General features: G+C 51.6%; 3 protein-coding genes and 4 pseudogenes across 5 annotated transcripts; 5 read left to right on the top strand and 2 right to left on the bottom strand.

Moving 5' to 3' along the window:
- The window catches only part of LOC129357026 (synaptonemal complex protein 2-like), a 13,166-nt pseudogene extending 12,304 nt beyond the window's left edge, over positions 1-862 (top strand).
- Positions 863-3,090: 2,228 nt separating this feature from the next.
- Positions 3,091-7,521, top strand: LOC129357024 (guanine nucleotide-binding protein G(olf) subunit alpha-like; annotated as a pseudogene).
- A 1,948-nt stretch (positions 7,522-9,469) lies between these two features.
- On the top strand, positions 9,470-15,661 carry LOC129357023 (zinc finger and BTB domain-containing protein 14-like). The gene is given in 11 exon segments (XM_055026549.1): positions 9,470-9,635; positions 11,061-11,249; positions 11,320-11,490; positions 11,562-11,657; positions 11,727-11,870; positions 11,947-12,191; positions 12,280-12,365; positions 12,442-12,522; positions 12,525-12,580; positions 13,575-13,670; positions 15,315-15,661. Coding segments are annotated over 10 exon segments (1,305 nt in total). The 5' UTR covers positions 9,470-9,635; the 3' UTR covers positions 15,456-15,661.
- Positions 15,662-15,817: 156 nt separating this feature from the next.
- LOC129357025 (rho GTPase-activating protein 18-like) lies at positions 15,818-23,919 on the bottom strand (annotated as a pseudogene).
- A 6,031-nt stretch (positions 23,920-29,950) lies between these two features.
- Positions 29,951-32,727, top strand: LOC129357022 (transmembrane protein 200C-like). Its single transcript, XM_055026548.1, has 5 exons — positions 29,951-30,370; positions 30,825-30,988; positions 31,061-31,283; positions 31,358-31,488; positions 31,633-32,727. Exons 3-5 carry the CDS (start codon positions 31,164-31,166, stop codon positions 31,937-31,939), a joined length of 558 nt encoding a protein of 185 aa, XP_054882523.1. The 5' UTR covers positions 29,951-30,370; positions 30,825-30,988; positions 31,061-31,163; the 3' UTR covers positions 31,940-32,727.
- Positions 32,728-37,927: 5,200 nt separating this feature from the next.
- LOC129357021 (band 4.1-like protein 3) lies at positions 37,928-53,438 on the top strand (annotated as a pseudogene).
- Positions 53,439-53,444: 6 nt separating this feature from the next.
- On the bottom strand, positions 53,445-60,915 carry LOC129357020 (laminin subunit alpha-1-like). Of its 3 annotated transcripts, none has more exons than XM_055026544.1 (19): positions 60,698-60,915; positions 60,296-60,429; positions 60,043-60,196; positions 59,848-59,972; positions 59,617-59,767; positions 59,377-59,521; positions 59,158-59,299; positions 58,973-59,087; positions 58,717-58,890; positions 58,479-58,630; positions 58,209-58,403; positions 57,979-58,141; positions 57,789-57,895; positions 57,510-57,696; positions 57,284-57,433; positions 57,007-57,160; positions 56,746-56,879; positions 56,457-56,670; positions 53,445-53,688 (listed from the first exon to the last, which is right to left on the bottom strand). In XM_055026544.1, exons 2-19 carry the CDS (start codon positions 60,406-60,408, stop codon positions 53,534-53,536), a joined length of 2,730 nt encoding a protein of 909 aa, XP_054882519.1. In that variant the 5' UTR covers positions 60,409-60,429; positions 60,698-60,915; the 3' UTR covers positions 53,445-53,533. The 3 variants fall into 3 exon arrangements, with proteins under 3 accessions (XP_054882519.1, XP_054882520.1, XP_054882522.1); XM_055026545.1 differs by having other exon boundaries at positions 58,732-58,890; XM_055026547.1 differs by having other exon boundaries at positions 58,747-58,890.
- Between the last annotated feature and the right edge of the window lie 8,607 nt (positions 60,916-69,522).

Here is a 69,522-nt window from a genome sequence, read left to right as displayed (position 1 = left end):
GCCCGTCATCACGGACGAGTTGTTTGTTCTGTGTGTGGTGTGTGTGTGTGTGTGTGTTCAGGTTGTCGTTGCTGCGGCTTTGAAAACAGTGTAACGGATCATCTGAAGCAACTGGAGCAGAACTCCATCAGTCTGAACTCCATGGATTCTGAGATTCTGGTATGTGGCAGGTTGCTGGTTCTGAACTGGTGTGACTGGTTCCATCCCACTGATGACCACTTCCTGTTTGTCCTGCAGACGTTCTTCCACATGAGATGGAGCAGCTCAGTTCGTTCTGTCAGGAACATCTGAAGAAGTGAGTCTGATGGGTCCTGGTCCGGTTCTCCCTGCTGCAACTGGAGTAGAACCCGGTCCAGAAACCCGGTCCAGATGATCGGCTGGGCCGGAGTAGAAACCCGGTCCAGTTGAACTATAAAGGACGGTTCAGTTGTGATGTTTGGAGCGGACTCCATATAGGGTCCTACGGTGGAGACCAACGAAATGAACGGGTTCTAGACACAAACTGGTTCTGACTAAATTCTGTTGGACGGAGAGGTTCCACAGCGGGTCCTGGAGGACCGGCATCCTGCATGTGTCACTTCCTCCCTGCTGGAGGCAACTTCCTCCTCAGCAGGTCCATGTTCTTCTACTGAGCCGTCATGGATCAGGTGAGTCAAAGCGTGCGGGATGCCGGGCCTCCAGGACCCGCTTTGGGCCCCACTGGGTTCGAGGTTCTCCCAGTGGTCCAGAAAACACTGGGTTGATATGAGCTGTGGGTTCTGGTTCTGCTGGGTCAGAGTTAAGGTTACCTGTGTCCAGATCTTCAGTCTGTTTTCTCCTCAGGTTGAAGATTCTGTACTCCGACCAGCTGAGGACACATTGATCCAAAACCGCTGAAGACTCCGCCATCGACCAGAGAGAAGCAGACATTTTGGATCTGAGTGAGGAAGAGGAGGAGGAGGAGGAGGAGGAGGAAGAGAGGAGGAGGAGGAGAGGAGGAGGAGGAGGAGGAGGAAGAGGAGGAGGAAGAGGAGGAGAAGACCTCCAGCATCTTTTAGTTTCTCATCATTTTCTCTTCTAATCAAACTATTAAAGGCTGAATCTAAACTCTGTGTGATGTTGATGCTGTGCCGGTTTCCATGTGATGTAGGTTGTCGTGGTGCTGATGCTGGTTGCTATGGTGATGCGTGGCGCAGTGGCGACAGCCGGCCACCAGGGGGGAACCTCCATCAAGCCGTATTAACAACCTGACAGCAGGGGGCAGCAGCTGCACCGCAGGGCTGACCCTCCAGAACCAAACCAAACCTGCAGGACACCTGCCGCACAGCGGGGACATCCAGCTGCTGTCCTGCATGTCCCCGTGCTCAGGAACCTGCTGGAGACATGTGCTGGACATGGGGACAGAGCGGGACACCGGTCCCCTACAGCGTCCCCTGCAGCAGGACGCCCCGTCCCCTGCAGCAGGACGCCCCGTCCCTCGCAACAGGACGCCCCGTCCCCCACCCCGTCCCCTGCAGCAGGACGCCCCCGTCCCTCGCACAGGACCCGTCCCTCGCAGCAGCGTCCCGTCCCCACCCTGTCCCCTGCAACAAGACGCCCCCGTCCCTCGCAGCAGGACGCCCCGTCCCTCGCAGCAGGACGCCCCGTCCCTCGCAGCAGGACGCCCCGTCCCCCACCCCGTCCCTGCAGCAGGACGCCCCGTCCCTCGCAACAGGACGCCCCGTCCCTCGCAGCAGGACGCCCGTCCTCGCAACAGGACGCCCCGTCCCTCGCAGCAGGACGCCCGTCCCTCGCAACAGGACGCCCCGTCCCCTGCAGCAGGGACGCCCCGTCCCTCGCAAACAGGACGCCCCGTCCCCTGCAGCAGGAGGCCCCGTCCCTCGCAACAGGACGCCCCGTCCCCTGCAGCAAGGAGCCCCGTCCCTCGCAGCAGGACGCCCCGTCCCTCGCAACAGGACGCCCCGTCCCCTGCAGCAGGACGCCCGTCCCTCGCAGCAGGACGCCCCGTCCCTCGCAGCAGGACGCCCCGTCCCTCGCAGCAGGACGCCCCGTCCCTCGCAACAGGACGCCCCGCCTCACAACAGGACGCCCCGTCCCTCGCAGCAGGACGCCCCGTCCCTCACAACAGGACGCCCCGTCCCCCCTGCAGCAGGACGCCCCGTCCCTCGCAGCAGGACGCCCCGTCCCCCACCCCGTCCCCTGAGCAGGACGCCCCGTCCCTCGCCCAGACGCCCCGTCCCTCGCAACAGGACGCCCCGTCCCCTGCAGCAGGACGCCCGTCCCTCGCAACAGGACGCCCCGTCCCCTGCAGCAGGACGCCCCGTCCCTCGCAACAGGACGCCCCGTCCCCTGCAGCAGGACGCCCCGTCCCTCGCAGCAGGACGCCCCGTCCCTCGCAGCAGGACGCCCCGTCCCTCGCAGCAGGACGCCCCGTCCCTCGCAACAGGACGCCCCGTCCCTCGCAGCAGGACGCCCCGTCCCTCACAACAGGACGCCCCGTCCCCTGCAGCAGGACGCCCCGTCCCTCGCAAGCAGGACGCCCCGTCCCCCACCCCGTCCCTGCAGCAGGACGCCCCGTCCCTCGCAGCAGGACGCCCCGTCCCTCGCAGCAGCGTCCCGTCCCCCACCCTGTCCCTGCAGCAGGTCCAAAGCTGTTTGTGGTTCTGCTGCTGGTCGTCAAGCAGCTTGGAGCCAAACAGAAAATCCCCAAAGAGAAGAAGACGAAGACGAAGACGACTAATGAGGCGCCGTCAGGGGGAGGCGGAGCTGCTCAGGTGTTTCACTCGGCAAACATCACACAACCTGCAGCAGCTCCTCTCTGAACCGGACCGGACGCAGATTGGACCATGCCGTCACTGCTTCTTGTGACCCGTTTCTGTGGACTTGGATGGACGAGCGGAACCGGACTGAAGGCTAGACGGTCGCTGATTCCCAGCAGGTAAAGGTCAGTCCACTGGGACCGCAGCCGTACTGGGTCCACTTAGATTATGCAGTGACCCGTTTACAGCCGGAAGGTTCTGATGTCCCAGACGGGTCGGAACCAGAGCAGAGTCCAGATTGTCCTACTGGGTCTCTAACTGCTTAAATCTGCTGAACTGATATCTGGTTCTGGTCCTACTGGATTCCATCCTGACCGGTCTCATCTCTGACCGGTTCTGGTTCCAGTAGAGATGGGGTGTTTAGGTGGGAAGACGGACGAAGAGCGACTCGACGAAAAGGCCAAAAGAGAAGCAAACAAGAAGATCGAGAAGCAGCTGCAGAAGGAGAGACAAGCGTACAAAGCAACACACCGTCTGCTGCTGCTGGGTGACACACCTGTCTGTCCTCCTGTCTGTCCACCTGTCTGTCCTCCTGTCTGTCCACCTGTCTGTCTGTCTGTCCACCTGTCTGTCTGTCTGTCCACCTGTCTGTCTGTCTGTCCTCCTGTCCCTCTACCTGTCATCATCTCGACGGTCCAGGCTTCATTTGTTCTCCTCTCTACCCCCCATTGGTCTGTCCTCCTCTCTGTCCACCTGTCCTCTGTGTGGTTGTGCAGGTGCAGGAGAATCAGGTAAAAGCACCATTGTGAAGCAGATGAGGATTCTCCATGTGGACGGTTTCAACGCTGAGTGAGTCTGGGTTTGTGGGAACCGGGTCGACACCAACCGGTTTCATGAACTCTGGTTTGTTCCCAGAGAGAAGCAGCAGAAGGTCCAGGACATCAGGAAGAACGTGAAGGACGCCATCGTGGTGAGTCGGACCGGAGCACAGGGTCATGAGGGTCATCGGGGTCATGAAGGTCATCGGGGTCATGAAGGTCATCGGGGTCATGAAGGTCATCGGGGTCATGAGGGTCATCGGGGTCATGAGGGTCATCGGGGTCATGAAGGTCATCGGGGTCATGAAGGTCATCGGGGTCATGAGGGTCATCGGGGTCATGAGGGTCATCGGGGTCATGAGGGTCATCGGGGTCATGAAGGTCATCGGGGTCATGACGACGGTGTCCTGGCTCCAGCAGGACCTGGTCCTCCAGGTGGACACGTCTCCGCCCTCGTCCTGACCGTCGGCTCCATCGGCCAATCAGCTTCTGTCTTTGTTGCAGACCATCGTGGCGGCCATGACTACGCTGACTCCGCCCGTCCCTCTGGGAAACCCTGGCAACCAGTTCAGAGTGGACTACATGAAGAGCATCGCTCCGCTTTCAGACTTCGATTACACGGAGGTAAAACCACCTGCACAGCTCAGTCATGTCAGCTGTGATGTCACTCAGGTGTGTCTGCAGCAGAGGCAGCAGGTTGGAGGGTCTGCGCAGGTTATTGATCTCTGATCAGCAGAACCTCTACTTCCCCTCAGAACCAGGTCCAATCATTCTCCTCACTACTTGGTTTGGTTCTGATGGTTTGGTTCTGATGGTTTGGTTCTGACGGTTTGGTTCTGATGGTTTGGTTCTGATGGTTTGGTTCTGACGGTTTGTTCTGATGGTTTGGGTCTGATGGTTTGGTTCTGACGGTTTGGGTCTGATGGTTTGGTTCTGATGGTTTGGGTCTGATGGTTTGTTCTGATGGTTTGGTTCTGATGGTTTGTTCTGATGGTTTGGTTCTGACGGTTTGGTTCTGACGGTTTGGGTCTGATGGTTTGGTTCTGACGGTTTGGTTCTGATGGTTTGGTTCTGATGGTTTGGGTCTGATGGTTTGGGTCTGATGGTTTGGGTCTGATGGTTTGGTTCTGATGGTTTGGTTCTGACGGTTTGGTTCTGATGGTTTGGTTCTGATGGTTTGTTCTGATGGTTTGGTTCTGACGGTTTGGGTCTGATGGTTTGGTTCTGACGGTTTGGTTCTGACGGTTTGGTTCTGATGGTTTGGGTTCACAGTGTTTCTGGTAATATTCCCTGCAGCAGCAAAGGAGACCTCAGAGGAAAGACAGGTGACACCCGTCCTGAACAGGTAGACGGTTGAAGGGCTCCAGGCGGCACCAGGAGACCAGCTTGTTTGTTGTAATGACGGTAATGACATGATGTAACCAGTTCACCGGAGACGCACACAGCTGAGAGTCGCCTGAGGCCTCATTATCCAAACAGATCGTCTCCAAGGTCCTCACTCACCAAACAAGTGTTCACACTTCCTCTGTGCTCTGCTGATTGGTTCGTGAGACACTGGGATCCTCACTCTGTTGTTGCTGCCATCCAATCAGGAGCCTTCACACAGACCCATCCGTGATAGACATCCAGCTCTAGAACCTCTAGAACCTGTTTGTGTCTACGTACTCGCTGACCTGCCGTACTAACGGACCTGGTGCCACTTGTCATTTAGAGGCAGCCCAGACTGACAAAGCTGGTCTTCTGACCTTCATTCTCTGTTTGTTGTCTTTGTCCTCCATCAGTCTGAAGCAGGAACCAGTGTGCTGATGGACATGTGAGACAGAACAGACCAGGTTTAACTGGGATCTTTGGTACCAACAGGAGGTCATAAAGACATTCTGAGCCAGCAAGAAATAAGACCCTGGTAGAAAATGAGACTGAAAGGTCCAATAAGGAAGGAAGGCTGGTTTGGAACGGATGAATGGATCAGAGCAACAAGAAGTTTCTGGCATTCCCAGAACGGAGTAACCAGGAGACCAGGGTGGCTCATCAGGCCCACCTGTGATGTGGTGCCACCCCCCCTGAACCAGGTGCTGCTGTGTCCCTCTGCAGCATGCAGGGGGCGCTCACAGCTCTCTCTCCTGTTCTGCCAGGATTTCTTTGAGCACACCCAGAAACTGTGGGAGGACGACGGCATCAAGGTGTGCTATGAACGCTCCAATGAATACCAGCTGATCGACTGCGCCAAGTAGTAAGGACCCTGTGCATTAAGCCCCTCCCATCTGTACTGTGATGATCCAGGTGTAAAGCCTTTTACTGATCCTCGTGTGTTCTGGATTCCAGCTTCTTGGACCGATTGGACTCTGTCAGGAAGAGGACTACACACCTACCGACCAGGTGAGAGACCAACCAATCAGGCTGCAGCTTCCACCGTGGCTCCGCCTCTCTTCTTCTGCTGCAGGACTTGCTGCGCTGCAGGGTGCTGACATCTGGGATCTTTGAGACCAGGTTTCAGGTGGACAAAAGTCAACTTCCAGTAAGTTCTGGATCTGAGGTCAGAACCACCATGTTCTAAGCAGGAAATGAAAGGTGTGTGTGTGTGTGTGTGTGTGTGTGTGTGTGTGTGTGTGTGTGTGTGTGTGTGTGTGTGTGTGTGTGTGTGTGTGTGTGTGTGTCAGTATGTTTGATGTAGGAGGTCAGAGGGATGAGCGCAGGAAGTGGATCCAGTGCTTCAACGGTAAGAGCTGCAGCAGCAGCATTAATCAGCTGCAGCAGCAGCAGCATTAATCAGCTGCAGCAGCAGCATTAATCAGCTGCAGCAGCAGCAGCATTAATCAGCTGCAGCAGCAGCATTAATCAGCTGCAGCAGCAGCAGCATTAATCAGCTGCAGCAGCAGCAGCATTAATCAGCTGCTGGCTGAGTGTCAGCAGAACTCAGCCCGTTTGGTTCCCTCAGATGTGACGGCCATCATCTTCGTAGCGGCCAGCAGCAGCTACAACATGGTCATCAGGGAGGACAACTCCACCAACCGCCTCAGAGAGTCCCTAGATCTGTTCAGGTCCATCTGGACCAACAGGTGCTGGTGGTTCTGAACAGCTGTCTCAGCTATCTGACCTGTGATTGGCCGCGCTGACCTTCATGTGCTCTGTGATTGGCTGCAGGTTCCTGAAGACCATCTCTGTGATTCTGTTCCTCAACAAGCAGGACGTCCTGGCTGACAAGATCCTGGCCGGGAAGTCCAAGCTGGAGGATTATTTCCCAGAGTTCAGCAACTACCAGGCTCCTCCTGACTGTAAGAGCGAACACGCATGTGCTGATGGACATGTGAGGAACATGGAGCGCTTCTGACATCCATGTCTGTTTCCAGCTGTTCCAGATGTCGGCGAAGACCCCAAAGTGACCCGAGCAAAGTTCTTCATCAGAGACGAGTTCCTGGTAAAACCGATGGTGGTCAGGGAACTGACGAGTTCCCTCAAATGTGTTCCCTCCTATATCTTCCCTCTTACCGTGTTCCCACTAAAGCGTCCCCTCTAATGTGTTCCAGAGGATCAGCACGGCCAGCGCCGACGGGAAACATTACTGCTACCCTCACTTCACCTGCGCCGTGGACACGGAGAACATCCGCCGCGTCTTCAACGACTGTCGTGACATCATCCAGCGCATGCACCTGCGTCAGTACGAGCTGCTGTGATTGGCGGCTGGTCCCTGCTATGGCCCCGCCTTTTCCTGTTAGACCATCAATGCAGGCTTCTTCATGTTTAGAGTAGAAAAGAGAAATTCTGAGAATATGTAGTGTTTATGGTTCAAAAGGTCAGGGTTATTCAGAGCATTATGGGTAGTGTAGTGTACAGGCTGACAGAGTGCAAACATTTTTGTTAAAATATTTTTCCATGTTATGATGTTGAGTTCAGTTATAGCCTGTTGTTGATTGGCTGTTTTCAGATTTTTAACCAATCAGGACTTAGAGCTCATTTATCCAAACAGGAAGCTGATGTGAGTTCATTATTAGCATTAAAAAGGATTTATCAGCGCATTGGTGTCTGTTCTTCTTCAGCACCTGAGGTCCGAAAAGGCCCGGTTCTACTCAGTCAGTACAAGACCAGACAGAGTACACAAAGTTGAAGTGTGATGAAAAATATCATTTCTCTGCAGACAACAAGGGCCACCATTCAGAACCAAACTGGACCGTTCTCCAGGCTCAGCTTGAGAACCACAGCTGCAGAACTCAGAACCTCAGCTCAGCTTTGGACCTGAGGAAATCAGGCTGCAGTGAGAAAGTCTGCTTCCTTTGGAAGAACAGCACTCAGAACTAGGAGGTTCTTTCAAAATAAAAGCTCTTCTCTAAAATCAAAGCAGAGCATTATGACTGATGCAGAGGTTCTGGAGTCGATGTGAGCCACGGTTTCTCTGTGGTTCTGATGTAGAACCAAATGGAGTCAGAGGTTCGTCAGGTTCTGGTTCTGTCTGTGCGGGTCGGACCATCACTTGGACTCCCACTTTATATCAATGGATCAGTTCCAAAAATATCAAAGATGGAAGGAGAGGAATGCTGCTCAGTTCACACGGATCAAAACCAAAGGTCCTCAAAGATCTGGGTTCATCATTGGCTCCTCTAACCGATAAACGGCCTGAACTTACCCAGACACAAATAAAAGCTAACGAGTTACTCTGTCATAAGAGAAACTAGTCTGGGGCTTGATTCTTAAGTCATACTTTGAACATGTTGTCCTCTCACTTTCAACTATTTAGTTAGCAAGCTAAACGTTTAGCTCGCTAACATCATATTTAGGTAAAAAGATAAATCTTTAGCTTGAAGCTATATCTTAGTAACTAAACATTTTGCTGTCACTGCGTGGCCAAACATATGTGACGTCAGCGCCGCATTATTTGGTGCAGAATCACAAAAAATTTACTGAGTTTGCAAGATATGCGGCATCTGATTAAAAGGTTTTAATTCCTCACTGTTGCTATAGTTCCTTTGCTCATGGGAGCAAAATCATGTCAGAAGTGAAACGACTGGTGAGTTTATAACTAGATACCAGCAGGAGATACATCTACCTGGAAAATCCATCGCTATAGATCTAGAATCCTCAGAGCAAAACTAGTTAACTATAGGAGATGAATTCACTGATCATAAAGTGTTTCACGTTTTACTTCATTTTTGTATTCGTCTGAAATCAACCCTGAGAACTCCAACATGCTCTAGAAAACATAGATCTGACATGGAGGCTTGTAGGTTCACACAGATCAAATATATTAAAACAAAATGAAGACGAATATGCAGAGTAAAGACAAGACAACATTTAATATTGCACTTATCAAAATGCACACTGAGCAGGATCATTACAGAAATTTGAAAATATACATGTGTATTAATAGTGCATTAACAAACAGATACACATTTGTGTATTTTGTTTTTCTGGGAAGATCTGAAGCTGTTTTTATTTAAAATATATTTTATTAACCAGATGAAGAGCCAGCAGAGAGGAACAGAAAAAGCAAAGGAGGTGGATTAGCAGAGCTGCAGCAGCAGCTGATGGTTTCCATGTCTGTCTGGATCTCTACAGATGCAGCACGGACTGCTACTGGAGAGCCTTCACGTCCACTCCGCTCTGAGTTCAGACAACATTCTCGGGATAAATAAAGCATTTTAAAAAATCTGCCAAATTAAAAGTGATACAAAGTCTGGAGATTCATTCTGGTTCTGGTTCTGGTTCTGCTGGGGGATTGTTGTGGAGCGAGTTATGTTGGAATGACTCTTTTGGTTTATTGAAGTGATCAGTTCGGTTCTGAACCGGGTCAGAACCAGTTCACCCTCTGGTTCTGACCCGGTTCTGAGGGTCTTCCAGAGTCGACCGAGACCGTCCAGCTCGGACACGGAGCTGCAGCGTGGCGCATGCGCCGTGTGGGTCAGGCTGTGGGCAGTTTGGCGCGCTGCCTGCGTGCCTCCGCAGAGTGTGCGTGCTGGCGCAAAGCGCGGCCTCCTGCGCTCGTCCTCAGCCGCCGCAACACAAACAACAACAATAAACAACAACAGGCGTCCTGCTGACCGGACGGCCCGGCTCGCGGCCGCGGACACACCCACAGGACTCGGCCACGGTAAGAGCTCGCTCCGGCCGCCGTGCTCTCTCCCTTCGGGACCGGGCTGCCTGCGCGCTCTCTCGAGCCGCTGCCGGCCGCCGGAGCTCCGCTCCGAGGCCGCGGCCCCGCCGCTCGCGTGCCTGCGTGTCGGGCAGCCCGCGAGGCCCGGGCACCGGAGCGCGCGCCTCGGGCACGGAGCGGAGCGGAACGGAGCCGCCATCTTGTTTTAGCGGCCGAACCGAACCGAGCCGGAACCCGCGGCTCTGCCGGAGCCGGGCTTTAGGCCCGAACTCCACGCCTGTTTCCGGCCGGATCGGAGTGGTTAGCATGTTAGCTACATACAGCTAACCGGGTCGAGCTCCGAGCCCAGCTCTGGTTCCGAGACACAGTCCGAGCGTTCGGTTCCACCTCAGACCTGCACTCTGGTCCCCGTCGGGTCCGGTCCAGTTCTGACGGTCCCGAACCCTGCCTCATTTCTGGTACCGGAGTCGACCCGGTCTGGTTCGGTTAATGTAAACACAGAAGGCCTCGGTGCTGCTTGGCGGGTCCGGTCCACATCAGAACCCGGTTCCGAATGAGTCTGGGACTCAGCTGGTCCAATAAGTTCTGATGACCGTCTGCTGCCTCTGCAGGGGACGCGCACACGCTCCGAGCGCGTGCCCGTCTCATTAGTAGTGCGCGAGACTAGCAGGAAGCAGACAGCGCGCGCCAGCAGCAGCACAGGGCAGGATCCAGCAGGTTCTGGACGGTTCTGACCCGGTTCTAAGGAACTGACACTGTTTGGAGCAGTCAGAGATCCAACAGTCGGGTTGGGCCGTTCTGGTGGTTCTAAAGAACCGACTTGGCAAGTTCTGCTTCATCAGCAGAACCATCTTCGGTTCTACTGGACCTACTCAGATCAACCCTTCCTGTCTGCTTGCAGAAAGCTGGATCAGAACCGGAACATTCTTCTGGTTCTGATGTCGGAGCGAATAACTGGGTCGCTCCGCAGAGACGGTTCCATCAGAACCGATCAGCAGCAGAGAAGGACGATGCCTCCTCTTCCTCATCTTCAATGTCCGACAGAACCACATGTCTCTGTAGAACCCGGTTCTATTCCTGGTCCTGAAACACTGATGAAGAAGTTGCAACAAAGCTGAGTTCAGTCTGGACCTGGGAGATGTGGTTCTGGTCCAGGAAAAGAACCTGGTTCTCTTTGACTTTGGCAGAAACATGAGAGTTAATTAAAGTCCACCTCTAGTGTCCCTGGTTCCCAGAGGTTCTGGTTCCGGTACTGACCACCTCTAGTGTCCCTGGTTCCCAGAGGTTCTGGTTCCGGTACTGACCACCTCTAGTGTCCCTGGTTCCCAGAGGTTCTGGTTCCGGTACTGACCACTCTAGTGTCCCTGGTTCCCAGAGGTTCTGGTTCCGGTACTGACCACCTCTAGTGTCCCTGGTTGTCAGATGACGGAGACGGTGAAGTACGTGGACGATGAACACAAGAGCATCTTCCTGAAGCTGCTGAACGAGCAGCGGCTGGAGGGCGAGCACTGCGACATCGCCGTGGTGGTCGAAGACGTCAAGTTCCGCGCTCACCGCTGCGTCCTGGCCGCCTGCTCCAACTACTTCAAGAAGCTCTTCAAGAAGCACGAGGTACCGCACTCTGACTCCGCCCATCGGTGGGCCGCGATGCTCCGGTTCTCACCTGACCCCGTGTCCTCAGGTGGACAACTCGTCCGTCATCGAGATCGACTTCATCCGCTCCGATATCTTCGAGGAGGTCCTGAACTACATGTACACGGCCAAGATCTCCGTCAAGAAGAAGGACGTCAACCTGATGATGTCATCGGGACAGATCCTCGGTATCCGCTTCCTGGACAAGCTCTGCTCCCAGGTAACGCTCGACCCACCAGGTGGAGAACCTGCCAGACATCAAAGAATGATGATGATGATGTGCTTCATTAGAAGCGTGACGTGTCGTCAGACGACAAGGAGAAGTTTCCGTATGACATCGTAAAGATGGCGCTGCCCCCTGAAGCCCAGCTGGCCGCAGACTCTGAGGTAAGGCTGTCAGCAGCCAATCAGCAGCCGGAAGCTGCCGTCCTCCGATCTGATTGGTCGCTTCCGCAGGAGTTAGGCGAGCACGATGATGCGCCGGGTGCAGACGACCTGGTGGAGGCATCCACCAATCAGGAGCTGGACAAGTCTCCCAACGCTGCGCTGCATGTGCAGGAAGCCATCTTGAAGGAGCTGACCAATGAGGATGTTCACAAGGTGCTCCACCACACCTGTTGCTGTTTGAACCTTCCCTGTCAGAAGCCGTCCATATGAACCTGTCGTCTCCTTTCAGGTGTCCTGCTACGACCAAGACGTGGTGACGGAGATGGAGGCGGAGCCTAAGGAGCTCGGGGCGGAGCATCACGCCACCCAGACGCTGACCTTCACGGACAGCATCGGCGAGGTGAAGGACGAGGCGGCGCCCGGCTGGTCGGCCGCCGCTGCGGACATGAAGTTTGAGTACCTGCTGTACGGACACCGCGAGCAGCTGGCCTGCCAGGTGTGTGGGAAGACTTTCCTGGACGAGAGCAGACTCAGGTAAGGTGGCGCCTGGTCCACATGGCGCGGCCCGGCGAGCGCGCGCACGCGGCCCGGCCTCACCTGATCCCACCTGTTCTTTCCCCAGGAAACATGAGAAGTTGCACTCAGCAGAGCGGCCATTCGCCTGTGAGATCTGCTCCAAGGCCTTCACCACGCACGCTCACCTGAAAGGTAACACTGGCACACCTGCTTCCGCGCCGCCACCAACTGGCTGTCTGACTCTGCCCCCACCTGCTGTCTGCTCCAGAACACCTGAAGATCCACACGGGCTTCAAGCCCTACAGGTGTGATGTTTGTGGGAAGTCGTTCATTCGAGCTCCGGACCTGAAGAACATGAGCGAGTCCACAGCAACGAGAGACCCTTCGCCTGCCAGATGTGTGACAAGGTGAGCTCACCTGAGGTTGATGATGATGTCACCATCCTGAAGACTTGAATCATGGGAAAGCTCTGGTTTGGTTTTGACTTTTCTGAAGCATGAAGCTGAACCGTCTGCAGACAGAAGTAATAGATCCCAGATTGATTTATTTAAACAGCAGGGGGCCAAAACAGGCCCTGAGGGACCAGTGGAGGGCTGTAGGGACCAGTGGAGGGCTGTAGGGACCAGTGGAGGGCTGTAGGGACCAGTGGAGGGCAGTAGGGACCAGTGGAGGGCAGTATGGACCAGTGGAGGGCAGTAGGGACCAGTGGAGGGCAGTAGGGACCACTGGAGGGCAGTAGGGACCAGTGGAGGGCAGTAGGGACCAGTGGAGGGCAGTAGGGACCAGTGGGGGTAGGGACCAGTGGAGGGCTGTAGGGACCAGTGGAGGGCAGTAGGGACCAGTGGAGGGCAGTAGGGACCAGTGGAGGGCAGTAGGGACCAGTGGAGGGCAGTAGGGACCAGTGGAGGGCTGTAGGGACCACTGGAGGGCAGTAGGGACCAGTGGAGGGCAGTAGGGACCAGTGGAGGGCTGTAGGGACCAGTGGAGGGCAGTAGGGACCAGTGGAGGGCAGTAGGGACCAGTGGAGGGCAGTAGGGACCAGTGGAGGGCAGTAGGGACCAGTGGAGGGCAGTAGGGACCAGTGGAGGGCAGTAGGGACCAGTGGAGGGCAGTAGGGACCAGTGGAGGGCAGTAGGGACCAGTGGAGGGCAGTAGGGACCAGTGGAGGGCAGTAGGGACCAGTGGAGGGCAGTAGGGACCAGTGGAGGGCAGTAGGGACCAGTGGAGGGCAGTAGGGACCAGTGGAGGGCTGTAGGGACCAGTGGAGGGCAGTAGGGACCAGTGGAGGGCTGTATGGACCAGTGGAGGCTGTAGGGACCAGTGGAGGGCAGTAGGGACCAGTGGAGGGCATCAGATATTGAACCTCCAGGTCAGTCGTCTCTGACTTGTCTCTCTCTGCAGGCCTTTAAACACAAGTCTCACCTGAAGGACCACGAGAGGAGACACAGAGGAGAGAAACCTTTTGTCTGTCCGTCCTGCACCAAGGCCTTTGCCAAGGTACCAGACCCAGTAGAGCACAGTGAAGGTTCTGGTTCTGGAGGCTAAAGCAGGTTGACCTCCATCAGTATCTGAGTGATAGTTGGAGACAAGAATGAAGTTTTGATCTCATTTTGAGCAGAACCAGCAGGATTCATGTGTTCACATTAGAATTTGACCCGGCGCTGATGGTTCTGGTTCCCTTCAAAGAACCTAGGATTCATTGATCATCCTCAGCTGACAGATCCAGAAACAATCCGGGTTTCAGCTCTGTTGTGAGGCAACTGGACCTTCTGCCCCCCTCCAGAGCTCTCTGGACTTTGTACTAGAAGGTTCTGTTCTGGTCCTTCCGGACCTCCTCTGGGTCATCTAGGAGCGCGGCTCTTCAGACGGGCCTGGACCGGTACTGGCTGGCCCGGGAACCATGACGTGCTAACCATGAATGTTAGCTCTGCTAATTGTAAACAGTTCCATTACCCTAAGAGCTAACCTTAAATATCAAGTCTGCTAATGCTAAAGAGCGCTAACTTCTACTACGTTGATACCCACCGACGGTCAATAGCACATTAGCTACAACTTAGCATAGCGCTGTCTGTAGGCCACGCCTTCCTGTTCAGAAGGGAATTTGGATCAGACATTTCACTAGTTTCAGTTTTATAGTTGTCTTACATTGATTACATTAACTGTCGCTAATGTAATCAATCAATCAATCAAATGTTATTAGTATAGCACATTTCAGCAGCAAGGCATTTCAAAGTGCTTTACATCATAAACACTAAAACACATAGAATCAACAATACATTAAGTCAAGTTCCATCATTACATTTTTAATTGATTACATTTCAAATCAAACTCTAACCAGCTGGTTTTTAGTTGAGATTTAAAGGAAGTCAGGGTTTCTGCTGTTTTACAGTTTTCTGGAAGTTTGTTCCAGATGTTTGGTGCATAGATGCTGAAAGCTGCTTCTCCTCTCTTGGTTCTGGTTCTGGGGATGCAGATCAGAACCAGAACCAGAACCTGAGAGTCTGGAAGGTTGATACAACAACAGCAGATCTTTGATGTATTGTGGTGCTAAACCGTTCAGTGATTTATAAACTAACAACAGTATTTTAAAATCTATTCTTTGAGCTACAGGGAGCCAGTGGAGGGACTTTAAAACTGCTGTTATGTCTCTGTCTTCCTGGTTTTAGTGAGAACAGGAGCAGCAGCTTCTGGATCAGCTGCAGCTGGAGGATTGATTTGTTGGACAGGCCTGTGAAGATGCTGTTACAATAATCAATGTGACTAAAGATAAACACATGGATGAGTTTCTCTAGATCTGGCTGAGTCATTAGTCCTCTAATCCTGGAGATGTTCTTCAGTGATAGAAGGCCGACTGATTAACAGCAGCAGAGTCATTTGCTGTGATGCATTACAGGTGGAGATGGTGTTGAGAGGAAGTGGAAGTGCTGCGTAAATTTCAAAATAAGAGCATGAATAGAAACGTCTCAAAACCAGCTAATGATAAAAACTTCAACAATGTTGAACTTCAACTAACAAAACAGCCAAGTAAATTAGTTTATGTACAGGTGAGGCCAGAAGTATTCATATGCCTAGTAGGGTTTCTGCCATTCACACCAAGACCGCTGGACTGAGCGGTTCTGACCCACGTCTCTGCTGTTCCAGGCGTCGGACCTGAAGCGCCATGAGAACAACATGCACAGCGAGAGGAAGCAGCTGAACCCGCTGCAGAGCGACACGGAGACGCTGCAGGCCGCCGCCATGGCGGCAGAGGAGCAGCACCTGGAGAACATCAGCTGCTCCTAACACCTGGAGGACCGCTCTGACTCTGACCTCACCTCCCTGCCCTGAGGTGACCCCTGACCTCAGCCCACTAGAACTCTGACCCTGTGGATTTTATGAAGCAGTTCCGCTCAGTTTCATGAGCGGAGCCGCCATGTTGTGCAGAACTCGTGTGATGATGTCATCAGACAGATGATGGGATGAAATCATGAAATAAAATGTTTTTCTAACCCAGTGTGAACTTTTGCTGCCCTCGGCAGCGACTGGCAGGCGCTGCAGCCTGCAGTACCGGCAGCGACCAGCAGGAGGATGACAGCGCCAGGTTCAGGCTTTTATTACAACATGAGCAGGTAACAGACAGGTGAGCTCAGGGCTTGATCAGCCAGTCACAGCCAGGGTGACCCTGTAGACGTCCAGCAGGCAGCAGTCCGGCTGCAGGCGGCGTCATCTGACAGGGAGACGGGGACAGACAGGGAGACAGGTGTCCAGGTGTTCCTCAGACAGCTGGAGGTGATGATGTCATCAGGATACTTACAGATGTTTCCTCCGACCTCGTACAGGTGTTGGGTGGGCTGGGGGCAGACAGAGAGGCGGTCAGGTGACATGAGTGGGGGCGCTCACCTGGACGGACTTGTCCTCACCTGGACTCGGACTGGAAGCGGTCGTCACGTCTCCGGCGGTCGTCTGTTCGTCGAGCTGGATCGCCATGGAACTTAGTGTGCAGCGGAGCGTGAACCCGGATGACCCCTTCGGACAGCTCGCCGACCTGGAAGCAGAACCCGAGTCGATCGGTTCTGGTTCAGCTTCCTGTCAGGAAGGTTCTGACCCAAAAACCAACAAGCATGAAGTGGTTTTGGACCAGGTCATCATTGCTCCAGCCCAGAACACGGTTCTGCTGATGAATCGGGTTCTGCTGATGAATCGGGTTCTGCTGATGAATCGGTTCTGCTGATGAATCGGGTTCTGCTCCAGGACGAGGCCGACCTGATGGGGTGCAGTGCCTGCGGTGTCCCCCAGGGGTCAGTGTTGGGCCCTGAAGTGTTTCCTGTCGGGTTAATCTAATCCAGAATAAACCAGCAGAAGCAGTTTGTGTTTCCAGACTGCGTGTGTGTGTGTGTGCGTGTGTGTGTGTGTGAACAGGCTTATTGACGATGTTTTGATAGTTTATTTATAAATCTAATCAGTTCATGAAGAACATTTAAATAAAGAGGAGCTTTGCCCTGCACAGGTTTATCATGAGGCCTGAAAGCTCTGCTGTGTTCCAGATAATCCAAACCTCCATGTCTGCAAGATAAGCTGCAATGGTTGGATTCTGAGGGGTTAAAGGTCACCCAGCAGTGGAAGGAGATCCTATGTTGTCAAACATGGTTCTATTGGATCCAAACATCTGCTCCACCTCCAGCTGAGTCAAACCAACCTGTTCCCCTCCTGGCCTGTGGGGGCTGCACCAAGAACCACTGAAGGAAACGTCAAGGCGTCAGATTGGAGGATTTCTCTTTGGTTGTATTACCCAGAATGCCCTGCACTATAGTTCACTTCCTGCTTTTGAGGGGCGGTCCTTGGTCCACTTGGACTTCACATTCAAACCGAACCCAAACTGAGGTTTGCAGGACCAGAGGTCATAGGTCGATTAGAATTCACACCTAAGCAACTGAACTGGACTTCAGTTCAGTCCTAGGAGTTGGACTGAAGCGGCCTAAACTGGGCTGGTGGGAATTCAGCCCAAAGTAGACGCAGAACCTGAGCTGGTTCTGATTCTGGTCCTGGATCTGGATCTGGTTCTGGATCTGGTTCTGGTTCTGGTTCTGGATCTGGATCTGGATCTGGATCTGGTCCTGGTTCTGGATCTGAATCTGGTTCTGGATCTGGTTCTGGTTCTAGATCTGGTTCTGGGTCTGAACTCACCAGGTTCCTGTCGTTCTTGTCATTGTTCCTCCTGAGCAGTCGGGACGTCGTCCTGCTCAGGTTGAACTGTCTCTGATTGGACGCCTGGTTCATCTGTCTCACCTGGGTCAGGAGAAACTTCGGGAGCTGCGGGAGACGACAGGAAGTGATGTCAGAGCGGCTGGGACGCCGACGTCACGGAGGACACGGCGCAAGGCTCACGGTCCAAAGCAGGTCCTGGTGCCGGATCATGAGTCGGATCAGCCGGGCTCCGCCATCGCGTCCTCCATGTCCTCCTGTTGCTTGGCGATGGAGCGCTTGTTTCTATGGTTACGGCGGGCGAACAAGTTGGGGGCCATCACCATGGAGACGTTCACAGAGACATCCGGTTGTGGTCCTGATGAGAGACCACCTTCTGGAGGAAGAGCAGCAGGCCTGGAACCACGGGAACATCGTTCAGCGTGCGGAAATTTAAGGTGGACTGAAGAAGATGCAGGTTAAGGTGGAGTTTACCCTCAGCGTGTTTCTGTGAGCTTCAGGGAGGAGAAGGAGGAGGAGCTGCAGAGCCTGGACCTGGTGGACCTCAGAGGACACGCCTGCAGAGACACGTTAGCAGAGACACGTTAGCAGAGACACGTTAGCAGTGACACGTTAGCAGAGACACGTTAGCAGAGGACACGCCTGCAGAGACACGCCTGCAGAGACACGTTAGCAGAGACAGGTTAGCAGAGACACGCCTGCAGAGACACGTTAGCAGAGACAGGTTAGCAGAGACACGCCTGCAGAGACATGTTAGCAGAGACAGGTTAGCAGAGACACGTTAGCAGAGACACGCCTGCAGAGACATGTTAGCAGAGACACGCCTGCAGAGACACGTTAGCAGAGACAGGTTAGCAGAGACACGCCTGCAGAGACATGTTAGCAGAGACAGGTTAGCAGAGACACGCCTGCAGAGACATGTTAGCAGAGACAGGTTAGCAGAGACACGCCTGCAGAGACACGTTAGCAGAGACACGTTAGCAGAGACACGCCTGCAGAGACATGTTAGCAGAGACAGGTTAGCAGAGACACGCCTGCAGAGACACGTTAGCAGAGACACGTTAGCAGACACGCCTGCAGAGACACGTTAGCAGAGACACGTTAGCAGAGACACGCCTGCAGAGACATGTTAGCAGAGACACGCCTGCAGAGACACGTTAGCAGAGACACGTTAGCAGAGACAGGTTAGCAGAGACACGTTAGCAGAGACACGTTAGCAGAGACACGCCTGCAGAGAGGAGCTGTTTGTGTGTGTGTGTGTGTGTGTGTGTGTGTGTGTGTGTGTGTGTGTGTGTGTGTGTGTGTGTGTGTGTGGACGAACCCAGGACAGAGCAGAAGGTGGACAGGTGTGTGTGTGTCAGCAGCGGTGTGGGCAGCTCTCGGATGAAGAGCTTCAGCAGTCCACTGGCGTCCGCCGGCCGCACATCGGTCCAGTCAAAGGCAGTCCAGCAGCGGTCCAGCTCTCTCCTCAAGAACTGCAGAGGGACAGAGACAGACTGAAGTTGCAGTTTGAGACGAAGCCGGACCGGGTCGGGACGAAACCACGTGTCGCACCTTCAGTCTGGCAGCTGATCCTGGAACTCGAAGGATTCCTTCAGTCTGCAGACCACTCTGCTCCAAGACGCCCAACAGCTAGAGAGGCAGAGAGACGGACAGCTGCTCTGAGGACACACTGCAAACCAGCCTGTCACAATGCATGCTGGGAATGTTCAGCTGTTGTACTGCAGGATGTGACCCTGAAATAACGTTGGAGTGTAAAGCAGGCAGCGTTGGACTGTCGGTTCTTCACCTTCTGGAAGAAGACGGGCACTTTGACTCCAGGAAACCTCCTCCTGTCGTCGTCCAGCAGAGAGTTCAGCGAGACGCCGAACACGCCGCCGTCTGGTGGACAGAAGACCGAGTCACGTCTCCTGAAGACACACATTCCTCAAACCGTCAAACAGAAACACACCCCGAGTCCTGCGGCGCGGCGGCCGGCCGCGTTTGCTCTGGACTCCCAGAGCCAGCAGGAAGGTGGAGAGTTCGATGTGAGCGATGAAGCCCAGGCGCGTGAGGTCGCGTGACGACAGGTCGTCTGTACAGGTGAGACCGTGTGACGGGGAGGCGGGGCCAAACTGCACACACGTACCAAGAGAGACCGATCGGCAGCCTGCGGGTGAGCTGCTGACTGATGAGCGGTCGGTCCCGATGCCGGCCACACTCACCTGCAGCTCACTGCTCTCATCTCCCTGGAAACGGACGCAGTCCCTGCACGTCCCGCCCCGTTTGCTCCGCCACGCCCTCTGAGTACGGAGTGTCACGCAGCAGCCAATCGGCACATCTCAGCCGACTCGGCGCCGAGGAGGCAGGGGCAGGACGGGTCTTCAGGCAGCCGGTCCCCGAAAACAAAGACGGAAGAGCGGAGCGCCCTGGAGACAGCACAGCAACACCTGGATCAGCCCGGAACGGTCCAGAACCAGAACCGGCTCCGGTGAAGAGCCAACAGAGGAACCTGAAGGACACCGTCGGCTCGTCAGGCTCCAGAACAGCTTTAGGTCCACATAACCTACTCAGATAATGGGACCTACAGGTAGGACTTGACCTCATATATCCAGACAGAACCAGAACCAGCTGGGACCCTCATAGTCCTGGTTCAGACTTTCAGTTGGATGTCGCCAGATTGGACCGTCACCAACACGCCCGGTCCAAATTAAATGGCTGCACATCAGTTAGCTTAGCATCAGCTGCTGGCAGAATGGGTGCAGGACTGCATGCTGGACAGCAGGTGGCAGTAGATAAAGGGTGAGCAGATTGAAACCTCCACCCAGGAACTGAAACGTCTTTAGAACCTCAGCAGAACCACTGAGACGTTTTCAGTGTCTTCAGTCTGAGCAGAAGGAGCTTCAGGACCTGAAACGTCTCTGAGTCTGTCAACAATCAATATTCACATCAAAAAGAGCCGACGCAACCACTTCAGGAAACATCTGGAGGTCAAAGGTCAAAGCTGCAGAAACAACATAAAACTTAATGAGTCACCGCTTTCATTTGTTGGTTTGATAAAATGTTGGAGCTGACCACCATCTTTTTATTCTCCTGAATAGAGCAGGAGATCCGGGTCGGGTCGGGTCAGGTCACGTCGGGTCGGGTCAGGTCCGGGTCGGGTCGGGTCAGGTCGGGTCAGGTCCGGGTCGGGTCGGGTCAGGTCGGGTCAGGTCAGGTCGGGTCGGGTCAGGTCCGGTCGGGTTGGGTCGGGTCGGGTTGGGTCAGGTCGGGTCGGGTCGGGTCGGGTCGGGTCGGGTCGGGTCGGGTCGGGTCGGGTCAGGTCCGGGTCAGGTCCGGGTCGGGTCGGGTCAGGTCCGGGTCGGGTCCGGGTCGGGTCGGGTCGGGTCAGGTCAGGTCGGGTGGGTCGGGTCGGGTCGGGTCGGGTCGGGTCGGGTCAGGTCCGGGTCGGGTCAGGTCCGGGTCGGGTCGGGTCGGCTGGCAGTACCTCTGTTTGTGCTGCGGCGGATGGTCTTGGTGGTGGTGTGGTACCGCGGTGGAGGCGGTTCTGGATGCTGTCGGATCGGGTCTGCAGAGTCGGTCTCGGGCTGAAAGGAAAACTCATTCAGGTTGTCAGGCTGATTGAACATGTGACTGACGTCCTTCATGTCCCACCTCAGTGAAGACGTCACGCACGTCTCTGATTGGCTGCCGGTTCCTCTTCCTCAGCGTCTCGTTGTAGTTGTCCAGCCTCTTCCTCACCGTAGCGGCTTGTTGCCGTGTCAACGTGGACAGCACCGCCTCCACCTCAGGTGGTGCCTCTGATGACGAAGAGCCCAGGACCAGGGAGGAAAGCCCCGCCTCCGTCAGCCACGCCTCTTCCAGCTCCGCCTCTGCAGGAGGAAAAAAACATGGAGGACGCGCGCAGACAGCGTCTCACTGCGGGCGAATAGCACTCACCATCCATGCTCTTCCTCTCCTCTTCTACCTCTTCCTCCTCCTCTTCCTCCTCCTCCTCTTCCTCGATGCTCTGTACCTCTCGCCAGTAGGTCTCCATGGCGACATGTCTGGAGTCAGAGGTCACTGTGCGGGGGGAGCTTGAGGAGGGGGGGGGGAGGCAGCAGAATGAGGTGACAACATCCTGTGGAGGAGGAAGAGAGTCTCCTCAATGAATGTCTGAGGAAGAACGGTTCTCCCTCATCTTCAGCATGTGCCCCGCCCACTGAGGCAGGCTCCACTCTGATTGGCTGAAGGTGTGAAGTCTGGAGTCCAGAGCTCTGAACCTGGAAACTCTGAACCTGGAGCTCTGAACCTGGAGCCTTGAACCTGGAACTCTGAACCTGGAGCCTTGAACCTGGAACTCTGAACCTGGAACTCTGAACCTGGAGCCTTGAACCTGGAGCCTTGAACCTGGAACTCTGAACCTGGAGCCTTGAACCTGGAGCCTTGAACCTGGAACTCTGAACCTGGAGCCTTGAACCTGGAGCCTTGAACCTGGAACTCTGAACCTGTAGCCTTGAACCTGGAGCTGTGAACCTGGAACTCTGAACCTGGAGCCTTGAACCTGGAGCCTTGAACCTGGAACTCTGAACCTGGAGCCTTGAACCTGGAGCCTTGAACCTGGAACTCTGAACCTGTAGCCTTGAACCTGGAGCTGTGAACCTGGAACTCTGAACCTGGAGCCTTGAACCTGGAGCCTTGAACCTGGAACTCTGAACCTGGAGCTGTGACTTCTGGTTTCCAGGCTGTGGCTGCAGATCTGTGTTCAGAGTTTGTGGCTTTTGCAGTTAAACTGTCTTTAAATATTCATGAGGCTTTTGACAGGAAGTCAGTTTCTTCCAGCCATCGATGTGTGTGTGTTACTGTGTGTGTGTGTTACTGTGTGTGTGTGTGTGTGTGTGTTACTGTGTGTGTGTGTTACTGTGTGTGTTACTGTGTGTGTGTGTGTGTTACTGTGTGTGTGTGTGTTCCTGTGTGTGTGTGTGTGTGTGTGTTACTGTGTGTGTGTGTGTTCCTGTGTGTGTGTGTGTTCCTGTGTGTGTGTGTTACTGTGTGTTTACTGTGTGTGTGTGTGTTACTGTGTGTGTGTGTGTGTGTGGTGAGAACCCCAGCCTAATGGTTCTGGTTCTCTGGGGACGGGAGACGCTCCGTCTCAGCCTGTTGTGTCCATTAGCAGGAAATGGACGGAGGCTGTGGGTCAATCAGAGACGAGTGTTTTCACTCAGGTCCTCAGATAAAAGTGAACCTGGTTATGGATCAGCTGACGGCGTCTCCAGGACGAACGTCTTCGGCTCTGAACCGGTCCGGACCGGTGTGTGGGCCCGGTGCCGGGTTTCAGGACCCAAAGCCCGTCAGATTCTCTAGAACCACCTGAAAGCTGCCGGTACCAACACTAAGTGACGCCACACAGCTGGATCGGATCAGGAATGTCTCTGGAGAACCTCTAGAAAATGTCCAACATTTGGACTCTACAGCCATCTGAAGTTCTCATGGTACTTTGTCCAGAACCGCCCTAACGGATCATTTCTAGGATCACCACAAAAACTCTGCAGGAACTCAAAGTTTCAGCAGAACAACCGTCGAGTCGCCAGAACTTTTCTGGAACCACGGAGAAAACAGAACCAGCAGGTGTTGACCGGCCCACTCTGGACTTCCTGAGAGGTTCTGATAGCTCCAAACATTCGGAACCTGGCTGTTCTGCTGATCGGACCAGGTCGGAACAAAGAAGTCCAGAGACGTTCAGGAGGATCTCTGTTCCGTCTCTGACCAATCCAGAACCATGAGAATATGGACCGGACCAGTAGTGTTGGTCATATTTCTGCTGGGTCAAAGCTTAGGTCCAGTTTGAAGGATCGGAACCAGAACCAAAAACCACCAAGTCACGCCTGAACGCTGGCTGGTTCTGGTCCTGATTTAGGAGTCCGTCTTACTAAAACCAGAAGCAGGTCCAGTCCTTCAGCCCCATCAGAACCACAGAGAAACGACGCAGAGACAGAAACGGGACGGGCAGAACTCACCTCCGCTCGGTCCGGCTGCTCATCGGGTCTGAGGAAGACGAGGAGGAGGGAGAGGAAAGCAGGAGGAGCTCCAGCTCAGACGGGGCGGGTCCGACAGCTGGACCGGGCCGGACAGCTGGACCGGGCCGGACAGCTGGACCGGGCCGGACAGCTGGACCGGGCCAGACAGTTGGACAACTGGACCGGGCCGGACAGCTGGACCGGGCCGGACAGCTGGACAGCTGGACCGACTGAGCCCCGGCTCAGCGTGCATCAGAAATAGTTTGCTGATGAAGAACCTCAGAGGAACCGGACCGGGTCAAAATCCAGCTGCTGCAGCAGAACCATTCTGCTCTGCAGAACCAGTTTGGGTCAGAACAAAGTTCTAAAGCGTCAGTCCAAACAGAACCACCCAACAGGTTCTGCACTGGTTCTGCAGGGTTCCAGAGGGACTGGACCGGTTCCGGTTCTGGACAGCAAGACATCAGCAAAAAAATATTGCCAGTCCACAGGTCAGAGGTCAACCGTTCTGGACCGACCCTGGTAGAGTTCTCCCAGAACCAAGTCCATGATTCCTCGGACCAGAACCAAGAAGACCCGCTGCAGCAGAATTTGGACCAACACCAGGTACTGGGTCGGCGCCAGCAGAACAAAGTGCTGCCCTGGTTCCGGTCCATTAGGACCTGCAGGGTTCTGGTTCCTAACCCAGGGTCATCAGAGACCAGCATTCCTTGGCTCGGTTCTGGTACCAGTGAGATCCATCAGAACCACATGCGGTTATTGGACTGGGTCAGATGGATGTGAGGCTGAGACAGAACCGCCTCGGTTCTGGTTCTGCTCTCTCTCTCCCCTGTCTCTCTCTCCGCCCCCTCTCCTTTCTGCGCATGCGTGCTGCCCTCCCAGCCTCCAGTTTCCGTGTTGTTCTGTGTCAGCGCAGTGACGCGGATCATCACAATCGGTAAGTTTCGCTCCAGAACCCGGTTCCGGTACCGGCTCCTCTGCGCTGCGTGTGTCCGCCGCCGCGGCTCCTCGGGCCGGATCCAGCCGGCGGCCCGGTCCGGCCCCAGAGGCCCCACTGCCGGCCTCCGAGCCGCGGATCTCCACCTGATCCGTTTCCTCCGTCAAGGCGCCGCTCCGACCGACGCGTTGCGCTTCCGGTCTGCCTTCAGAATAAGCTGCTCGCGTCTGCGCTTTAACTCAGTCTGGTCTGGTTCTGACCAGATGTTTGGGCTGGTCTCGTTCTGTGGTGGTTCTGAAAGCTTTCTGGAGCGTCGGAACCGGACTGGGCCCGTTTAGGTCTCTGCTTTGGTTCTGGTGCATCAGACCTTTACTCTGAAGGTGTGTGCAGACTTCCGGTCTGACTGTTGTATTAAGTGACTTCCGGTTCAGGACAGACTGGAGCAGGTCGGATCAGTACTGGTTCGGTATTACCATGACAACAGGGACTGTCACACATACCTGTCAGGAGGAGATGTTTTTTGACCTTTGACCTGAAGCTGTGATGTCGTTCTGATGTCAGAGACAAAGAAGGGAGGGAACCACAGAGGAAGACGAGGAGGAGATGAAGAACAAAGTCAGCAGCACTCAAGGTAGCTGCTGAGGCAGCGTCTGGTGCTGCGCTGTGATTGGCTCAGGTGAGTCCAGGTGTGACTCTCCCTCTGCTCCACAGTCAGCGTGAAGCGGCGGTCCTGGTCCTGGCAGCAGTACCTGAACGAGCAGAAGGCCGAGGCAGCTCCGCCCTCTCTCTCACCCAGGTGAGCCCAGCTCCCCCCTGAGCCAGGTGAGCCTCACCTGTCCTGATGGACGCATGTCTGTCCCTCAGGACCAGTCCTGTCCCAGCAGGAGGACGGCCTTCAAGGTGGGCATGAACTGGAGGGCATCGACCCGTTGCATCCCTCCATGTTCTGTGTGCTGACCGTCGCCGAGGTAACCGCTCAGCCCCGCCCTCACCGCACCTAAGTGGGAGTGGCCACCTGAGCCTTGTGTCTCTCAGGTGATTGGCTGCCGGCTGCGTCTCCACATACGGATACTCCGAGTGCTATGACTTCTGGGTAAACGCCGACTCACCTGACATTAGACCTGCTGGATGGTGCAGAGAGCACCGCCACAAGCTCCACCCACCCAAAGGTGAGAAGAAGTCCACCCCCACCATGCAGCCAGACAGCTGAGGCCTCCTCCACCCGTCCACCTGTCCACCTGTCCCTCTGTCTGCAGGTCACAGTGAGACGGAGTTTCGATTGGCAGGACTACCTGCAGTCCTCAGGGTCCCTCGCAGCTCCGCCCACCCTGTTCACCTGTCGCTCCACCGTGAGTCCACACCTGTCTCTCTGTCTTCCTGTCTCTGCCATTCCCTAACCGTCTGTCCATCTGTCTGTCCCTCAGGTGTGTGAGTTCCAGGTGGGGATGAAGCTGGAGGCGGTGGACAAGAAGAACCCAGGACTGGTGTGCGTGGCGTCTGTTGCTGATGTCATCAACGACCGCTTCCTCGTTCACTTCGACAACTGGGACGACACCTACGACTACTGGTGAGACCGGGGACAGCATGGGGGGAGGGTGGGGGGAGGTGTCTCCTCAGGTGTCCAGGCTGTGGTAGTTCCAGTGCTGGCAGCAGGCGGCGCTGCTCACCTGTCCTCTGTGTCCTCCAGGTGACAGCAGCAGTCCCTACATCCATCCGGTGGGCTGGTGTGAGGTGCAGGGCCGACCGCTGACCGCGCCCCAGGGTATGTCCCAGAACCAGAACCAGAACCTGGATCTGGACCTGAACCAGCTACATGTAGAGAACAGCTTCCAGTGCTTCTGTGTGCTGGTTGTACTGGTAACTGTGGTGTTCTCCAGGTCATCCCAACCCAGAGGGCTTTGTGTGGGACGACTACCTGCAGGAAACTGGTTCCACTGCTGCTCCCAGTTCAGCGTTCACACTGGTGAGAGGGGGCGGGGCCAGGCAGACCAGAGACCAATCAGAGAGCGCTATATGCTCACTATGTGCTTTTGTCCAATCAGAGAGCTCCGCACGGTTTCCAGGTGAACCATAGGTTGGAGGCGGTGGACAGGAGGAACCCCATGCTGATCCGCGTCGCCACGGTGACGGACACCGAGGAATACCGGGTGAAGGTACGGCGCACTTCCTGTCACCTCTGTGACGTCATCAGAGGGGGACGATGACAGACGGCGTGTCCCCGTAGGTCCACTACGACGGCTGGTCCACCCAGCTGGACGTCTGGATGGACAGCGACCACACAGACCTCCACCCGGTGGGGTGGAGCCAGCGCACCGGGCACCCACTGGAGCCCCCCCCAGGTCAGGGGGCGACGGGACAGAGACAGGTGGGACAGGGACGACTGTAGCTATTGGGTCCTGAAACCTGTATGTCTCCTGTTGGACAGGGTCGTCCCCCCTGCCCTCTCCGTCTCAGGGAGTGTGTCCCACTGCTGGCTGCAGAGGCGTTGGACACATTAAAGGAGCCAAATATACGGGACACCACAGGTATCTGTCCCTGCACCTGTCCCTCCACCTGTCCACAGTGTCTCAGGGTGTCTCCATCTGTCCGTCCCCAGTGCCTTCGGCTGTCCGTACTCAGAAATCAACATGAAGAAGGAGGTGGTGCTGCCTGACCGGCTGAGCGGGGAGAGGTCCGTCACCTTGGTGCCTGTGTCCCTGTCTCACCTTCACAGGTAGTGTGGAGTGCAGGCTCTTATTCTGAAAGGACAACAGGATGATTCTTTGTGCTGACAGCAGGTGGAGCTCAGAAGTAGTTTGTTCTCATTGTCCACTTCCTGTCTGTCCTCCTGTCTGTCCAGCAGAGGCGTCCAGATGAAGCAGGAGTCCACTGATGTCCCTCTGCTGCCTCTGGGGAAGAGGAAAAGATTACCTGACAGGTGAGAGCAGCTGCTCTCTGATTGGCTCCAATCACAGTCTTCTGTCCAATCACAAGCAGAGAATTTAAGAACAAAAGTCAGGAAGTGGAGAGTGAAGCGATTGGTCTCTGAGGATCGTCTGGATGCTGCAGAACCTCAGTAGAACCCCAACAGAACCTCAGTAGAACCCCAACAGAACCTCAGTAGAAACCTCAGTAGAAACCCAACAGAACCTCAGTAGAAACCCAACAGAACCTCAGTAGAACCTCAGTAGAAACAAACAGAACCTCAGTAGAAACCCAACAGAACCTCAGTAGAAACCCAACAGAACCTCTGTATGAGCTCATTCCAGATCACCTTTTTGGTTCCCAGCAGCCATTTTTAATAAAACCACAGAAGAAGAATGTTTGATTTCACTGATGTCCTCTCTGGCTCCGCCCACAGACTGACCCAACCAACCAAATGCCTGCGTGTGAAACAGGAAGAGGAGGAGCTTCCCTCCGAACCATCAGTCCAGGTAAGGTTCCTCTGATTCCGGTTCTGCGTGGGTTCAGAACCGGGCCTGTGGTGTCATCCAGGCCCAGCAGGGGGAGCCGATCGCTCCGGAGAAAGAGTCTGTTTCCATGGAGACCAGGGTGTGATGTCAGAGCTTCCTCTCTGTTGTCATGGAGACAGTAAGATGGTTGGAAGAGAACTGTGCTGCGTTGTCAGGGAAACAGGTGGTTTCCATGGTTACAGCAGTGTTTGTACTGCTGAGTCCAATGAGACCCGGTTCTGGTTCTGACCCAGTTCTGGTCCTGACCCGGTTCTGGTCCTGACCCGGTTCTGGTTCTGACCCGGTTCTGGTCCTGACCCGGTTCTGGTTCTGACCCGGTTCTGGTTCTGACCCAGTTCTGGTCCTGACCCAGTTCTGGCGGTTCTGGTTCTTTCCCGTCAGAGTCCAGTCTGCAGGCCGTCCTCCATCAGTCCGTCTTCCTGTCGGCCATGTCGGCCCAACCGGGTCGCGACCTCTCTCTCTGCTGGGAGCAGCACAGGAAGCTGTTGCCGGGCGTGGCCCGTCTCCACGCCGACGCTGTCCGCCGCTGGACCGTGCAGCAGGTGAGCGCCGCCTCCCGGTCTCCATGGCGACCTGGCGACCCGCTGACCCGCGTTGTCTCTCAGGTGTCGGACTTCGTGGAATCTCTTCCTGGATGTGAGGATCAGGCCAGCAGTTCAGGGACGAGGTGAGACGGCCAATCGCAGGCCTCGGCTTTCATGACATCACAGATTAGGATGTCCCCTCATCAAGCACAGGGCCACCATGGAGAGGAAACCTCCATCAGAACCACTCTGCTGCCCCCTGCTGGACCCGATCAGGACATCAAAGTGTTACACAGAATCAAAACGTTGATTTATGTTCTGATTGGTTCTGATTGGTTCCTGTTTGTTTGTAGCAAATAGATGGGCGGGCCTTCCTCCTGCTCACCCAACGGGACATCGTCAGGATCATGTCCATCAAGCTCGGCCCCGCCCTCAAGATCTACAACTCCATCCTGATGTTCAAACACGCCGAGGACAAGAGCCAATCACAGGCCGAGGACAAGAGCCAATCACAGGCCGAGGACAAGAGCCAATCACAGGCCGAGGACAAGAGCAAATCACAGGCCGAGGACAAGAGCCAATCACAGGCCGAGGACAAGAGCCAATCACAGGCCGAGGACAAGAGCCAATCACAGGCTGAGGACCAGAGCCAATCACAGGCTGAGGACCAGAGCCAATCACAGGCTGAGGACCAGAGCCAATCACAGGCTGAGGACCAGAGCCAATCACAGGCTGAGGACCAGAGCCAATCACAGGCTGAGGACCAGAGCCAATCAGATATGAAAGATCCCAGCACTTGACCGCTGCATGCTATGACTGACCAGGTTCAGTCAGGTGATGGTGGCCCCGCCCCCTCAGCCAGGTATTAACCAGTCAGGCTACTGTCACTTCGTCCCCTTTAGGCTCCGCCTCTTCGGGATGGGTGGGGCTCCGCTGGATGAGTAAAGAAAGGGATTCTGGGATATGTTGTCTGTGACTGAGGTGCAGCTGGGAGGTGGAGCCAGAAGTGGCTTCGTTTCCATGATAACGCTGAGACAGATGATGAAGATGATGAAGATGAAGTCTCATCAGCATCCTGGTGTGATGTCATCACTTCCTGTCAGCAGGTCTCAAACAGGAAGCAAGTGATGATGTCACACTGAGGCCATACCTCATCTTCTGATGATGTCATCCCAGTGGCGGAGCTCCAGGTTTTCTACTCTTCCTCCACAGAGTTTTATTTTCAGGTTTCTATTCTCGATTTGTATTCTAAAGCTGACTCCGCCCCTCTCTGACGTCACGCTAGGGCGGGGCCAACAGCCAGCTTCTGCAGGGTTCCTCAGGTTTCCATGGCAACACGTCCTGCCTGCTGTCTGTCAGTGTTTGACTGATCAATAAAGTTTCTGACCTGAAGCGTGGTCATTGATTGGTTCCTCGGGGCGGCCGGGGGCGGGGCTTCAGCTGATCATGTGATCCATATGCTTCCCAAAGTGGGCGTATGAATATGAATAAAATACATTTGAAGTATTTTTTATCCAATAAATTCACTTAAAAATAAAACGTGTATAATTCTTTCTCTGTTTTATGAGTAGTTGCAGTTCAATATTCTTGTTTTAGCTCATTATTTAGGGAACATTAAATAGTTTTTCCTCCAATTGATGATTTTGTTTCTAACAAAAACAAAAAGCGGGAGGAGCTCCAGGTTGCCATGGAGACCCTGCTTCGTCCACTGAGCTGCTGGTGGTTAACTGGGAATACTGGGAGGCAGTTGAACAGAGACCGCCCCCTGCTGGTCACACCACATGCTGCAGCTCCGGTCGGTGAGGAGTTCACATGGAGACTCCGAGTATGAAAGATGATGCTGCAGCCATGAGAGCGGAGGGAGGAGGAGGAGGAGGAGGAAGAGGAGGAGCAGGAGGAAGAGGAAGAGCAGAGCTGAGGTTATTTTCACCGAGTGAGGAGAGCAGAGTGACATTTCACGGAGGATCAGTGGGAGGAACCAGCCTGTCCCTCTGGAGGAGCACAGCAGGAGGTGTGAGTCTCTGCAGCAGCAGGAGCAGAGGGAGGAGGTGGAGGCACTCCAGAGCCGCAGCAGCAGCAGAGCCATGCAGCAGCAGCAGCAGCAGCCGCAGCAGCAGCAGCTCCAGCAGTAGGAACCAACGCTCCATCTGTCTGCCATTGATCCGTATCGGCTCTGCAGCGATTGATTATCTGGGCTCACCAGAAACCAATCAGCTGGTTCCGATCCGTTCTTCGTGTGTGTGTGTGTGTGTGTGTGTGTGTGTGTGTGTGTGTGTGTGTGTGTGTGTGTGTCCTGATCAGTGGGAACTAGCTGGTTCCGATCATCACAGATGGAATGGATCAACTTGTGGTGGTTCTGATCCATCACGGATCTTCAGCAGTACCAGATAGTTCTGATGAGTTCTGATTGATTTGATGTCCTCACAGCTAATGAGCCTATTGATCCAATAAATGCATGCTGGGAGATGTAGTTCCCATCTATCAGAGTGGAAGGTCCAGGGTCCACCATTGGTTCCGGTCCTGGGTTCAGTGTAGGTTCTCTGGGTTCCTGCTACTGGCTCTCAGGTGTGTCTCTGTTCCAGGTGAGGTGGAAGTGGGCGGGGCCTGACCCGCTCAGCCACTGTCTGATTGGTGGCCTGTGATGATTGCGACAGGCGGTCTGCTGAGGATCAACGCGCGGCGACAGGACTCTGAGGTCCAAAGCACACAGATCCCACCCACACAAGAAGAAGAGCAAGAACAATAGGTAACACCCACCCACACGCACCGCCAGAGGGGCCGTTCCCCGCCTCATTAGATTATGTCACTTCCTGTCCAGACGCAGCGAGGTGGTGGTGGTCAAGGGGAAGCTGAAGCTGTGCTCCATCTCGGGTCTGGTGGCCGTTCTGGGGATCCTGGTTCTGGTGGTGGTTGGGGTTCTGATGGCGGCTCTGGGCTACTGGCCCCGGGATGGACTGTTCTTCAGCTCCCAGCCACAGGAGGGCGCCACTATGGCCTTGACTTCCTTCAGGAGTCCGGCACCAGCACTTGTTGAAGACCAGGTGAGAGTTTACCTGAGCAGGACCAGCAGAGTCCTTCATGTGTGCGTTCTGATGTGTCGCTGTGCCGCATGCAGGAACCCAAGTGGGCGGAGTCAGTCGGGGGAGACGGAACCAATGGCAGAGGAAATGACTTCAACCAATCAGAGACCGTCAACGGGACCTCTCGAGATGTTCCACAAGGATTTCTGGAAGAGTTCCTGGACAGGTGCGAACATGGATTACCTCAATGTGACGACCGACCAGCAGGTCAGCTACTGGATCTGTGGGCTGACCCTTGACCCGGGCTGGTAGTTTAGGGGGAACGGTCTTTGACCTGCTTCTGACGTGTCCTGATTGGCTGTCTCTGCAGGTATCTGTACTCTGATAGGCTGAAGGTCTTCGGCCCGCTCATCATGGGCATCGGCATCTTCCTCTTCATCTGTGCCAACGCCGTCCTGCATGAGAACCGGGACAAGAAGACGAAGGTCATCAACCTGCGGGACATCTACTCCACCGTCATCGACCTCCACAGCGTCCGGAAGCCCCGCCCTTCTTCCTCCGCCCACCAGCCGTTAGCCAATCCACTCAATGGACTCATCAACTACGTCCAGTCCAAGAGTCTGGACTCAAAGTCCCAGATGTCCCGCCGCCCTGTCGTCAAGGCAGCCAGCCAGTAGCAGGAGGTGCAGTGATGAAGGAGGAGGAGTCTTCAGTGTCTGCCAGGAGCATCCGCCTGCATCTCCTCCCTCCTCCTCTAACAGACACTCCCTGCCCCTGACCTCTGACCCCTGCTGGACCTCCCAACACAAAGATATGCTGAGCTCCTTCACGTTGCCCCGTCCCGCCAGCCGTCCCGCCAGCGGTCCCCCGGCCCCCGCAGGAGACACTCCTTCTGGGCCAGGAGCAGCGGCCAGGAGGAGGAGCAGAAGGAGGAGGAGATGCAGCCGCCGCCTCTGTGTGCCTCCACTCCTCCGCCTCACCGAGGCTCCGAGGCTCTGCTCCTCCTCTCCTCCTCCTCGCTCTCCTCCCTGTCCCATGTCCTCTCCTCCTCCTCCACTCCAGCCCTCCCCTGCAGGAGGCGGAGTCTTCCGACCGCCGCCTTTAACGCAGCCTACTGCAAGCTGACGCAAGGAGACGACGAGTCCTTCGGGTGGTCTTCTTCACCCAAGGTGACCCCGGAGGTGGAGGCTCGACCCTCACAACCAGAGACACCCTGAGGTCCCGCCGGCCCCCTGGGGGGGAGGAAGAGGAGGAGGATTGACTGACGAAGTCGATGATGACAGCAGCAGCAATAAAGAGTCTTCCACCGGGGAGATGAGCCAACTTCCTGTTCATCAGTGATGTGGTGGACCCAGTCTCACCAGAACTGGACCCACTTGACCCAAACGGATCCATTGAGGAGACCACAGATTGTCTTCATGTCCCTGTTTACACTAACTAACTAAACCAGATTAACCCAAACAGATCCAACTGATCCAAGATGACTCGATTTATTATCAGATTTATTCCAGAACTGCAGCTGGTTCTGGTCAGTCTAGATCAGGGGAGCTCAAACTTTTTGAGACCAAGATCTTTTTCTCTCACCAGCCGGCTGAGATCTACCTCATGACACAAAGACATAGAAATTATAAATGAAACCCTATTGACTCATTTTCATGCAAATATCCATCAGTTATATAAGAAATGATAAAGTGATAGAAAACCTGATGCAGTTTCTTCCTCAGTGAGATTCTGACACTGGGAGCAGGTTACTGGTTTCAGTAGATTACTGGTTTCAAACAGGTAACTGGTTTCAGCAGGTTACTGGTTTCAACAGGTTACTGGTTTCAGTAGGTTACTGGTTTCAGTAGGTTACTGGTTTCAACAGGTAACTGGTTTCAGTAGGTTACTGGTTTCAACAGGTAACTGGTTTCAGTAGGTTACTGGTTTCAACAGGTAACTGGTTTCAGTAGGTTACTGGTTTCAACAGGTTACTGGTTTCAACAGGTAACTGGTTTCAGTAGGTTACTGGTTTCAACAGGTAACTGGTTTCAGTAGGTTACTGGTTTCAGTAGGTTACTGGTTTCAGTAGGTTACTGGTTTCAACAGGTTACTGGTTTCAGCAGGTTACTGGTTTCAACAGGTTACTGGTTTCAGTAGGTTACTGGTTTCAACAGGTGACTGGTTTCAGTAGGTTACTGGTTTCAACAGGTAACTGGTTTCAGTAGGTTACTGGTTTCAACAGGTTACTGGTTTCAGTAGGTTACTGGTTTCAATAGGTTACTGGTTTCAACAGGTAACTGGTTTCAGTAGGTTACTGGTTTCAACAGGTAACTGGTTTCAGTAGGTTACTGGTTTCAGTAGGTTACTGGTTTCATTAGTTTACTGGTTTCAACAGGTTACTGGTTTCAGTAGGTTACTGGTTTCAGCAGGTTACTGGTTTCAGTAGGTTACTGGTTTCATTAGTTTACTGGTTTCAACAGGTTACTGGTTTCAGTAGGTTACTGGTTTCAGCAGGTTACTGGTTTCAGTAGGTTACTGGTTTCAGCAGGTTACTGGTTTCAGTAGGTTACTGGTTTCAGCAGGTTACTGGTTTCAACAGGTAACTGGTTTCAGCAGGTTACTGGTTTCAGTAGGTTACTGGTTTCAGCAGGTTACTGGTTTCAGTAGGTTACTGGTTTCAGCAGGTTACTGGTTTCAGCAGGTTACTGGTTTCAACAGGTTACTGGTTTCAGCAGGTTACTGGTTTCAACAGGTTACTGGTTCAGTAGGTTACTGGTTTCAACAGGTTACTGGTTTCAGCAGGTTACTGGTTTCAACAGGTTACTGGTTTCAGTAGGTTACTGGTTTCAGTAGGTTACTGGTTTCAACAGGTAACTGGTTTCAGTAGGTTACTGGTTTCAACAGGTAACTGGTTTCAGTAGGTTACTGGTTTCAGTAGGTTACTGGTTTCAGCAGGTTACTGGTTTCAGTAGGTTACTGGTTTCAGCAGGTTACTGGTTTCAGCAGGTTACTGGTTTCAGCAGGTTACTGGTTTCAGTAGGTTACTGGTTTCAGCAGGTTACTGGTTTCAACAGGTTACTGGTTTCAGTAGGTTACTGTTTCAGCAGGTTACTGGTTTCAGTAGGTTACTGGTTTCAGCAGGTTACTGGTTTTCTCAGTCAGAAGCTGGTTGTAAACCTGAGGCCAGCAGGTTCAGTCAGTTCTGGTGGATGAGAAATTTGGTTTGATGACGTCAATATGAGAAACTGCAGACTGATAGGAGGAAGCAAAGAGCTCTGCAGAGGGAAAGGCAAATCTTCTGAATTTGGGATAGCTATAATTAATGTAATTTGACACAATTATTGTGGTAGAAGCCATTTGTTTGTTAAAACTTAATCAAATATATTTGTCCTATTTGATGTTGGTTGTGACGTTTACTGCAAACGAACGAGGTCATCAGTCCAAGTCTGTCGTTTATTGAACATTCAGAAACTCCAGTGGCTGTGATGAACCACAGCGAAGGAAAACAAAGTAGAATAACCCGAACAGGTGATCAACTCAGAACCACTCGCACCTTTTTACTCTTTTTCTCTTTATCGTTAAGCACACCCGTTGCCGTGGCAACCGCCTGCGCCCCGCAAGCCGAGCAAAGATTACGTTAAAAACGTTCAGACCGTTACATATCAGGTATTTAATGAAGCTACAAACGTTTTGGATGTTAGTGAATATTTTGAAAAGTCTGTCAGAAGAGGAAGTGCTGCTCTCAGCGTCCTGAAGGCCTTCAGTTTGTCACCTGCTGCAGAGATCGACTCAAAACCGTCCCGCGATCCACGTATTGAGCACCCTGGTCTAGAACTAGCGAGACTGACCAGTCTAGCATAATCTTCTTCTTCACTCTTAGCGGAAGGGGTCAGGGGTCAGAGGTTGGTCTTGCTCCATGCCTGCAGTGCATGCTCTTTAAGCACCTTCAGTATTTTGCACTTTTTGATCTTCAGTGCTTCATTCCTCTGGACTACTTTCCTTGGGAAGCGTCCGTCCGTCCTGTGTTGGACCTGGAGAAATGGACGTGTTGGACAGCATGTTGTTGTTTTTACTGCATGTTCTAGAAGCCGGTCACATGACCTGCTGTGATGAAGACATCAAACATCTTGACCCTTTGCTGCTCTGCAGGCTCCGCCCACCTGCTGGGGAACCGCCCCCTCCACATTAAAGATGGCCGCCTGTGGAGGATCCCAACCTGCTCTACTGGACCTTTAAACTTAGAACTATATAACTGTGATTATGAAGCAGAGAAAATGGGTCAGAGGTCAGAGTTCACAGGTAGTCTCAACAGGAAGAAACCAGTCCTTCTGGTTGACTGGGTGAACTGGTGATGGTCTGGACCGACCCGTCCAGAACCTGAGCTGGTTCTCCTAACATGATGTCTGAACTGGTTCTGCTCGTTTCAGCCCTGGTTCTGATCTTGGTTCTGTTGCAGCTGATTGGACCCAGATGGACCATCAGCAGAACTTTCTGCGGTCACTGAAGCACAAAGTGAAACCACCACAAATAAAGCACAAAATGTCTGTCCACGTCTCTGACTCCTCCCTCCTCCGGGCTCCGCCCACATTCACAGGTTCTGGGTCGCACCTGCACCTGGGGCTCACGTCGGGTCGTCAGACTGTTCAGAACCGCTGGGGTTCTGTTGTAGACACAGAACCGGGCCAACAGACAGGAAGGAGGTGGGGTCACTTCCTGTCTGTTCAGGCAGACAGGAAGTGATGTCACTGCCTGAATTTCCTCAGAAATATTGGGACTTCCTGTCATCATTTCTGACCGGGTCTGGTCGGGTCTGGCAGTGACCCGACCAGACCCGGGTCACGGGCAACATGATGGCCGGGTCACGACCAGAACCGCCTCAGAACAACACGGTTCTGGGAGCAGGACCGGTACCGAGGGTTCTGTTGGAGCTGAGAGGCGACCCGACACCCGGTCGTACCACTCTGGCTCGACCCGGCATGGCCGCTCTGAACTGAACTGGACCTTTTAGACACCGGTCTCAGCCGGTTCTGATGTTCTGTTCATTGGAGAGTCACTGATGACATCACAGAAAGAGGAAGTAGCTAGTTCTGGTTCTGGTTCTGGTTCTGGATGATCTCAGGTTCTTGAAGTCTGATGGTGGACAGACACCACCATCAGACTCTTCCTGTCCTCCTGTCTCAGACTTTCAGCCATCAGGGAATCTGATCCGGATCAGTCTGGCTCCACCAATCGGAGCGCAGCAGGAGTCTGACAAGCCTCTCCCCCGGCCTCCTGTACCAATCAAAGTGCAGGAGTCTTCTGTCCTCCAAAACCAGAATGGACCTGAGTTTGAGAGAGGTTCTGATCCCTGCAGCATCAGTAGAACAAGAACCAGAACCGGGACCAGAACCAGCCTCACTGTCTCCATCGGTGCCCCCCTCCCCCTCCTGCAGCGGGCGACTGGGAGGGGGAGGGGGATAATCTGGGGGCGGAGCCTGAGCAGAAACCAATAATCCGTCAAGCAGCTGCAGAGGGACTGACTGGGAGAACCAGAACCAAACCAACATCAGCATCCTCTTCCTCCCCGCTGCGGAACCTGCTCAGGTACTCCTCTTCCTCCTCACCCTCCTCTTCCTCCTTCCTGCAGCTGGGTTCTGCCGGTCCGGACCGGACCGGGACCAAAGCCTCCTGACCCGGTTGGACTGGGATGTTTTGGTTGGGGTCTTAAAGGAGCAGCAGGAAGTATTCACTGATTTATTATTATTATTATTATTATTATTATTATTATTATTATTAATATAAACTGTTAAATAAATATGTGACATATTTATCCAGTCAGAAATGGTCAGTGTTCTGTAATGGTCGGATTTCAGGTTAGCTGCTCATCTTCCTCCTGCTTTGACTAGGCCACATGGATCCTCCATGTTTGTGTCTCCTTCCCCTGACTGATACTTTATCAGAAACTTTATCAGACAATTTGTTCAACATTCAGAGGCGTGAAAACTTCAACCAGAACTCCCAGTACAGCTGCTGGAGCTGTGTGTGTGTGTGTGTGTGTGTGTGTGTGTGTGTGTGTGTGTGTGTGTCATTTAATTCTTTCATCTCATTAATTATTTTTTCTTCTTTTGTTTGAACGGATCACTTCCTGTCTGCACCGGTGAGTAACACACCCACCCACACAAACGTCATCTGCTCATTCATAATTATTAAAATCTGCGTCACAATCGTAATCATAATGAAATATTAAATCTAACATTGTGCAGATTTTTAACACACAGACTTTTACAGTCAGATTCTTCATAGATCTACACACTTAGATCCGTCTGAACCCAAACAGAGAAACAGGACAGGAGATTATTTTACTGTATAAGTTAGCACAGCTGTTAGCATATCAAGTAGCACAGCTGTTAGCATATCAAGTAGCACAGCTGTTAGCATGTTGGTTAGCACAGCTGTTAGCATGTTGGTTAGCATGTTGGTTAGCATGTCGGTTAGCATGTTGGTTAGCACAGCTGTTAGCATGTTGGTTAGCACAGCAGGGAGCTGAAAATGTCAAAATCTACTTTACTGGAAACATGAGGCAGAAATTCAAGCAGTTCAGTGTTTATGTAACGATTCAATGAACATGAAAAGAATTTTATTGACATTAAACTGCAGATGTTTTATGAATCTGTTAGCAGAACAGGATTTTGATTTGTTTAGAGAAAAAAAACCTTTGAATGTTCCTGAAGCGAACAGAACCGACCCGATTCTGTGGTTCTGGTTCAAACTCAGCGGGCGGCCCCTGGACCTCCGGTTCCGCTTCCCCGCGGCGTCTGAAGAATAAATGCATGAAAGTTTAGTGGTATTTCTAAACGAAGGCCGGCGGAGCTGGGTGTGCGTCATGACGTCACAGCCCGTCGTAGTAGGTGATGACGTAGAGAGCAGAGCGGCGTCGCTGACCGGCGGAAAGAGGACAGCGTCCTGCACGAGGACAGGTAAAGCGGAGCTGTGATGTGAGAGCAGCCGGTCCGCTTCGGTTCGGTTCGGTTCGTTCCGGGTCGGTTCGGTCACTACACAGAACCTCCAGCTGCTGCCGCTCGGTTCTGGTCCCGCTGCAGCCCGATGCGCGTGTCCGTGTCCTGCTGCAGGACCTCAGGCACGCGCATGGCCCGGGACACTCCCGACCCGCAGAGGAACAGATGCGGTCCGGTCCGGTCCGGTCCGGTCCGGTCCGGTCCGGGCGGTCTGGACCGGGTCTCAGGCGCTCGGTTCGGGTACGCGCTGCGGCTGATGAGGCAGCTGGTTCCGGTGATGAAGAGGATCCTCCTCTTCATCAGGTGCACCTGAACAAAGCAGCGCGTGCTGCTGCTGAGGAAGAGGAGGATGATGATGGGAGGGTCCTGCTGCCTCAACCCGTCCGGGACCGGAACCTCAGCCAGAACCGTCAGGAGCTGCTTCCAGAACCCGACGGCTCCGGTTCTGCAGGTCCAGTTCTCCTGTACGAAAAATTCTGATCCTATAGCCTGCAGAACAGAACGGGTCCAGTTCACCAGAACCAGAACAGAACCGGTCCAGTTCTCCAGAACCAGAACAGAACCGGTCCAGTTCTCCAGAACCAGGGCAAGTTTCAAGATCAGAACCATCTGGACCAGAACCATCTGGACCAGAACCATCTGGACCAGAACCATCTGGACCAGACTTTGATGATCTTCAGGAGGTTCTGAAGGTTCTAAAATACTTAATCCTCTAAAATGATGACTGGGTCATAAGTTCTGGTTCTGGTTCTGTCGGCGCTCTGTAACCGCCCAGGTCCAGTTTGTCAGAACCCAAACAGAACCAGCTGTTTTTCCGTTCTTCCTCTCTGAATCTCTTCATCATCCTCACCAAATCAGATTACATCAGATTGTCTCCGGCTGTAATCCGTCTCTCTGCCGTTGCCGTGGTAACGTTCACCTGACAGCTGGACGGGTCAGGGCCTGGTTACCATGGCAGCCAGCGTGAGTGACGGTTCTGGTCCGGAGGTCCAGTTTGGGTCCAGTTTGGGTCCAGTTTGGGTCCAGTTTGGGTCCAGTTTGGGTCCAGTTTGGGTTCTGAGACGTGATGATTGATTGGTTCATTTATTGATGACCTCCTGACCTCCTGACCTCCTGACCTGCATTCTGCTCTGACATTACCGGTCTCCATGGTAACCATGGCTGACCTGTGTCCAGGTGAATCACCATGACAACAGAGACAAGTGAAGCCCAGCCCCCAGAGGCGGAGCCTTTCCCTGAAGCCGCCGCCCACTCCACACCTAAACAGGTAATTGGCCTCAGACCCCTGATGACCTCTGACCTCCGGCCTGCTGTGAACGGTGACATCACTTCCTGTTTCCTCAGGGAGGGGAAGGCCCGGCTCACAGCTCATTGGCTGAGGACTCCAGCAGTCTGCTGTCGTCGGGCGGACGGGTCGCTCGCTCTCCGGCCAGAACCGCCCTGGGCTTCAGAACCATGCAGACCCGGTGGCGCTGCTGGACGGGTCGCAGTTCACCTGCATCGTGGAGGTGAAACGGGTTAGGGGTCAACCCACGGGGGGAGGGGTCACATATTGGACCAACTGGACACAGACAGCAGAACCAGCAGAACCATCAGAACCATCAGAACCATCAGAACCATCACACTCTTCTCCTCCTCCAACATTATCTAAGTTTAAATGTCATAAAATTTAATTTAGCCAACTGCTATCATGTAAGACCAGCAGGGGGCGCACTCCAGCTACTCTGCTAACAGTGGAGCTAACAGTAGCGCACTAGCTTAAATTTTGAAGTGTTAGCTTGCTGTAATGTTTGCTAAACTTTCACTTGGATAAAGTTCAACGTCTGTGTTGAAATTAGCGTCTTTATGAAAGGTTGTACTCAGGTTAGCGCTGCAGCGCTAACCTGAATGGGGCTAACCTGAACTAGCTAAGCAGCTAGCTGCCTCAGTTCGCTGATTTTATTCAGACATAAGAAACACTTTTATTCTGTTTCTCTTTCTGTTGTTACCATTATGCTAATTAACACATAAACCACAGTAATGCTGACTGATGTGGACTGTCCTAGTCAAATCATGAAGTAAACCAGTTCTCTCTCTGGTCCCAGAAACGATCTCGAGGTTTGCATCTGTTTGAGAAAGTTTGTGATCACCTGAACCTGCTGGAGAGAGATTATTTCAGTCTGTCCTTCAGAGACGCAGACAGCAACAAGGTAGGACACTTGATGCTGTCTGTCTGTCTGTCTCCCTGTCTGTCTGTGTCCCTGTCTCTCTGTCTCCCTGTCTGTCTCCCTGTCTGTCTCTCTGTCTCCCTGTCTGTCTGTCTGTCTCTCTGTCTGTCTGTCTGTCTCCTTGTCTCTCTGTCTGTCTCCTTGTCTGTCTCTCTGTCTGTCTCCCTGTCTGTCTGTCTGTCTCCCTGTCTGTCTGTCTGTCTCTGTCTCCCTGTCTCTCTGTCTGTCTCCTTGTCTGTCTCCCTGTCTGTCTGTCTGTCTCCCTGTCTGTCTGTCTGTCTGTCTCCCTGTCTGTCTGTCTGTCTGTCCCGTTAACCAGTCATGTCTACAGACTTCATGTCTAGTTAAAGAAGGAAGCAGTCAGGTTTCCTGTTCTTCTGTCCTCATGTCTTCCTGCGGCAGAACTGGTTGGATCCTGCGAAGGAGATCAAGAAGCAGGTCAGAGGTCAGTTTGGAGCTGATTAGCTGGTTGTTGCGTCTGCCCGCTATCTTTCCGTTAGCCCTGACTCTGCTCTTCTGTCCTCAGGCGTTCCCTGGAACTTCTCCTTTAACGTAAAGTTTTACCCTCCGAACCCGGCCCAGCTGTCTGAGGACATCACCAGGTGCGGCGCCACCAGTTGAGCAGCTCCCGGCGCCTCGTCTTCATGTCTCACCTGGTTCCTGTCTCTCGGCAGGTGTCTGTGTCTACAGCTCAGACAGGATATCGTTTCCGGACGTCTTCCGTGTTCCTTTGCGACTCACGCCGTTCTCGGTTTCCTACACGGTTCAGTCGGAGCTCGGAGACTACGACTCTGGTACGGACTGACCTCTGATCCACAGCCTGACCCTGACTGACCCCCCGGGGTCAGGGCAGGTCAGTGTTTCTGGGTTGACCTTTGTCCGTTTGGTTTCCAGATGAATGTGCTCCAGACTACGTCAGTGAGTTGTGTTTCGCTCCAAACCAAACCAAAGAGATGGAGGCCAAGATCGTGGATCTGCACGGACCCTCAGGTCGGTGGGCCGCGGTGCCGGTCCAATGTTTCCGGGTTCAGGTGAGGTTCTGGAGTTCTGACGGGTCTCTGTGTGTTCAGAGGAATGAGTCCAGCAGAAGCTGAGATGCATTTCCTGGAGAATGTGAAGAAGCTCTCCATGTACGGAGTGGACCTGCATCACGCCAAGGTGAGGCCGACCCGGTTCTGGGTTCTTCCAGTCACAGCCGACCCGGTTCTGGGTTCTTCCAGTCACAGCCGACCCGGTTCTGGGTTCTTCCAGTCACAGCCGACCCGGTTCTGGGTCACCGTGTTGGTTGTTTTCCTGAAGCAGCAGTGAAGCGGTTTGGTTCTGTTGGACCTGGGTTCTGGCCCGTCCTCATTGGGTTCAGCGGTTCTGCTGCTCTGCTTTCAGAGCGTCCAATAAATCAGCAGCGACACACTTCCTGTCCCATCGATACGCCGCCGCCGCCTGCTGCTGCTGATGGGACAGAAACGATTTTTCCACCATCGGGTTCAGTTCATCAGAATCTCTGATCAGAACCGACGGCGGAACGGGTCCGACTGATCCCAACATTAGCCACAAGACAAACCTGCATCCACCTGACCTGTACATCCTTCAGGTGACCCCGCCCTGACCTCAGTGACCCTGACCCCAGTGACCCTGACCTCAGTGACCCTGACCCCAGTGACCCTGACCTCAGTGACCCTGACCCCAGTGACCCTGACCCCAGTGACCCTCAGCTTGGCTAAACTTCCTGTTCCTGTTGCACTCCAGATTTAATTTCTAACTGGCTTCTGATTGTTCCTCTCTGAGCCAATCAGAGCTTCCCTTGGTGTCCAACAGTCCATTTGTCCTTCAGGACGTCCTGCTAGCAAACCATCAGTTTCATGATGTGAGTCTCTGTTGGACGGTCTACATGCAGACCAGTCCTTCTGTCTGAATGACTGTCTGTCCCTCTGTCTCTCTGTCTGTCTCTGTCTGTCCGCCTGCTTGGACTAGATGGCAGGAAGCCGTTTTGACTGCCTGTCCGCTCAGTCAGAGGTAAGACGGCGTCCTCAGTGTGATCCTGGTTGTCCTGAGGTTGTCCAGTTTCTGGACAGACCACGGTTCCATTGAGGAACCGTCTCTCATGGATCGCACAATTAGATCAGAACCTGATACCTGGCCCAGTCTCACCTGGACTCACTTGTTCCTGCCGTTGCCGGTTGTGAGCCCAGGTGTCCCCGATGTCCCCTGATGTCTGTCCTCCTGCAGCTGTGCCTGAAGCGGCTGTGCTGCCTTCACTGACCGCTCTGTGCCTGCAGGACTCGGAGGGCGTGGCCATCATGCTGGGCGTGTGTAACAGCGGGCTGCTGCTGGTGTACAGAGACCGGCTGAGGATCAACCGATTCTCCTGGCCAAAGATCCTGAAGATTTCCTACAAACGGAACAACTTTTACATCAAGATCCGACCTGGAGAGGTGAGACGGACGAAGACACCCCCTGTCCTCTGACCCAGCAATGATTTTATCAAGTTAGCTTACTGATGACCAGCTGTTAGCATGTTGAAGAGGTGGGGCACAGTTCTGCTAATCTGCAAAGGCGCTAATAACAGAGCTAATTTGTTTTGTTTACCGTTTAAGAACTTTAGCACACTTAGCTACTACGATGTTAGTGTCACTGACACATGACTGTTTGAAGTTAGCGCTTTAGCTTCTGCTAAGTACCGTTAGTATAGAACTTTAGCAATAGCATACATAATGTTTGTGATTAGCATTTTACCATAGAGCTAATACAGCTAACTAATTTGTTAGCTAACAGTGCCCACTACTACCAAGTTGTGACGGAGTGCTGATGAGCTAGCGTGTAGCTGCGTTGCTAGCAGCTGATGCCTGCTGGTTGACCTGTTTGTCTCCAGTTTGACCAGTTTGAGTCCATCATTGGCTTCAAGCTGCTGAACCACAGAGCAGCCAAGCGGCTGTGGAAGGTGTGTGTGGAGCATCATTCCTTCTTCAGGTCGGCAGCTCTCTGGAGTCCAAACGTCTCCTCCACGTCCATGAGACGTCTCACAGCACTCTGTCTCACAGGCTGCTGTCTCCTGAGGAACCGCCAAAGAAGTTTCTCTCTCTGGGGTCAAAGTTTCGCTACAGCGGTCGGACCCAGATTCAGAGCCGCAGAGCCAGCGCCTCAGATATCCAGACCCGCCCCCAACTTCCCACGATGCATCAGCAAGAGGAGCATGCTGAGCGGAGACCCCAGGTACCAGTCACCAGTCACACCAGTTACCAGTCATTGGTTTCTGCAGAGCTCCAAGTGTTAGTTCTGGTCTCAGAGGGAGTACGGACCCTGCAGTCAGAGCTGATTCTGGTGCAGGCCTTGGTCCCCGGACCCGGTCCTCAGGGTCCGCTTCTCTGCTCCGACACACCTCAGTCAAATGACGGTGGTGAACCAGCTGGGGCCGTTCATGCATCAGCTCTGAAACATGGAGGACGGGGCCCTGAGCACAGGGGCCTCTGGGGCCCTGAGCACTGGGGCCTCTGGGGCCCTGAGCACTGGGGCCTCTGGGGCCCTGAGCACTGGGGCCTCTGGGGCCCTGAGCACTGACAGAGTCTCTAGGTCCACTTTCTACATCTGGTTCCAGTGGAGGGGAGTTCTGGTGGGTCCCTGGAGTGTTTACATGTTCCTGACCCATTTCTCATTGGTCTTTAGCTTCCAGGACCACAGCAACGTCTTCTCTGATTGGCTCTCCTGCCGTCACTGTGTCGCTCAAAGCCAACGGTCGAGCTTACTCAGGTAGACCTGAACTCTGCAGCTCTGAGTTCTGCTGATTGGCTGGAGTGCTGCTGCTCTCTGATTGGTTCAGCTCTTGCTTCTCTCAGCTGTTTTTGGATTGCTGCATCCTGACTGGCTGCGCTTGTTTCAGACCCGCCACTGATCATCTGTTTGCGTTGATGCAGTCACATGTCAGACATGTGTTGCCATCAACATCATCAAGGTCTCTTGCATACCTCTGAACTCTGGTAGCAGCTCCCTGCTGGCTGTGGAGCAAAGCGAGCGCCGGATCCTTCTTCTCCCTGAACGAGACAAAGCAGAGAGCCTGTGGACGACGTCCAACTCTGAGTCTGTGGGACCAGAGGGACAAGTTCAGGTGATCAAGGTGACTGACCTACCAACACTTATCTGGTTCAGCTGTTTTTGTTCCATGAGCGACTGGAGGCGAGGCTCCATAAACCCTCAGCGTCTGTCCGTGTCCTGCTGCCCAGACACCTGGAGCTACAGGTTCTGACCCGAACCGGGTTCAAACCGGGTCCAAACCGGGTTCAAACCGGGTCCAAACCCGGTCCAAACCGGGTCCAAACCCGGTCCAAACCGGGTTCAAACCGGGTCCAAACCGGGTCCAAACCGGGTCCAAACCGGGTCCAAACCGGGTTCAAACCCGGTCCAAACCGGGTCCAAACCGGGTCCAAACCGGGTTCAAACCCGGTCCAAACCGGGTCCAAACCGGGTCCAAACCGGGTCCAAACCCGGTCCAAACCGGGTTCAAACCCGGTCCAAACCGGGTTCAAACCCGTCCAAACCGGGTTCAAACCCGGTCCAAACCGGGTCCAAACCGGTCCAAACCGGGTCCAAACCGGGTTCAAACCGGGTTCAAACCCGGTCCAAACCGGGTCCAAACCGGGTCCCGCCTCCATCTGGAGGAAGGAGCCTGGTCCACTCCTGGTGGGTTCCCTTGTCTCTGACCTCGGTGTCGGCCATGTTGTTCAGAAGAACCTTTGACACCAGGTGACACCAACGCTGTCCTCTGATTGGTCCACCACGGATGCTGTGCATGTGCCCTTAGCTCTGATTGGCTGATTGTGCTGTTGCCTTGGCAATGAGCTGTTATGAACAGACTAGCTGAGCATCACAATGGTTGCTATGGCGAAGGTGACTGTTGGTTTCCTGTACTGATGTAATGGTGATGACATCACAGCGGTGTGTGTGTGTGTCTGTGTGTGTGTGTGTGGTGTGTCTGTGTGGTGTCTGTGTGTCTGTGTGTGTGTGTGTGTGTGTGTGTGTGTGTGTGTGTCTGTGTGTGTGTGTGTGTGTGTATGTGTGTGTGTCTGTGTGTGTGTATGTGTGTATGTGTGTGTTTGTGTGTGTGTGTGTGTGTGTGTGTGTGTGTGTGGTGTGTGTGTGTGTGTGTGTGTCTGTGTCTCTGTGTGTGTGTGTGTGTGTGTGTGTGTGTGTGTGTGTCTGTGTGTGTGTGTGTGTGTGTGTCTGTGTGTGTGTGTGTGTGTGTCTGTGTGTGTGTGTGTGTGTGTGTGTGTGTGTGTGTGTGTCTGTGTGTGTGTGTGTGTGTGTGTGTGTCTGTGTGTGTGTGTGTGTGTGTGTGTGTATGTGTGTGTGTGTGTGTGTCTGTGTGTCTGTGTGTGTGTGTGTCTGTGTGTGTGTGTGTGTGTGTCTGTGTGTGTGTGTGTGTGTGTGTGTGTGTGTGTGTGTGTGTGTGTGTCTGTGTGTGTGTGTGTCTCTGTGTGTGTGTGTGTGTGTCTGTGTGTGTGTCTGTGTGTGTGTGTGTGTGTGTATGTGGTGTGTGTGTGTGTGTGTGTGTGTGTGTGTCTGTGTGTGTGTGTGTGGGTGTGTGTGTGTGTGTCTGTGTGTGTGTGTCTGTGTGTGTGTGTGTGTGTGTGTGTGTGTGTGTGTGGGTGTGTGTGTGTGTGTGTGTGTGTCTGTGTCTGTGTGTGTGTGTGTGTGTGTGTGTGTGTGTGTGTGTGTGTGTGTGTGTGTGTGTGTGTGTGTGTGTGTGTGTGTGTGTGTGTGTGTGTAGACATGTCCTCAGGACTCTATGGAGCATCAACAGCCATCGCTGTCAGCGACCACATCGCCACGGTGACCAGAGGCTGGAGGACAGGAGGGCGGAGCCAGGTAAGAATCTGACCAATCAGAAGATCTGATCGATGGGTAATGATCAATCAATGATCGATCAATTAGTACTGTCGGCTTAATAAACCGGAGGAGGACTTTCTCTGGAAGAACTGGACGGGTCAGAGTGTCTCATAAAGGGGACGAGGACACCTGTCCAACCCATGAAGGTTCTGGTTCTGGTTCCAGTTGAGGAGGTTCTGCTGCTGCTGTGGAGGAAGAGCAGAAGGAGGAGGAGAGGAAGACTGCAGAGGTTTCTCCACAAAGTCCTCCATCTCCACAGAAACACGACACCAAGGTGACAACCTGTCCCTGCTGTCCATCCTGTCCCTGCTGTCCATCTTGTCCCTGCTGTCCATCCTGTCCCTGCTGTCCATCTCCCTGTAATTAACTCCTTGTTTTCCAGACGGAGCTGACGGACACCGTCATCGATGGCGACCTGACTGTGACCGAGGTACACACCTGTCCCTCCTGTACAGGTCACCCGTCCCCTTTGGACACACTGTAACGTGTCTGTGTGTCCTCTGTCTGTCCAACAGTCTGATCAAGACGAAGACTTGAAGACTCAGGTAAACACGAGGCTCATCCGATCACAGGCGGGGAATCGAACCGGCAACCCTCTGTGCCGTCCTCCACAGGAGACGCTGGGCAGCCCGGAGGACGTCGTCCAGACGTCCATCAGTGCGCTGCGGCGCTCCTTCCTGGAGGGAGAGCAGGGGGGCGGCGGCATGACGGAGTGGGACAAACGCCTGGCCTCGTCTCCTCTGCGCCGCGCCGACGACGCGCCCATGATCGAACCGCTGGAGCCGGAGGAGGTGAGAGGGTCGACCGGGGTCGACCGGAGGTCAACCGGAGGGGGTCCAGGTGTGTCTGGACCCTCAGCAGAACGTTTAGGTCAGTAGAACCTCTGAGGAACCAGAACCGGACCTTCAGTTCTGCTTTTACCATAACATAACATGTTTTACCGATGAGCCAATCTGGTCTCCAAAGATGCTGCTATTTACCTCACCTCTGTCGTGTCACCTGATTGGCTGATCTCGCTCACCTGTCACCTGGGAGCCGAGCTGATAAACAGCCAATCGGAGAGAGGCAGGACGATGTCACCATGGCAACGGACAGAACCATCCTGGTGTCTGCCGCTGATGATGTCATCAGTAGAGGGGGAGGAGTCCTGATGATGTCATTGCCTCTGGCTAAACCCCGCCCCCAGTTGGTTGGCATGAAAACCAGGATGATGAGTGACATCACTGTCCTGCTGTAACCGAACGGCTGAGAGCGCTGGTTCCGATCCGGAACAGGATGGTTCTGATCCGGAACAGGATGGTTCCGATCGCCTTCTAGTCCTTATGGCTTCCTGTTTCGTAAAGCGTCCAGCCGGGTCACTTCCTGTTCCTGACCAAAGTGGAGCTCAGGAAGCTGCTGGCTTTTCTTCTTCTTCCGTCTGTTTAGTTGCTTCCTTCAAACCAGGAGCTGAAAAAAAAACTGATTATTGTCGCCCCTCCTGCAGCCCAAAGGAGACGCTGGCAGCCCGGAGGACGTCAGGTTCGGTTCATCCAGAGGTCAGGGTTCACCCGGAGGTCAGGGTTCATCCAGAGGTCAGGGTTCACCCGGAGGTCAGGGTTCATCCAGAGGTCGGGGTTCATCCAGAGGTCAGGGTTCACCCAGAGGTCAGGGTTCATCCAGAGGTCAGGGTTCATCCAGAGGTCAGGGTTCACCCAGAGGTCAGGGTTCATCCAGAGGTCGGGGTTCATCCAGAGGTCAGGGTTCATCCAGAGGTCAGGGTTCCCAGAGGTCAGGGTTCATCCAGAGGTCGGGGTTCATCCAGAGGTCAGGGTTCACCCAGAGGTCAGGGTTCATCCAGAGGTCAGGGTTCATCCAGAGGTCAGGGTTCACCCAGAGGTCAGGGTTCATCCAGAGGTCGGGGTTCATCCAGAGGTCAGGGTTCATCCAGAGGTCAGGGTTCACCCAGAGGTCAGGGTTCATCCAGAGGTCGGGGTTCATCCAGAGGTCAGGGTTCACCCAGAGGTCAGGGTTCATCCAGAGGTCAGGGTTCAGGTCGATCATCTGTTTGAAGATCACTGAAGTTTGAGTCCAACCCAGAACCCACTGGGCTTGGTTCTGGTCCTCAAACCCAGAGCTGCCAGGTCCATGAAGGTGTCCTCACCTTTGTCTGTCTCTCCTGTCCAGCCCAAACCGTCTTTCGATGAAATGTCTCCAGAACTGACAGCCCTGCTGAAGTCCGCCAGAGAGCAAGAGACCTTCAGGGAACACAACCTGCTGAAGGTGCTGTCCTCATGTCCTTCTGTCCTCATGTCCTTCTGTTCTCATGTCCTTCTGTCCTCATGTCCTTCTGTCCTATGTCCTTCTGTCCTCATGTCCTTCTGTCCTCATGTCCTTCTGCCCTATGTCCTTCTGTTCTCATGTCCTTCTGTCCTATGTCCTTCTGTTCTCATGTCCTTCTGTCCTCATGTCCTTCTGACCTCATGTCCTTCTGTCCTCATGTCCTTCTGTTCTCATGTGCTTCTGTCCTCATGTCCTTCTGTCCTATGTCCTTCTGTTCTCATGTCCTTCTGTTCTCATGTCCTTCTGTCCTCATGTCCTGACCGCATGTCCTTCTGTTCTCATGTCCTTCTGTCCTCATGTCCTTCTGACCTCATGTCCTTCTGTTCTCATGTCCTTCTGTCCTATGTCCAGGTCCATCTTTATTCTTTAATTTTGACGTTTTATATCTCATGTCTTGATGTTTCTGTCCCTCGTGTCTCCTGATTGTCTCTGTTTTCTGTTTCAGACGTCAGAGACGGTGGAGACAGTCTTTGTCCTCCCAGAGTCCAGTGACCCGGACCAGGACGTCGCAGACCACTATAAGGTAGCCCCGCCCCCCGCTCGCCCCCCCCCCTCCTCCAGGAGCCCCTGATGATGATGTCACAGGCCGGCGGCCCGGCCGCGGTAAACGTGAGGCTAGTGATGAAGATGAGGATGAGGATGGCAGTGATGAGGGTAGCAGTGATGATGATGTCATCAGCGTGCTCGCTCAGGCGGCCGTTGACGAGTCGACAGAGGCTGCGGTCAGACAAGCCAGCGATCAGGACACCTGTGGTTACCATGACGACAAAGAGTCAGATGACTCCCAGGAGGAAGGAGAGTGGACCCCCCCTTCACCCCGCCCCACGTCCCGGGACTCCACCAGCCCCACCCAACGGTCCCCACGGGAGGATGAGGAGGTAACCATGGAGACGCAGAGACCCGTCCCAGTCGGTCCTGTCCCACCTGGTCCCATAAAGTCCCTCTGTCCCCAGCAGACCTTGTTACCCTGCGTCCTCCTGATAGTCTGTCCCAGTGTCACCAGCCTGGTTCTGGTACCGGTAGAGTGTGTCTCAATGAATATGGAGGACTGGTTGCCTCCAGTTGCCTCTGGTTGCCTCCGGTTGCCTCCAATGGCTTCCAGTTGCCTCCAATGGCCTCCATTTGCCTCCGGTTGCCTCTGGTTGCCTCCAATGGCTTCCAGTTGCCTCCAATGGCCTCCAGTTGCCTCCAATGGCCTCCAGTTGCCTCCAATGGCCTCCAGTTGCCTCTGATTGCCTCCGGTTGCCTCCAATGGCTTCCAGTTGCCTCCAATGGCTTCCAGTTGCCTCCAATGGCCTCCGGTTGCCTCCAGTTGCCTCTGGTTGCCTCTGGTTGCCTCCAATGGCCTCCGGTTGCCTCCAATGGCCTCCGGTTGCCTCCGGTTGCCTCTGGTTGCCTCTGGTTGCCTCCAATGGCCTCCAGTTGCCTCCAGTTGCCTCTGGTTGCCTCCAATGGCCTCCGGTTGCCTCTGGTTGCCTCTGGTTGCCTCCAATGGCCTCCAGTTGCCTCCGGTTGCCTCTGGTTGCCTCGGTTAAATGTGTTTCCTGTGTGTTTCAGGAAGTCCCGGTGATGAGGAAGACTCTAACCTACGAAGCTCCCGGGGTGAGGACGTTTTTCGGTGGTCCATATTTGCATCAGTCCAGAGGTGATCGGTCAGTCAGAGCGGTTCTGGTGCTGATCCAAAGCGACCAGGCAGGTCTCCAGTCCGAAGGGACCAGCAGGTTTTGTCCAGATCTGAGGAGCAGAGAAGCTAAACTTTGCCTCATCTGCTCTGGTTCTGGTTCTGGTTCTGGACACACAGTCAGCAAATCTCTGAAGACCAGAAACCCAAACTCCCAACAGCAGAACCTATCAATGTATTCTTTGATTCGAGACCTGGTTCTGATCCAATTCAGCTGGATGTGACTTGTAAACATTCAGATCCGGCCCATTTTCTGGTACCGCCTCACCTGGTCCGGTTCTATACCACCACGGGTTCCTTGACCGTTGGGCCGGACCGAGGAGGAGGTTTAGAGGTAGTTTCAGAGGACAGTCCGACCCGGACCGGCCCGTTTCGCTCCGACCTTAAGCTTTGACTGACCGTCTCCACCTGCAGGTTTAGAACCAGATGAAGCTCGGTGTTCCTGACCTGTAGACATGACTGGTACTGATCCGGTCGGTACCAGTTGGACTCACAGCATCCCGTTGTGGCTCCTGACGGTTCTGGTTTTGTTCTGATGTGTTTCAGAACCAAGGCGGCGCTGATACCCCCGCCGGCCTCCTGCTGAGCTCCCAGACCTTCACCGCAGAGACGTCCAACACCACCACCACCACCCACATCACCAAGGTATCACCAGAGCAACAGTCATGTTCACACAGCAACACTTAAATGAATCGTTTTTACAGAATAATGAAGGAATTTTTATCTTAGGTAATGTTTCATCCCACCACAGCCTGCCTACTGAAGAGGTCAAAGGTCACATTGGATCAGAGGTCTGACCTTCAGGTTGAAATGTTGAGTCTTGTTTCTTCTATTTTCATCCTTAGATGGTGAAAGGAGGAGTTTCAGAAACCAGAGTGGAGAAAAGAATCGTCATATCTGGAGACACTGAGGACGACCATGAACAGGTACCTCCACCCGGAACCCCAACAGAACCTCCCTGAACCCCTTCAAAATCTCCCTGAACCCCATCAGAACCTCCACCCGGAACCCCAACAGAACCTCCCTGAACCCCTTCAAAATCTCCCTGAACCCCATCAGAACCTCCACCCGGAACCCCAACAGAACCTCCCTGAACCCCTTCAGAACCTCCCTGAACCCCATCAGAACCTCCCTGAACCCCTTCAGAACCTCCCTGAACCCCATCAGAACCTCCCTGAACCCCATCAGAACCTCCCTGAACCCCATCAGAACCTCCCTGAACCCCTTCAGAACCTCCCTGAACCCCATCAGAACCTCCCTGAACCCCTTCAGAACCTCCACCCTGAACTCCATCAGATTCCTATTCCTGCAAAGCCTCTCTTCACCAAAGGCCTGACCAGAACCTGCTGGCCCGGGTGCCACAGCTCCACCAGCTGGCAGAACTTTAGATGCAGGGATCTGAGGACCGAGCCCTGGTACTGAATCCAATCCAGTCCTGGTTCAGTCCGGTCCTGAGATTCTTCCCGGTCCAATTCCAGTCTGGGTCTTGGTCCCAGTTCCGGTCCAGTCCATCCCGGTCCGGTTTTGACAGTCCCGTCTCTTTAAAGGCCCTGGCGGCGGCGCTCTACGAGGCGCGGCGGCAGCATCCTGAACTGTCGGTCACCAGAGTCGTCGTTCACAAAGAAGCGGAGGTTCCTCCTGATCACATGATCAATTAGTGATGTCACAGGCAGGTGGGATTCCAGCTGAATGCTCATTGGTCGGTTGCATGGCCTCTGCCTGGCTGGGTCTGATTGGTTTAAGCCTAAACGGGTTTAACCAATCAGGTATCCTTTTCAATTCTGTGGCTCCTGGACTCAGAATCAGTATGGAGTGCTCTGATTGGCTTAATCAGCTGACAGCCAGCAGGAGGCGCTGTACCCTCGTTGTACCTGCTGCATGTCTGCATGATCATCAGTGGTTCAGTCACCCACACACCGCCTGCTGCAGTTCCTCTGATTAACACTAGATGTCCCTGCTGAGAAAGAGAGAATCTAAACAGCAGAAGAAGACAAGAGAAAATGATGATTTCAGAAAACATCTGCTGATCTGATGTCCTCCTGTCTGTGTCTTTCAGGACTGAATGTTGATCCTCTGTTGCATTATGGGAGTTGTAGTCCCCAGCCAATCCCACCATGCAGATTCTAACCCCAACTGGAACGACAAACTCACCACATGAATGCATGCGTGAACACACACACACACACACACACACACACCCTGGCGCTACATGCTACAGTTGGACGTTGGTCTCCAGGTGACGCTGTGACGTATTTAAGAAGCCCCGCCCCCTCATCCACCTCAAGCCAGGCCTCCTGGCTGCTTCAGGAAGCCTTTTGATTGGCCGACTGACTCAGGTGTGCTCCTGACTTACAGTTTGAGAACCTGCTGAGAGGCTTTTATTATGAAAATCTGCTTCCTGCCTCCATCGCTTGCGCAGCCAGTATTTACCCATGATGCAACAGGACATGCCATAGAGCTCAGAGGAAGTAGGTCTGATCCTGACTGTCGGCTCTGTTGGAGTGAACTTTGACCTCAGTCTGCTGTGGCAGATCCTCTACAGGAGAGCCCTTCAAAGTAAAAGCCCTGCTCGGACTAGGAAGCGGTTGGGATGGACTCTTATTTTGAAACTCTGCAGGAAGTCTTCAGTGATAGATACTAGTTTCACCTGTTACGTTTTCCCACTTCCTGTCACATTTCCGGACCGGGTTGGTTCTGCTTGGCAGGTTCAGAACCTCAGCGATCACTTTTCACCTGTCTCACCTGGCCCGTCGCCATGGCAACCCATCCTGATGCATGTCATCTGGATCTGTGTAACTGAGCCAGATCCTCACCTGGATCTGTTGCCATGGTAACTGACAGTAACTGACGGTACCGGGTCAAGTGAACAGGAAGTTGGGTCAGGTGGTCCAGGTGAACCCGCCTGCTGGAAGCGATCCTTCCTGTTCACTATCCTGGAAAAACTCTTTTCATTGAAGGAACTTTGTTGACTTTTGACCTCTGACCTCATTTATTTAATTCATCTGTGGCTCATTTCTGTATTTATGGCCTCAGACTGAACCAGCACGCCCCCTGGTGTCCACTTTTATTTTCTCACCTTCATCACTGAACTTTATTAAAATGACGAAACAAACAATTTTCTTCTCTGGTTTATTTTTTTGTCTGATTACATCATGATGACATCAGCTTTAATTAAATCAACCTGAGATGACATCACCACGGCTACGATCACTACGAGGCAGGGCAGGAGTCTAGCGTCACGCCCGACAGGAAGTGGGCGGAGCTCAGGTGGAGAGGGAGGGTCAGGTGAGAGCGGGCGAGCCGCAGGTTCCTCAGGCAACCTCTGAACCCGGAGCGGATGGTCAGGCAGTTCTGCTTCACGGCGGCTGGAGGAGGGAGACAAACGGGTCAGAACCAGTGATGGGAAAGTTACTTAACTAAGTTACATTGAAAGTAACTTTTTAGTTCCTTTCAGCACCTGCTGCTGTAGCTGAGCTGATTTTATCTATTTATTTTTTATAATTACGGGTCCTTCTCAAAATATTAGCATATTGTGATAAAGTTCATTATTGTCCATAATGTAATGATAAAAATTTAACATTCATATTTTAGATTCATTGCACACTAACTGAAATATTTCAGATCCTTTATTGTCTTAATACAGATGATTTTGGCAAACAGCTCATGAAAAACAAAAATTAGCATATCATGAAAAGGGTCTGTAAAGGAGCTATGAACCTGATCATCTGAATCAATGAATGAACTCTAAACACCTTCAAAAGATTCCTGAGACCTTTAAAACTCCCAGCCTGGTTCATCACTCAAAACTCCAATCATAAGTCAGACTGCTGACCTGACTGCTGGCCAGAAGGCCAACACTGACACCCTCAAGCAAGAGGGAAAGACACAGAAAGACATTTCTGAACGAACAGGCTGATCCCAGAGTGCTGTATCAAGGCACCTCAGTGGGAAGGAAATAGTGTGGCAGAAAACGCTGCACATCGAGAAGAGCTGACCCTGAGGAAGATTGTGGAGAAGGGCCGATTCCAGACCTTGGGGACATGTGGAAGCAGTGGACTGAGTCTGGAGTAGAAACATCCAGAGCCACCGTGCACAGGCGCATGCAGGAAATGGGCTACAGGCGCATGCAGGAAATGGGCTGCAGGCGCTGCATTCCCCAGATCAGAACCAGAAACAGCAGCAGAAGCGCCTGACCTGGGCTACAGAGGAGCAGCACTGGACTGCTGCTCAGTGGTCCAATGTACTTTTTTCAGATGAAAGCAAATTTAGCATCTCATTCGGAAATCAAGGTGCCAGAGTCTGGAGGAAGACTGAGGAGAAGGAATTTCCAAAATGCCAGAAGTCCAGTATCAAGTACCCAGTCAGTGATGGTCTGGGATGCCATGTCAGCTGCTGGTGTTGGTCCACCGTGTTTTATCAAGGCCAGGGTCAATGCAGCTCTCTATCAGGAGATTTTGGAGCACTTCTGCTGAAAAACTTTATGGAGATGAAGATTTCATTTTCAGCATGACCTGGCACCTGCTCTCTGTGCCAAAACCACTGGCAGATGGTTTACTGGCCGTCACTGTGCTCTATTGGTCTGCCGACTCTCCTGACCTGAACCCCACAGACAATCTGTGGGATATTGGGAAGAGAAAGTTGAGAGACGCAAGACCCAACACTGTGGATGAGCTAAAGGCTATCGAAGCATCCTGGGCCTCCATAACAGGCTGCTGATGCCTGCATGCCACGCAGCACTGAAGCAGTCATTTCTGCAAAAGGATTCCCGACCAAAACACTTTTCTTTTATTGGTACGATGAAATATGCTATTTTTTGTAAGATAGGAATTTTGGGATTTCATGAACTGTTTGCCACAATCATCTGTATTAAGACAATAAAGAACCTGAAATATTTCAGTTAGTGTGCAATGACTCTAAAATATATGAAGGTTACATTTCTATCATTACATTATGGACAATAATGAACTGTATCAAATATGCTAATATTTTGAGAAGGACCTGTAATTATGAACCTTTTTTGTTGACATGTCTGTTTTTTTGGTTCCTGGTGTTGTTCTGGGGGGACGATTATTGGTGTCGCACACAGAGGGTTCTGTCAGGCAGCTGCAGCAGCTCTGCAAGCAGAAGCTGCAGCAGCTGGTAAGATGTGCTAATGCTGCTCCCACTCTTAGTGATGCTCATAATGTTCATAATGGTTCTCACACTTTTTGTGCTGCATAAATTATAATGTTAAATGTCTTTATGTGTTTTAAAAAACTTGAGGTTTGTTAGAATTAAACTGTCGCCCTTTAAAGTTGTTTGAAGTTTTCCCTCCAAAATGTTTGCTGAGCTGCTGGGATCCGACTGGTTGAGTCCCACATTGTTATAGAAATGGATCAATGATGTCATTGATCCATTTTGCACTAACAACACTCCTGTGAAAACCACATTGATCTTTGCCAATAATTAATTGGAAATTATTTCATAATGTAACATCAACAATGAAGGGGAGATTGTTTAATGGTTCTGATACAGAAAAACCTTTAGTAATTTGTGTTTGGTGTTGCAGCGCAGAGGAGCAGGAGGAGCAGGAGGAGCAGGAGGAGCAGCGCTGCTCCTGCGGTTCTTCAACTCAGATGGCGGCACAGATTTTCGTGGCTGTTTTAACGTTTATTGCTGTTCATATTAGTCTTGATGTTTGCAGTTTTAATATTTTCACAGCAGATATATTGACATTAACAAAGACTCTCCAGGATGGATGATGCAGGAAACGATGGACAGGAAGAGCCTGCATGTCAGACACATTTTGTCTCTGACTATATAACCCAAACGAAAACTGAGCACAAAACTGCTTAGAATCAATAATGGGACTTGGCCACAGAAACTCCAAGTACTTCCTGTTTTGAGAGGCAAAATGTGCTTCTGTCACTGCTGATGATGTCATAGAAACGGCGGCGACTTCTCATGACGCCATGAGGAAAAATAATTAAATCACAATAGAAAATTTCAACATAGTTATTTTGATAAGTGACTTTAATCAGAATACTGGATTTGAAATGGTAACCTGTTAGATTACTCGTAATCCTGACATCACTGTTCAGAACCAGAACCCACAGAAACGGGTCAGAACCTGGTGTTCAGCAGCTGCTCTCACCTGGAGCCCCGCCCAGGTAGACGGGGTTGTTGGTCTCGGCAGAGGTGGATTGTGGGTAGGGGTTAGCGGCGCTGTACTGCGTCCCATCCACGCTCAGCGTCAAGCCGTGCTTCGTCTTTCTGGCCACCAGGTGGTGCCAGCGTCCGTCGCAGAGCACCGGGCCTGTGGAGCGCAGCGCCACGCGTCCCGCCCCGTTGTTCACGTTGAACGCCACCTGAGGAGAGACGGGCCTCACCTGAGCGCCGTTACCATGGCTTCACCTGTCTTCACCTTAGCCGCTCGGGCTCACCTGTCCGTCCACCATCTCCAGGCCGACAGCGTCCACCTTGGCGCTGCTGATGCCCAGGAAGACGCCTTCTGATTGGCTGGTCCGGAACTCCAGAGACACCGCCATGTCAGCGCCAACCTTATACCCATCATGCACTGCGGGAACAAACAGAGGCTCACCTGGCCGCTTGCTCAGGACCGAAGCCACCCCACCAACCCATCCAACCAGAGACACCGTGTACTGTCCTCTGCTACTCCACCCAGCAGATGAAGAAGGACTCACTGAGCTCAGCGTGTCCACTGCCGTTGAAATAACTTCCTATCTGATCCTTGGTGAAGCAGGAAGTGACATCATGCTGTGAGAACGGCTTGGACAAATCCAGCACGGTACCGTTGAGACTGACTGACCGAAGACAACCTGGGAGACTGCTGCTGACCTGAGGGACAGACATGGGGACAGCTTCAGTCAGGTCCAGCTCACTTGGTCTGCTGCGGTAGACGATCTCTCCTCTGCTGGCTCTTGATTGGTGTAAAGTGTGTGATGTCATGAGGAGACTTACGCCGATCCTCCGGCCGTTCACACCAGGAGGAATCCCTCCGAGGAACAGCGTCCTGTCCACGTCTATGTGGTGTCCTTTGATTGAGGCGGTGGTGGGACGGGAGCCGTCCACCGTCAGGGACACGGACCTCCGGCTCACCTCGGCGCTCACCTGAGAGACGGAGGGACAGGGTTCAGATCCCGGTCCAGCTCTGGACCCTGAAGATGTCCTCTGGAGATTGACTCACAGAGTGCCAGTGTCCATCGTTGACAGTGGCGGACAGGACGGAGGCTGGGCCTTTCCCCAGGTCGGCGGACAGCCTGACCCGTCCCCCTCTCAGACCGAGGACGACAAAGTCCATCTGCTTGGAGTCGGACAGGAGGAGCATGAGGCCGTCCAGAGCCCGGCTTCGAACCGACAACCTCACCGACACACTGACGACCAAGAGACACGACACGGCAGAGCGGCATCAGAGAATCTGGGGACGCAGCCCAAACCCCTCCACCCTGGCGTCATGGAGACCAACCTCTTCCTGAAGGCGCCGGGGTCGATGAGGAAGGTCATGTGACTGTGGCTGGACGAACCGAACTGCGCCGCCGACGGCAGGAAGGACGATTCCTGCTCCGCCGCACACTTCAACACAAACCAATCACCTACCTTAGATCACCGACCAATCAGCACGCAGCTCAATCTGCATCGCTAAACATGGTGCTTACTGTTAGCGCTGCAGCTGTCAGGGCGCTCAGGTGTGTGGGCGGAGTTAAAGGCACGCGTGCAGGCGTAGACTCAACGTCCGGGTCATCAGGAAGCACAGCCCCCAACAGGCAGCTGTTAAGCTCCGCCCCCTTGTACCTGACTGGAACCGATAGGTCCACAAGCCTGCAGACCAAAACCATTAGCCAATCAGAGACAGCGGGCGGCGGATCGATGCGGGACAAAGACTCACGCTCCGCCCACCACCAGGTGGTGGATGCAGCCCCTGAAGCGCTGGGATAAAACTCGCAGTCTGATTGGCAGACGGGACTCGCTCTCCGGCGGGAGCCCACCAATGAAGAGAGAGGAAGGAGTCAGCCGAGAAAAGCCTCCAGGCTTCAGGGATGCAGACTTCAGGTGCTCATCGTCCACCTGGAGGGACAGAGACCTGGAGACGGAGACGAGGCTCGTTCAGGTGCGACCGTCGGCAAGTGCAGGGGATTGTTTCTATGGCAACACATACTTCTTATTGACAGTTATAACAACCGAGTGTTCGCTTCCATCACCGAATGATCCACCACCAGACTTCAACACTTTGACCTTCCGACTGGCTCCGCCCACGTCCCCTAGCTCCGCCTCCACGCCACCTGAGACCAGGTGAAGGGACAGGAAGTACTGTGGACAGAGCGGACAGCAGGTGACCACACTGCATCACTGGTGCATCACATGACCTGAGCGGGTCTCACCTGAGCGGGTCTCACCTGAGCGGGTCTCACCTGAGCGGGTCTCACCTGTCGGTCGTCACTGAAGGCCACCAGCAACAGTCCTGATTGGTTGTTGGAGGAGAAGGTGAAGAGAAGCTCCGCCTCCTGACCGAATGACGGCGCAGCGATCTGGACGAAACCCCCAGACAAGAGAGAGACGCTCCGCACCGCCTGGTGATAAACAACAGATCAATTATTGATCCCTGATTGGCCTGCGAGGGACTCCTTAAGGAACCTGATCGGGTCCAGGTACCTTCAGAACGCAACCCTTCCGGACCCCGAATGCGTCCTTCAGCAGGTCAAAGTTCGATCGAGCAATCTCTACGTTCTTTATACAGCCAGCGTATGCCCGGGACGTCACCTGTCGCCTAGCAAGCACAGAGACAGCCAGGTGAGGACAGAAAGGACGTCGTCTCGTGTGATCTTCAGCTCACCGACCTGATTGCTCTGGATGAAGGAAACCCTCCGATGTAGATGGGGTCGAGGTCATAGCGGTTCAGGTCCGAAGCAGTTCCTGGAGACTCGCCCTCCAACACCTCCTTCTCCGATGATTGGCCTGCCGCCATGACGGACAGGTAACCTGGACACAGCCAGAGTCCACAGTCAGCGGGACGGACGTCCACCTGAAGCAGTCAGCTGCTTCGTTCCTGGATCTACCTTTGCGCTTGTTCCTCTGCAGGGTGACCTTGAACCAAACTCCAGTGTTGTACTTCCTGTTGGAGGTCTGGACCAGAGCGCCTGACCCCAGGTCAAACGCCAGACGGACATGACCCTCAACCAGTTCTAGAGACAGGAAGTCCCTCTGATGGAAACAGGAAGTGAAGTCTTTGTGTGTGTCCCTCCAGAGTGAAAGCCTGTGATGTGTGTGTGTGGTGTGTGTGTGTGTGTGTGTGGTACCGTGTTGTTGGAGGCCAGGTAGAGCAGCAGTCCACCTGGAGACAGAGTCTTAAACAGCAGGACAATGGAGGTGGACGTAGCTTTCAAAGACTTGTGGACCACAGAGAACCCAGAGCCGTCAAAGTAGAAAGATGTCTCCTCTGCTTGGGGACTGGGACACATGCAGGTGGACGGAGACAGGTGAGAAGGAGCTCGGTGTCTGTAAGCACGTTGTGCTGATCTGAAGTCTACCTGCTGAAGCAGCCGCCACACCGGCCCTCCCGACTGACGTAGCTCCACAGGCCGATATTCCGCTCATTAAGCGAAGCTTCCCCCAGACATCCCTGGAAGGAGGACGAGTGCAGCCCTGCAGGACGCTGCCGTGACACACGCAGTCATCACCGGACAGTCCTCACACACACACCTGTCCACCTGACGGAGGGCTACCTGAGTGACGGCTCCCATTCCTCCGATGTGAATCACCGTGTTTCTGTCAATGTCCAAAACTCGCGATGATCCTGGAGAAGAGGAGGTCACCGCCGGCAGAGGAACCGACCCAGAGTCCAGCTGTTGGACGGACAGAGAGCAGTGCGCCCCGAACCTGATGACATCACAGATGACATCATCAGCCAGACAGAAGGACTCAGAATGTGTATTCTGAGTCCTTCTGTCTGGCTGATGATGTTCAGAGGTTTTCTACCGTGTAGCGTTGATTTTGGTCCATCGGTTGTTGTTAATGTCTGTTTCAGGAAACTGCAGGCGGGTTGTTCCAGAACCCAAGTTCCACAGCAAGGAAACCTTCCCATGATGCATCTCTACTGCCAGGAAGTCCACCTGAACCAACAACACAGCAGGTTCAGGTCGCAGAATGAATCCTGACGTGGGTGTGTGTGTTTGTGTGTGTGTGTGTGTGTGTGTGTGTGTGAGAGTGTGTGTGTGAGTGTAAGTCTGTGTGTGTGTGTTTGTGTGTGTGTGTGTGAGTGTGTGTTTGTGTGCGTGTGTGAGTGTGTTTGTGTGTGTGTGTGTAAGTCTGTGTGTGTGTGTGTGCGCGTGTGTGTGTGTGTGTGTGTGTGTGTGTGTGTGTGTGTGTGTGTGGTCATACTGTGGTGTTGCTGCCCAGGTAGAACAGCAGGTTGTTTGGACGGGAAGTCTTCAGAACCAAACTCAGAGTGTTGAAGTTGCTGGACTGAACCGGCGGTCTGTAGGATCGGACGCAGTTTCTGTCTGCTTGTACCGCCACCTTTATCTGATGACATCACAAACACATCAACTTCCTCACAACAGCCCAGTGCCACCTAGTGGTGGAGCTGCAGATGGACATGGATGAACCACATGGATGAGATCCAAACGGAGAACCTCAACAATCCTTTTCAGGAACATCAAAGCTCAGAACTGAAACATTTGTTCGTCTCTATGCTGATGAGACTGTTGTTTACTATTATATATTATATTTACATTTTATATTTAATTTTGTCCAACTGCTTCTTCATTTGGACAAAACAAACAGGAACTTATTTTCTAACAGACAGGAAGTCATATGATGTTCGCTGTCTTTGTAGCCAATCAGAGATCAGTTTTAACCTTCTTGATTTTTATAATAGTTCTGGATTTTTTGCTATGTTTCTACCAGTTCAGACAAGTTCAGAGAGCTGGTCTGAACTGGTCTTAACCTTAACCAGTCTACCAGGGTCTGGGTGTGAATGTGTCTCAGTACTGAAGCTGCCGGTCAAAACCATCATAACACAGTATAGACCAGTATAAACCAGTATAAACCAGTATAGAACAGTATAGACCAGTATAAACCAGTATAGACCAGTATAAACCAGTATAGGCCAGTATAGAACAGTATAAACCAGTATAGGCCAGTATAGACCAGTATAAACCAGTATAGGCCAGTATAGACCAGTATAAACCAGTATAGGCCAGTATAGAACAGTATAAACCAGTATAGGCCAGTATAGACCAGTATAAACCAGTATAGGCCAGTATAGACCAGTATAAACCAGTATAGGGGAAAAACGCTCTGACTGCCGAAGGAGGAACAGCTTATCCTGCTCTCTCTCGTCCTTCCTGATAACTCTGCCTGCGAATTACTTTTTAAAGCGACAGTTTTTATAGTTATATTTACATTATTGACATTTTAACTGGATTACTACTAACCTAAGGACTGGGGGATTTTCTTACTTTTATTGTTATTTTTACTTACTTTTCTTTACCTCCAAGTTAAACCAGGGCAAAATGCCTCCGATTGACCCCAAGGACATGAGCAGCATTTTACAACGACTTCAGTTTATAGAAATGAAGATCAAACTACTGGAGGTGAACTTTGAGATCAACGCTGCCTGTGGAAATGAAACAACCCTTCCTCAAATCAACGGAGAGGTCGTGCGCCCTGCACCGAGCAGCTCACCCTGGAACGCTCTGGGTGCCAATCCCACTGAAAAACAGATTTTCTGCACTCCAGCCTGAGCCTCTGAGTGAAACTTCGCCTTCAAACATCAACAGTGAGGCAAGACCAACATATCGATCCCCCAAAGCTCCAAAGGACAAAGCGACCACCAGGAAAACTAAAGGTATCCCAAAAGTGCTTGTTGTTGGAGATGAGGCAGTAAAGGGAATCAGTGACGTTTGCAATCCCAGGAAAACAAGAGTGATGTATTTTCCTGGTGACACTGTATCTGATTTAACCAACAAACTGCTCTCTCTAACCACTGATCAGCCAGATATTCAGACTTTAGTTGTGCATGTTGGAGCCAACGATCTGGCAAAGCAAAAGTCTGAGATTCTGAAAAAGGACTTTAACATTCTTCTGGACACTATGGGAAAACTGAGAATGAAGTTATTTCTCAGTGGTCCATTCCATCACCTCAATAGGGAGACGAAAAACACTCCAGGCTGCTCACGATCAACAAATGGCTGATTAAAAGCTGCTCTACCAGCTCAGTGACCTTCATGATAACCTCTGGATCTATTGGCAGAGCTTTCTCCTTTTTGGAAGAGGAGGACGCAATCTTAATAAACATGGGATAAAGCTACTCACTGCAAACCTTTTTTATTTTATCAACAAGGACAGCAACAGGATCATCGCGTCAGAAGAACAGGCTCAAGGATGTCTGACCAGGATGGAACGCTCCCCGGATCAGGAGCACGATATTCCAAAACAAGCTGATAAATCGACTGGAGATGGAGCGACTGCTTCCCTCGCTCCTTCCCCCCTCCCTCTCTGCTCCTCCAATCATTCACAGGATTCAATGGATACCAATGAAGAAATGTCTTCCGGACCAGAGTTTCTTAAATTTACAGATGGAATGAATCAACAGGTTTGCCTCGGCACGTCTCTCCTTAGCACTCACGTAGCAGACCTCACTACATTTAAGCAACCTGCCCCTGACTTCCCAGAGGATCCATCACTCTGTGTTCCTGAGGTCTGAGGCCGGGGACCAGATATTATCTTTACACCCGTCTTCCTCCAGAATGCATCTGGCCCCCTGGAAATGCAGAACAGGACATTACCTGTCCGGATCACTACAAGAAAATTTACAAAAACCAGAAATATGAAACACAGCGGTCCTAATTCAAACCTCAGAGTGATCCCCTGCCTAAAGGAACCTCAGACTGAAAATCTTTTGGCCTCCAAGCCACTTAAAGTAGCTCTTTTAAATATCAGATCACTCTGTGCTAAAGCTCTGTTAATTAATGATTTCATCACTGAGTATAATGTTGATGTTTCTGACAGAAACATGGTTGAATGACGATAATGACCAAATTGTACTCATTGAATCAGCGCCTCCTGACTACAATTTTTTAAGTGAGAATAGAAAACATAAAAAAGGAGGAGGCGTGGCTTCTATATTTAAAAATACCATAAACTGTAGTAAAATGTCTTTGGGTCATTTCAGTTCTTTTGAGTATCTTGGAATTCAGGTTAAAGGCTTCAAACGAACTTTGACACTAACTTTATACAAAACTCCAGCATATGTGGAAAATTTCTTCACTGACTTGAATGATCTTTTATCTCTCATATGCATTGATTATGATTGTTTAATAATTGTTGGTGATTTCAACATTCATGTGGACAAACCCCAAGACAGAGGAGCAAAAAAGCTCTCTGATATTTTAGAAAATTTTGGTTTAACACGTCAAACAAGCAACACACACTCAAGGACACACACTGGACCTGGTTATCAGTAAGGGTGTGAATATTTCCAATGTCTCTGTAACTGATGTCGCCTGTCGGATCACTTTGCTGTTATCTATGAAGGTTCTTTATTCTTTGACCCACTTGGACAAACAGCTGCTGTCACAAAACGTTCTTTCACAGAAAACATTTAATCAAATCTACTCTTCCTCCTCACCCTTAAGCTGTAATGATGTAGATCAGTTGTTAGATGATTTTCAGTCTAAAGTTTCATATATCATTGATTCCATTGCTCCAATTAAAGTAAATGTTGTGTCTGGTAGAAAGAAATCTCCATGGAGAAAAGCACAAATAGTTCGGTCTGCAAGACAAGTCTGCCGCAGGGCAGAACCAAAATGGCGTAAAACTCAACTTCACGTTCATCATGACATCTATAAAGAAAGACTACGTAACTGTCACTTAACACTAAAACATGCAAGGGAGGCTTTCTTTGCAGATGTCATAAAGAAAAACATCAATAATGCTGGAACTTTATTTGCAACAGTTGACAGGCTCACAAACCCTCCTGTGACGTTTCCACCTGAACTCCAATCTAATGCAGCCTGTAACAAGTTTTCTGATTTCTTTTCAGAGAAAATCCAAAAATCAGAGGATTAATCTGCACATTAACTTCAAAGCCAGAACCACTGTACCAAAACAAAACAAATACAGGAAAAATGACCCATTTTCAACTACTTCATTATAAAACCCTAGAAGAAATTATAAGTCAATTAAGTTCAAGCTCCTGCTGTCTGGATGTCCTTCCCACACATTTCTTTAAGAAAGTCCTGCTTGTTATTGCTACTGATCTGATCCAAATAGTAACTCATCGCTTACATCAGGTGTTTTCCCCCAGGCTTTGAAAACAGCAGTCATCAAACCACTGCTAAAAAAGAACAGCCTGGACAAATCACTATTGCAGAATTACAGGCCGACCTCTGACCTCTGACCTCCCATTCATCAGCAAAGTTATTGAAAAAATTTAATTGTAAACAATTAAATAGTTTCCTCATGATGACCAACTGCTTTGACACTTTCCAATCTGGTTTTCGTGCTCACCACAGCACGGAGACTGGCCTAGTCAAAGTATTCAATGATATTCATATAAATACGGACTGTGGGAGAACCACGGTGCTGGTTCTGTTGGACCTCAGTGCAGCTTTTGACATATTACTGAATGGACTGGAGAGTTGGGTTGGACTCTCCGGTTCGGTGCTCGACTGGTTTGAATCCTACATAAAGAACAGGGATTTCTTTGTTTCAATTGGAAACTTCTCATCAAAGAGGTCAAAGGTCACATGTGGGGTACCCCAAGGTTCAATCCTAGGACCCCTCTTATTTAATATTTTATTCTCCCACTAGCTCAGGTTATAACAGGAAATAATATTAGCTACCATAACTATGCGGATGACACTCAGCTCTACATTACGATGTCACCAGGTGACCTTTGACCCCATCCAATCACTGAATAAATGTTTAGAACAGATAAATGTGTGGATGTGTCAAAACTTTCTCCAACTGAACAAAAATAAAACTGAAGTCATTATTTTTGGACCTAAAGAGGAACGATCTAGAGTCAATGCACAGCTTCAGTTATCACAACTAAAAACTAGCGATCAGGCCCGAAACCTGGGAGTAGTGATGGACTCTGACTTGAACCTCCAGAGCCACATAAAGACAGTAACAAAATCGGCCTTCTATCACCTGAAGAACGTCTCCAGGATTAGAGGACTAATGTCTCAGCCAGATCTAGAGAAACTCATCCATGCGTTTATCTTTAGTCGCATTGATTATTGTAACAGCGTCTTCACAGGCCTGTCCAACTAATCAATCCTCCAGCTGCAGCTGATCCAGAAGCTGCTGCTCCTGTTCTCACTAAAACCAGGAAGATAGAGACATAACAGCAGTTTTAAAGTCCCTCCACTGGCTTCTTGTAGCTCAAAGAATAGATTTTAAAATACTGTTGTTAGTTTATAAATCACTGAACGGTTTAGCACCACAATACATCAAAGATCTGCTGTTGTTGTATCAACCTTCCAGACCTCTCAGGTCTTCTGGTTCTGGTCTGATCTGCATCCTCAGAACCAAACCAAGAGAGGAGAAGCAGCTTTCAGCATCTATGGACCAAAAATATGGAACAAACTTCCAGAAAACTGTAAAACAGCGGAAACCCTGACTTCCTTTAAATCTCAAGTAAAAACACACCTGTTTAGAGTTTCATTTGAAATGTAATATCAGCTAAATTCTAGGTTGGAGTCCTTGTCAAATAATATCTTGACTAAGTACCAAAGGTTTAAAGGCCCAGTTGATGCCTATATGTATGAATTTGATTCTGTGGATATGTATGTAAATTTTTTTATTTTTTTATTTTTTTTCCTGTTGTGGGCAACGGGGCCCGGCGAATACCCGTGGTTAAATGGACGGCGGAGTCCGGCGGTAACAGGCGCTTAAATTCCGTGTCAAAGGGAAGGGGGAAGAAAGGGAAAGAAGAGGGAAAAAAAGGGGAAAAAGAAAAGGGAAGAAAAGAAAAAGGGAAAAAAAAGAGGGGGAAAAAAAAAACTTGGTATTTTTGTGTTTATGATGTAAGCACTTTGAAATGCCTTGTAGCTGAAATGTGCTATACAAATAAAATTTGATTGATTGATTGATATAGACCAGTATAAACCAGTATATGCCAGTATAAACCAGTATAGACCAGTATAAACCAGTATAGACCAGAATAAACCAGAATAAACCAGTATAGACCAGTATAAACCAGTATAAACCAGTATAGACCAGTATAGACCAGTATATATATATATATATATATATATATATATATTATATATATATATATATAGATATATAGATATAGACCATACAAACCAGTATAGACCAGTATAAACCAGTATAGACCAGTACAAACCAGTATAGACCAGTATAAACCAGTACAAACCAGTATAAACCAGTATAAACCAGTATAAATCAGTATAGACCAGTATAGACCAGTATAAACCAGTATAGACCAGTATAGACCAGTATAAACCAGTATAGACCAGTATAGACCAGTATAGACCAGTATAAACCAGTATAAACCAGTATAAACCAGTATAAACCAGTATAAATCAGTATAGACCAGTATAGACCAGTATAAACCAGTATAGACCAGTATAGACCAGTATAAACCAGTATAGACCAGTATAGACCAGTATAGACCAGTATAAACCAGTATAAACCAGTATAAACCAGTACAAACCAGTATAAACCAGTATAAACCAGTATAAATCAGTATAGACCATATAGACCAGTATAAACCAGTATAGACCAGTATAGACCAGTATAAACCAGTATAGACCAGTATAGACCAGTATAGACCAGTATAAACCAGTATAAACCAGTATAGACCAGTATAAACCAGTATAGACCAGTATAAACCAGTATAGACCAGTATAGACCAGTATAAACCAGTATAAACCAGTATAGACCAGTATAGACCAGTATAAACCAGTATAAACCAGTATAGACCAGTATAAACCAGTATAGACCAGTATAAACCAGTATAGGCAAGTATAGACCAGTATAGACCAGTATAAACCAGTATAGACCAGTATAAACCAGTATAGACCAGTATAAACCAGTATAGACCAGTATAAACCAGTATAAACCAGTATAAACCAGTATAATCAGTATAAACCAGTATAAACCAGTATAGACCAGTATAGACCAGTATAAACCCAGTATAGACCAGTAAGACCATATAAACCAGTATAGACCAGTATAAACCAGTATAGACCAGTATAAACCAGTATAGGCAAGTATAGACCAGTATAGACCAGTATAAACCAGTATAGACCAGTATAAACCAGTATAGACCAGTATAAACCAGTATAGACCAGTATAAACCAGTATAAACCAGTATAGACCAGTATAGACCAGTATAAACCAGTATATATATATATATATATATATATATATATATATATATATATATAGATATAGACCAGTACAACAGTATAGACCCGTTTTAAACCAGTATAGACCAGTACAAACCAGTATAAACCAGTATAAACCAGTACACAACCAGTATAAACCAGTATAAATCAGTATAGACCAGTATAGACCAGTATAACCGTATAGACCAGTATAAACCAGTATAGACCAGTATAAACCCAGTATAGACCAGTATAGACCAGTATAAACCAGTATAGACCAGTATAAACCAGTATAACCAGTATAGACCAGTATGAAACAGTATAGACCAGTATAGACCAGTATAAACTAGTATAGACCAGTATAAACCTGTATAGACCAGTATAGACCAGTATAAATCAGTATAGACCATATAGACCAGTATAAACCAGTTAGACCCAGTATAAAACCAGTATAGACCAATAAACCAGTATAGACCAGTATAAACCAGTATAAACCTGTATAGACCAGTATAGACCAGTATAAATCATAGACCAGTATAGACCAGTATAAACCAGTATAGACCAGTATAAACCATATAGACCAGTATAAACCAGTATAGACCAGTATAGACCAGTATAAACCAGTATAGACCAGTATAAACCAGTATAAACCAGTATAGACAGTATGAACAGTATAGACCAGTATAGACCAGTATAAACTATATAGACCAGTATAACCTGTATAGACCAGTATAGACCAGTATAAATCAGTATAGACCAGTATAGACCAGTATAAACCAGTATAGACCAGTAGTATAAACCGTATAGACCAGTATAACCAGTTTAAACCAGTATAGACCAGTACAAACCAGTATAAACCAGTATAAACCAGTACAAACCAGTATAACCAGTATAAATCAGTATAGACCAGTATAGACCAGTATAAACCAGTATAGACCAGTATAAACAGTATAGACCAGTATAAACCAGTATAGACCAGTATAACCAGTATAACCAGTATAGACCCGTATAAACAGTATAAACCAGTATAGACCAGTATGAAACAGTATAGACCAGTATAGACCAGTATACTAGTATAGACCAGTATAAACCTGTATAGACCAGTATAGACCAGTATAAATCAGTATAGACCAGTATAGACCAGTATAAACCATATAGACCAGTATAAACCAGTATAGACCAGAATAAACCAGTATAGACAGTATAAACCAGGTATAAACCAGTATAGACCAGTAAAGACCAGTATAAACCAGTATAGACCAGTATAAATCAGTATAGACCAGTATAGACCAGTATAGACAGTATAGACCAGTAATAAACCAGTATAGACCAGTATAGACCAGTATAAACCAGTATAGACCAGTATAAACCAGTATAGACCAGTATAGACCAGTATAGACCAGTATAAAACCAAGTATAGACCAGTATAGACCAGTATAAACCAGTATAGACAGTATAAACCAGTATAAACCAGTATAGACCAAGTATGAAACAGTATAGACCAGTATAGACCAGTATAAACTAGTATAGACCAGTATAAACCTGTATAGACCAGTATAGACCAGTATAAATCAGTATAGACCAGTATAGACCAGTATAAACCAGTATAGACCAGTATAAACCATATAGACCAGAATAAACCAGTATAGACCAGTATAAACCAGTATAAAAACCAGTATGACCAGTAAAGACCAGTATAACCAGTATAGACCAGTATAAACCAGTATAGACCAGTATAAACCGTATAGGCAAGTATAGACCATATAGACCAGTATAACCAGTATAGACCAGTATACCAGTATAAACCAGTATAGACCAGTATGACCAGTATAGACCAGT

The sequence above is a fragment of the Poeciliopsis prolifica genome, unplaced genomic scaffold (assembly GCF_027474105.1).
Source record: "Poeciliopsis prolifica strain line A6 unplaced genomic scaffold, Auburn_PproV2 SCAFFOLD219, whole genome shotgun sequence".
Classification (NCBI taxonomy): domain Eukaryota; kingdom Metazoa; phylum Chordata; class Actinopteri; order Cyprinodontiformes; family Poeciliidae; genus Poeciliopsis; species Poeciliopsis prolifica.
The sequence above is the reverse complement of the archived record's forward strand: the minus strand, read 5'-3'. Positions and strand labels throughout refer to the sequence as shown.

Bases quoted from the DNA above. Each gene is read 5' to 3' on its own strand.
- LOC129357022 (XM_055026548.1), top strand. From the start codon at position 31,164: ATGGCGGCTCTGGGCTACTGGCCCCGGGATGGACTGTTCTTCAGCTCC. The intron at 31,284-31,357 runs GTGAGAGTTTAC...TGCCGCATGCAG, and splicing joins CAGCACTTGTTGAAGACCAG to GAACCCAAGTGGGCGGAGTC. The intron at 31,489-31,632 runs GTGCGAACATGG...CTGTCTCTGCAG, and splicing joins CTGGAAGAGTTCCTGGACAG to GTATCTGTACTCTGATAGGC.
- LOC129357020 (XM_055026544.1), bottom strand. From the start codon at position 60,408: ATGCATCATGGGAAGGTTTCCTTGCTGTGGAACTTGGGTTCTGGAACA. The intron at 58,631-58,716 runs GTGAGACCCGCT...CTCTGTCCACAG, and splicing joins CTCAGGTGAGACCCGCTCAG to TACTTCCTGTCCCTTCACCT. The intron at 57,697-57,788 runs GTTGGTCTCCAT...CTTGGTCGTCAG, and splicing joins CCCGGCGCCTTCAGGAAGAG to TGTGTCGGTGAGGTTGTCGG.